We start from the raw sequence: 72089 nt of genomic DNA, 5'->3' as shown, positions 1-72089 counted from the left end.
GGTTTGCTCTTTTTAGTAGAACTGATAAACTTCCAGAGCTATGTATAATTTCAGACATTAGCTGCAAGCATCCCTGTGCCACCACTTATTGTAAACGTTTTAAACATTTCGGTGAGCGCTGACACAGCAATATTCTCTTGTCCTCAGAGACTGCTGGAGAGGGAGTGCTTCTTGTGGAGAAATAAGTCTATTGCAGGAGCCAGAATGCCACCCAGCTGCCTTCAGGCCAAACTCCCAGAAATATGCTTCTTATAAATTTAGGTAGTAAGGAAAAAAATTGAAAGTGAATCATGCAGAAGAAGAAAATCATGCTTTCTGACTTTAACCTACTTGGAGTTCAGAAAGTTAACTAACAATTTGCATGCAATGAATATAGTCCCCTAAATACAATAGCTGATGAATTATTTTATACACACATTTTAAATACAACATATTATTTAGTTATGATTGGGAAGCAGCCTTAAACCTTTTTTTTAAGCAGCTGAAATATACACAACAGTTACAAGTGGAAATACTATTGCAAAGGGCCCCGCACTTTTAGCCCAGAGCTGAACCACAGAAGTCTCAGGTTACTTAGAAAAATACAAAACAACAGTTTCCAAGTTAAGAATTATGTGTTTTCAGGAGGGAAGAAGGGAATAACAGCTTTGGCTTAAAATGCTCAACCGTTCAAAGTCATCACACTTACAATTAGAAGAGAGCAGCTCCTAAGGTGGTCTGTATCCGAAGAGGGAAATCCAGCCTGGAAGCAAATTATCGCTGCGGAAGACACTCCCATTAGAAGCTGTTGAGGCCGCTTCTACCGTTTCAGAAGGGCAAACATTTGGTAACACGAAAGATGTTTTCATCTTCTTCACTGGAATGAATAGTAACTAATGAAATGTTTTTCCCTTTTTATACGTAAGTGTCTCTGTATCCCAACCCAAAGCAGACATGTTTGTGTATCGTCTGCAACCCACCAGTCCAGAGCCGGGGAAGCAGGAAGGGTGGAGGGTGTAGAGTAACCTTTCCACCACGACTACAATCACCGACGTGCCCTTTTTCCTGGTATCGTAGTCTCACTCGAGGCTTTTCATTAACACATCATCCCTCTGAACACATGGGGCACAACATACTGGAAAACTGCAGTCAGGGGGCGAGAAGGAGGCGCTCACTCTCCCTGGTTTCTCAGGAACCCAGGCTTATCCAGCATGGAATTACAAGTGTACCCTGTCATCTGTGTCTGCAGGGAGACTTCTCTCATGGACCACACCCCACCGGACACCCTAAGGCTCTTGTGGCGATTCTGCTGCCTCCACCATCCTGGCCTTGGCTGCAGTTCTGGTCCAGGAGGCCAGCGTAGCCTTGGGGCTGAAGTTGTTACTACAACAGTATTAGCTCCCTCAAGTGAGAGCGGGAGATTCTTCTAGTGCAGGCTCCCCTCCTCAGGCCAGAGGATCAGTCCCCTCAGAGCACATCTTTTTCTTAGACCTTTCTAGATAGGTTTCCCCTTAGTCCACCTTTGATCTTCTTTATGAGTGTCTGGATCTTGGCCTCCTTTGCTGTGATAGGAATATTCTTTTGATTTGGGGAAGCGCATTCGGAGAGTTGCTTCTAATGCGTCCGACCTCTGCTCAGCTGTCACTGATGCCAGGCCCACACCAGGTGTCGGGGAAGCAGGCTGACTGGTGGCAGTTTAGAGGGTAATGGAGGACGAGGTATCTTCTTCGGAGGTTTTAGGCTCTCGTTGCATGTAGCATTCTATTGTGCACAGCGGCCTTGTCATCCTTCACAGATGCTTCTCATTTGGTCCCCTTCGAGGAGGGAGGAGGTGCTTGGTGAAGCTGAGGCACTGGCTTGCTTGAAGCTAGGTGTTTCTCTCCAGCTTTTGCTGACAACAGGTTTGAATTTGAGAGTCACGTATTCTTCCCCCAACTTCTCTGTGGAGTTTCACTCCTTGCCTTTTGCGTTCTCCATCGTCTGAAAAAGAGTTGAGGTTGATAAAAAGAAAATTCTTCTGACTTCTGGCTCAAGGTTGTTTTTCCAAAAGTCTCCTTCCACTCCCTGCCACCCAAAGGCATTCCCAAACCCACCATTCTTAAAAAAATTCTTATTTAACATGGACTTATTAGAAATGCAATAAATCAGACGTTTTACTCTAGGTAGATCCATTTTTAAATCCTTAGAGTGCTAAAGTGATGACGAAAAGAATAGTGGACGAGTGCAAGAACCCCAAAGGGAGTTGAATTTTTGGGGAAATCGGCTTAAATGGATGTTCCTCTTTCACCTGAAGTGCTTTACAAAGTGCTAAGAACAGCTGACTCACATTTTTACTGATTGAATCTTGCTGGGATAAGGGTATGAATTCAGGTTTAAATTTAGTACTTCTGCTGATTTTGAAAAACTGGACTTATGTCCCATTCTCTCTCCTGTTGTGTGGCTCAGACTCTACCAATGAGGATACATCTAGCAAAGAACATGGTTTATGAAGCCATCCAGACCTGGATTCAGATCCTGGCTTCACCATTTCCTAGCAGTGTGATCCTGGACAAGTCACTTAACATCTTTTAGATTTCCTTATTTATACATGGGGATTGTAGTAAGCATTAAAAGGAATAAAAACATAAGGCCTGTTAAAGTAAGCACTCAGTTTATTAGTTTTATTTTGTGCTAAAAATGCACACTGCATCTGTGAGTTCCTCTTTCCCAGGGATCTCCACCTGGGACATGTTTACAAGCCAGGGATGAATGGGTGGGCACGTGAGTTAGGTATGATGAGTTAAGTTCAGCTGTAAAAATTGGATAAACAATATTGTCTTAAACGTGGTAGAAGTTCATTTCTCTCTCACTTTAAAGTCAGAACATAGGCTCTGCTCTACGAAATCCCCAGGAAATGGGCTCCTAGACTATGGTGTAGCCTCCATTTCCAATGTCACCTCATGGTATGAGGTCGTGGCAGTAATTCCAGACATCTGGTTTTCATTCCAGCCACTAGGAAGAAGGAGGTTGAGATGGGAAAAGGGTGATGCCAGCTCTTTCTTCAGGAAGGTTTCTGGAAGGTGCTGCATGAATTTATGTTTACATTTCATTGACTAAAAAGTAGTTTCACGGCTTCACCTAGCTGCAAGGGAAAATGCAGTGTTTATTCTGGGTAGCCACATGTCCAGCTAAACTTGCCATCTCTATGGAAGTGTGGGGGAATTGACATGGTACCAGTTATTCTCTGGACAGAGAGCCACTCTCAGGGGCAGCCAGAGTGGGGAGAGTCTTGGGAGTCTGTTGGAGCTTGATAGCACAAGGGAAAATAATTATTAAAAGTAGTTGGTGCTACTAAGATCAAAGGCAAATCCAATTTATCAAGAAAATATCATCTGGAATTGCTCTGTCCAACGAGGTAGCCACTAGCCATATGTGACTATTGAGCATTTGAGATGCGGTTAATCCAAACTGAGATGTGCTATAATATACACCCTGGACTTCTAGAATAGTATAAGAAAAGAATGTAAAAATATCTCAGTTTTTTTTTTAACAGGTCCTACATGTTGAGGTGATATTTGTGTATTAGATTAAATATATTATTAAAATTACCTTCATCTGCTTAGTTTTACTTTTAAAATTTAAAGTTATATACGTGGCTTGCGTTATTTTTCGATTGGGAGCAAGGATCTGGAATGTCCCAAATCTTAGAGTCTGTCTCCTCAGAAAGGAGATTCTATATAGTACTGAGAGGGATTGTTTCCTGAATGATGAATTCTCTAACATGGGGTTGAGAGAGCAAGGTTTTGGTAACATACCAGGAAGTATCGTCCAAGCGAGGGGGTTCTGTGTTCCTTGCCCTTGACAGGCCTGTCCCCACAGGGGATAGATCTTAATGTCACCAGCCCCTAAGAGAGTGACCTCCACCTCATGCTGTGGTTCTAGTTCAGTGAACCACTATGATTCTATTTTCAGATGACCCTTAGAGTTTCTATGACTATTCCTACAAAGTGAGAAACTAACTAGTTAGCCAAGTGATGTGCTTGGGAGGGGTGGCATTTCTGAACTTCAACTTAAAGATTGGAAGGCAGATAATGATGAGGGAATGATTGGCCAATAGAGATGCTTTGTGTTTTTATTTCTCTCCCTGTCAAAGATCCCCAGTTAGCTGGGGCCATAGCTCTCAAAGTATGGTCTTTGGACCTGCAGCCTCGGCATCACATGTGAACTTGTTAGGGATGTAAATTCTCAGGCCTCACCCCAGACCTAATGAATCAGAAACTGGGGGTATGGCCTAGCACTCGGTGCTTTAACAAGCCCTCCAGATGATTCTGATGTTAGCTAAAGTTTGAGAACGATGAATTTAAAGCGATAGTTTTCTTGACAAACAGATCTTCATCCCCCTAAGATGCACCCAGTAGTTTTTGTTTTTTTTTTAAGGCTCATCCTGTTGAATGTAATATGTCATGAAAGGGAAAGTATGTAGGAATTGTTACCTTTAGGTTTGTAAATAAATGCGATACCACATTTCTTGCTGGTTTCTAAGTGAGTAAGATTTGGTAGGAAAAAGAGAGCTTTGAAAAAAATCTGAAAAATATAATCATCTGGAGGCTGCTCTCTGGGGCTGTGAGTCTCCATAACTTACCTCTTCCAAGCCTCACTGCTGAGCCCAGCTCCTTGGTTCTCTAGAATTCCTCTCCGGACGCGGTCACGGCTGGAACCAGCTGATCGGCCCACGCTCCACTTACTAGCGCTGGTGCTCGCCTGGTCTTCCTGTCTGCTCACCGTCTCTGCTCACCGTCTCTTGCCCCCTGCATCCCGACTTCCATCTCTGAGTGGCGTTCTTTATCTTCCCAGACAGCTGTCCTCACTTCCCCACTTTTAATCATTGTGAGCAGTTTTGCCTTGTCAGGCTTTTCCCCACTCCGAGTCACGTAATAAGTCTGTGCTGGACTCCACAGGTATCCGACCCCGTTCTTCCCAGGCACAGATTCTGTGGTTCCACTCTTGAAATCTGAGGCGTAATGACAGTTTCAGCCAGCGGCTCTGAGAACGTGTGGCCCCTTCTGTCACTGAACTCTTGGGAACCTGCAAAGAGGCCAGGCACGTGGGTCAACCTGTTCCTTTGCTGAGCAGAAGCCCCTCAAGTCCACCCCAGGGGACTGACCTCTGCCCCAGGAACCCTGAGTACTCTTGGTGTCCCTTGAACCGCTGATGGAAAATCGTGACTCAGATGCAGGCCTTCCCGTCAGCAGATCTTCTTGCCCCGCAGGACAGGGATTAGGTGGGGTAGGGCTGGGGTATTACTGGATCTGACAACGGATGCTTTGTCCTTTCCAGCTCCTGCACAGGCACGCATCAGACAATGTGTATGGAGTTTTAGAGTTTATAAGACACCTCCAGATGTCATCATTTACAAAGCATTCCACGTCTTTGAGAGGGGAGCAAAGAGTTAATCATCCTCACGTTTTACAGTTGAGATAACAGTACTGGAAGATTGCCATCTTTCCCTGAGTGGCTCAAACAAGGAAAGGCAAAGTTGGGTTTATAGCCAGGTTTTATTTCAGCTTGACATTTTGTTTACGGACTCCTCCTTGCTATGGGTATACAATCCCACACTAAAACCCTCAAGGAACAATTTTTTTTAAACATCTTTATTGGAGTATAATTGCTTTACAATGGTGTGTTAGTTTCTGCTTTACAACAAAGTGAATCAGCTATACATATACATATATCCCCATATCTCCTCCCCTCTTGCGTCTCCCTCCCACCTTCCCCATCCCACCCCTCTAGATGGTCACAAAGCACCGAGCTGATCTCCCTGTGCTATGCGGCTGCTTCCCACTAGCTATCTATTTTACATTTGGTAGTGTATATATGTCCATGCCACTCTCTCACTTTGTCCCAGCTTACCCTTCCCCCTCCCCGTGTCCTCAAGTCCATTCTCCATGTCTGCGTCTTTATTCCTGTCCTGCCCCTAGGTTCATCAGAACCAGTTTTTTTTTTTTTTTTTTTTTTAGATTTCAAGGAACAATCTTAATGGCTTGGTTCAGTGAAGATTTGACGCAATGCATGCATTTATGGAAATCACACTTGCGTTCAGTTTACAAGTGGCTGTCACATCCATTACTTTATCTGGTCTCTATAATGACTTATGTAGAGGATTTCATTATTTTTGTTTTACAGATGAGAAAAAACTCTGACTCAAGGAGGATGGGTAAATTGCTCAAGGTTACACAGTGACTGAGTGTCGTCCAGTTCTTTTCACAGCAGAACCTCTGTTCACTATGTTCAGTTAACTCCTCTTTGGTATAAATTCTAAACTGCAAAGAAAGGAGATGAATGCAGTAAGGCAGGGGTTCCCAAACCATTTCTGTCTAGAAATATAGATGCTTGGCGTTCTTCCTCCCCTTCCATGAACTCTCTGAGGTGCTAAGAGTGGGAGCAGATGCCCCAGGTGATGTTCCTGATTGGCTGAGGCTGGAAAACACTGCATCATGGAAAGATGCATGCAGAGTACTGCAGTTTATTTCCTCTAAAGGCCTCAATTTTTGTTGTTGTTATTTCCTTTTGATGGATGTTTTGGGTGGGCCTTTGAGAAGGAGGTCATTAAGAAAATTTGACCACTAGATCTTTTACTTTATTCTTTATGTACACTTTTCTATCCATCTGAGGTTTGGCTTCCCTGGACAGCAACAGGGACTGTAATTAAATTTCATCTGGTGAAACATTGACCTGGTTGGCATAAGTTTAGATTCCAGTTTCATCCTCTAAGGGATAGCTTTCTCTTCTATCTTACAAATTCTGTGTAATTCTGAGTCACAATTCTTTTGAAAATAGACGTCAGTTGTTAAATTGGTTCTTAAATATTCCCCATCAGGGATTCCCATTGTTGGAAGACTCTAGAACCTTCAACCAGCCTCAGCATCATCTGGGAGCTTGTTACAAATGCAGACCCTCACGCTCTGCCTCAGGTGTACTGAATCAGAATCTGCATTCAACAAGATGTCCTGTGATTCATAGGGACATTAACATTTGAGAAGCACCAGTTTGGGACACCTTCCCTTTTAGTAATAGTTACAACTTATTGGATACCCACTATCTCTCAAGGGAGGTGCTTTAAATTTTAAAAATCTAGTCCTCACAGCAACTTTGCCGGAAAAGGATTATTCTCCTCAATCTGCAAAAGAGGAAACTGGTTCTGAGAGATTTACACTTGTCCAGTTATACTGAGATGGAATTAAGACCAGGTCTGTCGACTCCTTCTTGAAACACTTGACTTAATACTTTTTTCCCTTCCCTTCCTCAGGCCTCTCCAGTCAACTTAGGGATTTTTTTTTTTTTTCCTCACAATCTCCCCAGGCCTTTTTTAAAGGGATCATGGTACAGAAACAAACAGTAGAAAAAAATGCAAAGAATTGTATATCAAACTTTTGTGGGTAAAAATTTTATTAACAAAATTAAAAATCTGGAGCAAATATATATTTTAGGAAATATATTTGTAACATATGACAAAAATGTTAATAACCCTAATATATAAAAAGCTTTTATAAATCAATGAAGTACTTTGGTAGAAAAGATAGAAGAAAAAATAATAGAAAAAGGATTAATTAACATGAAAAAGTTCAACTTCACTAGTAAAGTGTAAAAATGGAAATATCTTTTCATCCTCCAAATTAGCAAAGGTTAAACGAAAAGATAAAAGCCAATGTAGGTGAGAATGGGAGATAAAAATCCTCAAATATTTCTATTATTAAAAATGATGTTTTAGAAGAATATTTAATGAAAAGGAATCATGAGTACCATATATTAGTAAGTAAGAAAGACATGTGGAAAATGTATATGATAATCCTAATATTTTAAGTTAAAAAAAATTTCTACACTATGTACAGGAAAAAAAAAAACCCTCAGAATAATGAACACCAAAATGTTAACAAGGTTTAGCTTTGAATAGAAAATAGCCCCTACACTCTTTAAAATGAAAGTTTCTCATCTTCAAAGAGGGAAAAAGATCAGACTAGTGTAACTTAAGCCTTAATTTCTCTGTCAAAAACTTAGTAGAAGAGGGGAAAATTGCGTGGTGGCTGGCTGATTTTTCTCTTAGGGCCAATTTACTTCCAGTTAAAATTTTAATTACTGGCTCATTATTATCAGTAAACAATCATGCCTGAAAGGACAGGGCTCCTCTATTAATAAAATATGTCAATTTATTCTTAGTTCAAAATAAATAAATAAAATGAATCATCAGACAAATGTGTCTGAAAAGTATCAAACGATCTGCAGCTCAATCCTGAAAATTAACCGTATAATGATTTCTTTTACTGTCAGGCCAAGTTCTATGGAATTCTGCTATTCTCCCTAAGAGAATGCTCTGTCTATGGCACGCTCTTCCCCCTCCTCATTTTCATTCAGCTGTCTTCAACCATCACCTCCTCAGAGAGGCCTTCACTAACCACTTATAAAATGAACAAAGAGAAACTTTCTTCCAAATTCTTTAAATCTCCTTATTCTACTTCACTTTTCTTCATAGCACTCATCTTCAGCTTTGCCTAATTGTTATAACTGAAAACAAATTTTTTTTTGGCCCTCATGGTGCAGCTTGTGGGATTTTAGTTCCCTGACCGGGGATCGAACCTGGGCCCTTCACAGTGAGCGCACCAAGTCCTAACCACTGGACCACCAGGGAATTCCCTGAAAAATTATATTTAACTGCTTGTCCTTCCTCCTCCCCACTAGAATGCAAGCTCCTTGAGGACAGGGACATTGTACACTTTATTCTCCACTTTACCTCCAGAAGCTAGCATGGTGACCCGCACCATAGATACTCGTTAAATATGTGTTGAATGAATGAATATGAAAAGAGCTGAGCCAGATGTGAATGTCACTCAATCCAAGAAGAATTCCATAACTGTGGTTATGCTGGGGTGGCTTTGGAAACCCAGCACTGAAGACAATGAGGTGCTTTATTTATTTTATTTTATTATTCTTTTATTGTGATTATTGGGGTTTTTTTTTTACATCTTTATTGGAGTATAATTGCTTTACAATGGTGTGTTAGTTTCTGCTTTATAACAAAGTGAATCAGTTATACATATGTTCCCATATCTCTTCCCTCTTGCGTCTCCCTCCCTCCCTCCCTCCCTATCCCACCCCTCTGGGTGGTCACAAAGCTCCGAGCTGATCTCCCTGTGCTATGCGGCTGCTTCCCACTAGCTATCTATTTTACATTTGGTAGTGTATATATGTCCATGCCACTCTCTCACTTTGTCCCAGCTTACCCTTCCCCCTCCCCATATCCTCAAGTCCATTCTCTAGTAGGTCTGTGTCTTTATTCCTGTCTTACCCCTAGGTTCTTAATGACATTTTTTTTCCTTAAATTCCATATATATGTGTTAGCATACGGTATTTATCTTTCTCTTTCTGACTTACTTCACTCTGTATGACAGACTCTAGGTCCATCCACCTCATTACAAATAGCTCAATTTTGTTTCTTTTTATGGCTGAGTAATATTCCATTGTACATATGTGCCACATCTTCTTTATCCATTCATCCGATGATGGACACTTAGGTTGTTTCCATCTCTGGGCTATTGTAAATAGAGCTGCAATGAACATTTTGGTACATGACTCTTTTTGAATTATGGTTTTCTCAGGGTATTTGCCCAGTAGTGGGATTGCTGGGTCGTATGGTAGTTCTATTTGTAGTTTTTTAAGGAACCTCCATACTGTTCTCCATAGTGGCTGTACCAATTCATATTCCCAGCAGCAGTGCAAGAGTGTTCCCTTTTCTCCACACCCTCTCCAGCATTTATTGTTTCCTGATTTTTTGATGATGGCCATTCTGACTGGTGTGAGATGATATCTCATTGTAGTTTTGATTTGCATTTCTCTAATGATTAATGATGTTGAGCATTCTTTCATGTGTTTGTTGGCAGTCTGTATATCTTCTTTGGAGAAATGTAAGACAATGAGGTGCTTTATTTAGACAACTCACCTCTACCTGGAAGACAGCCCCAAACTTCATTGCCAAGCAACCACTAATTGCTTGTAATCAGCAAATATAAAAGCACATATAATAAAAAAAAATTGGTAACCCGGAGGTTTTTCTATATATGACCAGGCATTTTATTGTTATAGTTCAGTAGACTTGGGGCCAAAAGGGAGATGCAGCTGAAGATTTCTTGCCATAAAAGGATAAAAGGTCATTAGTTGCTTGCTGCCAGGAATAGTAATGCAATTGCAATTCAGTATTTGGAAAGTGTGCACTTAAGCAAACCAGAGCTTTCATTAGTTTTTCTTTTTCTTTTCTTCTCTTTTTTAGAGATTTTTTGTTTTTAACTAACAGACTTTATTTTTGGGGGCAGTTTTAGGTTTACAGAAAAATTGTGCAGAAAGTATGGTGTTCCGATATCCTCCCCTTCTCAGTTTCCTTTATTGTTAACATCTTGCATTGATGTTGTACATTTGTAAAAATTGATGAACCAATATTGAGTATTATTAGTAACTAAAATCTACAGTTTACATTACGGTTCACTCTTTGTGTGGTACATTCTATAGGTTTTGTCAAATGATAATATAATTCACTGCCCTAAAAACCCTCTGTGCTCCAGCAGTTCATGCCCCTCCTCCTTCCCCCATATCCCTGGCAACCATTATATTTTTACTGTCTTTATAGTTTGGTTTTTCTTCTGTAATTAAAAAGTGATTCTTGTACATGGGAGAGAAGATGGAAAGAAGTAAATCACAAAAAATTGAGGGCAGTATTTTGTTCATCTAATTCTTCATTGTCTCTCCAGTATCTAGAATAGTGACTGGGGGATAACTAGGGAAACCTCTTTACATTTTGATATATATCCATCCATATATGTAAATATATGGGTATAAATGATTACATATATACTTATATATACAGCCTCCTGTATATGAAAGGATAATCCATTTATGCTAAAATTTATTAAATGTTTAATATGCTTCAGACATCTTGCTAGGGACTTCATATCTACCCTCTCTTAATCTTCAACCCCCCCAAAACTGAGAAATTACAGATAAGCTCAAAGTGCTTCTTAGCTTAATGTTGGGATTTATAATCTAATAACAATAATACGTACTTAATAATGGACATTTGTAGTTTGCAAAAAAAATTTCATGTGAATGATCTTACCCTCAAAACAATCTTTTAGATTATTATTAGCTTTATTTTGCTGTGAGTTTGAGTGACTTACCCTACCTTAAGATCTAGTCTTAAGTTTTCTGATGCCAAGTCTGCACCATCACACTATTGATTTATACTGAACTCGTGACGAACCAAAATTTGTATTTTCCACTTGTCTCAATGTTTAACCATGTCATCTTCAGTCTAAACTTGTGCAGTTGTTGAAGATCAGTAATGTATATATTTTTCTTCCAATAAATGTTAAAAAATATTTACTAAGCAGCTACAATTCTGCTGGGAGCTCTGTTTACATGGATGAATAAAACACATTTGGCATTTGCTCTTGTGGGGCCTATAATCTGTTCAGCTGACACTTGTTTGATTGACTGGGTTGCACTGGGGGAGGTTTTCTGAGTTTTTTTTTAATATTAATTTAATTTATTTATTTTTATTTTTGGCTGTGTTTGGTCTTAGTTGCAGCATGTGGGATCTTTGTTGTGGCGCATGGGCTTCTCTCTAGTTGTGGCACGGGCTCAGAAGTTGCAGCGTGCTGGCTTAGTTGCCCTGCGGCATGTGGGATCTTAGTTCCCCGACCAGGGATTGAACCTGAGTCCCCTGCATTGGAAGGCAGGTCCTTAACCACTGGACCACCAGGAAAGTCCCTTGAGTTCTGTTTTTCCATTAAGTTATCAGATGTACTTTGCATCATTTGCAAGTTCAGGAATTACATTTTATGTTCTCATCCATGTCTTTGGATCTCTATGTTAAGCCCTTTATTATTTTCTTTCTTGATGGGTTTAAAGAAGAGAGCTAACGATGGACTCTCTTTGGGTAATGTTGGTCAGGTTTTGTAGCTCAGGTTTCTTTATCTTGTTCACAAGGATATCATGAAAGACTTTATCAAATTATTTCCTGAATTTAAAGGTCACTATGTATCAGTATTTCCTGATATCTAGTGGTTGATGCAGGGACTCTGGAGCCTGACATCTTAGGTTCAAATCCTGGCTCTGCTATAATTAGCTGTCTGATCTTGGACATGTAACAATATGAATAATTTTCTGGCAAAATATAAATGAGCAAAATTGGTGCAAGAAGAGATTGAAAACCAAAATTAATAGGAGGGGTGGAAAAGATTGTTAAACTTTCCCTTTAAGAAAAAAAAAACCTACTTAGGGCTTCCCTGGTGGCGCAGTGGTTGAGAGTCCGCCTGCCGATGCAGGGGACACGGGTTCGTGCCCCGGTCCGGGAAGATCCCACGTGCCGTGGAGTGGCTGGGCCCGTGAGCCATGGCCGCTGAGCCTGCGCGTCCGGAGCCTGTGCTCCGCAACGGGAGAGGCCACAACAGTGAGAGGCCTGCGTACCGCAAAAAAACCCCAACCAACCAACCAACCAAACAAACAAAAACCTACTTAATTGTTTTATAACTGAATTCCTCTGAGCTTCAAAGAAGAGTTAATTTGTATGTTAATCAAATTATTTCAGACCCTAGATAAGTATGGAAAGTTCCTCAATTAATATTATGAAACAAACATAACTTTAATACTAAAATCTGCAAAATGCAGCACAGAATGCTCTGTAGTTAAATTTATGAATATACATGGAAAAATTTAAATTATACTTTAGCACATACATTTGAAAGATAAGAACAAAGTTGATGACTCACACTACCTGATTTCAGACTTAACATAAAGTCATAATAATCAAGAAAGTGTGATAATGGCAGGAGAAGTCTTATTGAATAATGGAACAGAATAGAAACTCCAGAAATAGACCCTAATGATCAACTGAATTTTGACAAAGGTGCAAAGGAGATTCAATGGAGAAAGATTGCTTTTTAAATAAATGGGGCTGGAGCAATTGGAAGTCTGTACGTGAAAACAAAAACAAAAGAGTAACAAGAATAACGACAACAACTTGACTCTCACATCTACAAAGAAATCAAACCGAAATGGATTATAGACACAAAAATTTAAGAGCTAAAGCTATAAAACTTCTGGAAGAAAACATAGAAACATAGGAGGAAATCTTTATAATCTTGGGTTAAGTAAAGATTTCTTACATAGGACATAAAAAACATGAACCATGAAAGAAAAAAATTGATAAAATGGGTTTTATCAAAATAAAAAACTTCTGCCCTTTGAAAGACAACATTAAGAAAATGAAACGCAAGGCACACACTGGGAGGAAGAATATTTGCAAACTATATATCTAATAAAGTAGTTGTATCCAGAATATATAAATAACTCTTTCAGCTCAATAATAAGAAGTCAAAGAACACACTGACAATACAAATTCTGGCAAAGATGTGGAGCAGCCGGAGCTCTCAAATCTTCCTGGTGGGAATAAAAAGTAGTACAGCAACTTTGGAAAACAGTTTGGCAGTTCTGTAGACTTAAACATACATTTATCAGATGATTCAGCAATTTCACACTTAGAAATTTACTCAAGGGACTGAAAGCATTTGTCCACACAAAGGCCTGTACCTAAATTTTTTTTTTTTTTTGCAGTCCTCTCACTGCTGTGGCCTCTCCCGTTGCGGAGCACAGGCTCCGGACACGCAGGCTCAGCGGCCATGGCTCACGGACCCAGCCGCTCCGCGGCACGTGGGATCTTCCCAGACCGGGGCACGAACCCGTGTCCCCTGCATCGTCAGGCGGACTCTCAACCACTGCGCCACCAGGGAAGACCCTGTACCTAAATTTTTATAGCATATTTATTTGTAATAGCACAAAACTGGAAATAGAAAGTCTAAAAGTCCATCCACTGGTGAATGGATAAACAGATTGTGGTACACCCATACAGTGGAATACTATTCTGCAATAAGAAAAACCAAACTACTGATACACGCAACAATATGGATGAATTTCAAAAGCGCCATGTAGAGTGATAAGACAATTCACAAAAGCCTACAAACTGTATGACTTTAGAACATGATATTCTGCTTACCAGAACAAAGTCTGACCCTCTTTAAAAGACGGCAGTGAAATCTAGTCACTTGAAACTTAAAATTATAGCATTCAGCATCCAATAAAAAACCACTAGGCATGCCAGGAAGAAGGAAACTGTGACCTGTAACCAGGAAAAAAAAAAGGTCAATAGAAAGAGATCCAGAAATGATAGGGATGATAAAATTAGCGGACTAGGATGTTAAAACAGCTACTATAATTATGTTCAAGTATTTAAAGGAAAACATGAAGACAGTGAGGAGAGAAATTGAAGATACAAAGAGCAAAACCAAACAAAAAAAAACTCCAACAAATGGTACTTCTAGAGATGAAAAATATGACATCTGAAATGAAAAATTCACTACATGGATTAACAACAGGTTAAACATTGCAGAAGAAAAGATAATCACTTAAGTGATTAGGTGTTGGTGAGAATGTGGAGAAAAGAGAACACTTGTGCACTGTTGGTGGAATATAAATTAGTGCAGCCAGTATGGAAAACAGTATACAGGTTCCTTGAAAAATTAAAAATAGAACTATCATATCATACAATCCAGCAATTCCACTTCTGGGTGTTTTTCCAAAGAAAACAAAAACACGAATTCAAAAAGATATATACACCCCTATGGTCATTGCAACATTATTTATTTATTTATTTAAACATCTTTATTGGAGTATAATTGCTTTACAATGGTGTGTTAGTTTCTGCTTTATAACAAAGTGAATCAGTTATACATATGTTCCCATATCTCTTCCCTCTTGCGTCTCCCTCCCACCCTCTCTATCCCACCCCTCTAGGTGGTCACAAAGCACCGAGCTGATCTCCCTGTGCTATGTGGCTGCTTCCTAAGAGCTATCTGTTTTACATTTGGTAGTGGACATATGTCCATGCCACTCTCTCACTTTGTCCCAGCTTACCCTTCCCCCTCCCCATGTCCTCAAGACTCAGATAAGGTTAGATCTTGGCACTGAAGCCTGCCTCCATCACTTGACAGCTGCGAACCCTACTGTAGTCATTCAGTCTTCCTGAGTCTCAGTTTCCCCATCTGTTAGATGGAATAATATAAGATTGGCTTCACAGGGTTTTAATGAAGATTAAATGAAATAAAGGATGTGAAGGCATTTAAAAAGTTGAAAGGATTACTCACATGCAAAATGTTACTGCTCAAATGCTGCCCCTGTGATCTTTACCAATCAAATCTGGCATTTCTGTGTGTAGTTTGCAAAATAAGAACCTCTTCCAAAATCAACCATAGAGAAGACTAATTCCATAAATAGTGTCAAAACTTTGGATATAGGTGTGGGGCAGGAGGGAAGCAATCATCTTTTGTCCTCTTTTAAGCCATAGTCTTCTGTTTTTCTCTTTAATAACACTTAATTTAAAAGATGCATTATAGGGAATTCCCTGGAGGTCCAGTGGTTAGGACTCTGTGCAGGGGACACGGGTTTGATCCCTGGTCAGGGAACTAAGACCCTGCAAGCTGTGTGGCATGGCCAAATAAATAAATAAAGTGCTTATTCTTAAAAAAAAAAAAGCATTATATTGTATCAATACTGTAGCCAGTGATTATATCATAAAATATATGAAAGGACCTAAAAGAGTGTTGAATATGTAGTTTGTTCTTAATAATCTTAATTTTCTTTTTTTCTGTCACTTCTTCTGAAAGAAAAATCTTCCCTTTTAATCACTAATTGTCTGGGCTCCAAAAACTCTGTGACAACCAGAGCTCAATTCTGTATGCAGGAGAGCAAGACCTAATGTTTTTTTGCTCAACATTATTACTTTCAACTACAGGAGGTGGTTTTTTGACAGGAGAAATGAGGGAATTTTTAAGTGTTTTGTCCTCCTATTTGGTGATCTCAAATAATTGCCGATTTTACTGAGTGACTTAAAAGTTTCACTGTTGTTCAGTTAAAAAATATTAATACCTTACTAATAGAGAGTAAAACAAGGATTGGAGAAAGTTGGCTTTGAAATGAGTTTTTAAAGCTGTGGTTGGTATTCTAGAGGATTTATTATACTTCAGACAAATATTAAAGCCCTAGTGAAATGAGTTGTCTCAGTAGGATGTGGAAAATTATTCACCTTCCCCAACTTCCCCCAGTTGGAACTTTCCACCAAGTCAGAGAGGGCATGTAGCAAGTAAACAGAAAGAGTTCTCTGATAGACACAAAGCTGTCCGTGTCTTAGACTGAATTTGCTTTTTCTCTCCATGGTTCAGGGAGATACTATAGCATAGCTTAAAAGAAGGGTCTGAAGAGTTTTAAACATCTATTGGAACAAGTAGTCATGAATAGTTATGTCCAGAGCTGGGGGTGGTGGTGATGTGATGTGTTTGTGTGTGTGCGTGGGGAGTGGATGGGTAGAGAAGTTTAATTTTGTCACATAAGAAAGGAAGTGTGGTACCTTATAAATGAGGGATCTGTATTCAGTTTGGATTCCTTCTGCCAAAACTCCTCTAATAGCCATAGTTGGCAGCGGAGTCCAAAAGCCAGTTTACACAGCAGAAAAATACCTGTCTTCAGGCAAATTAGCCTGCTAAGTAGAGCGGTTAGAAAGTACCTGCGTCTTACAGGCTTTAAGTTTGTAACAAAGAATCAGAATGCAAATTCACAATGATTCAGAATGCTAAGATTTAGCAAAATATGGGACTGAAACTAAAGGAGGGTATCTTGGCCCAGACAGAGCCATGAGAACAAGCACAGAGCATCAGACCCACCCGGCATGACAAACGCAGTCAGCCATGCCCAGGAAGGGTCTTCTCCAGGGAGAAGGAACTGGAGTTGGAGAAGGACAGAATTTTAGAGTGTTCGTTGTGTCATTTCTCTCTTACTGACTGGATTCACTGATTGTCCCAATACTTTTTCTCTTTCCCATAGCCCCGAGTTAAAAAGAAAACTCTCCAAGTCACAAAAATTACAGTGCCCAGAGCATGTTGAACCAGCAGTACCCTTGCAGAATTCCCTATGGAGGTGCCTGTTGGTGTACGTTGCCATGTCATCAAAGCACCTTCATCCCTCTCCACAGAGGCATGAATTGAAAACAGTTTCCTGTACACATCTGTCCATTCCACCCCCCACCCAATGGACGGCCAGTTGCCCATTTATTGAATAAACCATTTTTTCCTCTTCCATTATTAGACATGCCCACCTGTATCATAAAATAAATTCTCTTACGTAAGAAGGTCTATGCATGGACTCTAATCTCACTGATCTGACTCTTTATTCATACACCAATACTAATTTTTTAAAACACTCTAAATTTATAATAAATTTTACGCTGATAGGGCTAGTACATCCTCATTATTCTTTTTCAAAATATTCCTTCTTCCCAATTTGATTTTTCCTATGCTGATGTTTCATATGAACTTTAGTACATTTTGGGTAGTTCCTGTTTATTCCCTCTCCCATCCTCCATAATATTCACATTAAAACCTTTTAAAAAAAAGCCCTTCTATAGTGGTTTAAAGTTTTCTTCATAGGTCCTTTCTAACTTCTACTTTTCTTCACCCTAATCCTTCAATGAATATGGAGAAACTGCAGAAACTTGAAGATGTAACTAGCAATGTTAGAGAATGGTTTCACCCCTCCAGTCAGATTATTATTTAATTGTTTGCTAATTTCCTTTTGTATCATTCAGATCTCTAATTTTGTTCAAGATAGTCTAGGGAATTTAAAAAATATATAAACTTAAAGGGTCTCTCTCCTTTGATCCTTCCCTGCTATTCCCCTAGCCTGAATCCTCACATCTAGCAAACCGCTCTCCTTGCTGTTACCCTGCATATCCTGGTCCTCGTTGGCCATCCTGGCCCCTGGAGGCTTCTCCTTTCTCTAACGTCCCGAAGCACATATAGCAAAGGTGCATTATGTTCACACGACCCATTTGCCACTCAGCCAACCTGGTATGGTTACTGGTCTTTTAACCTCTGTGTCCATCTTCCCAATAGATTATTAGAGGTTAAGTGTATCATCCTTTTTTTGTTCCCCCTCCCTTCTCCTTCCTCTTCACCTCACCTGAGATACTCTACATGCCTCAGGTAGTGTCTTGCACTTTCTTTAACCACTTACTCTTGGTAGCAACAACTGTGCATTCACAACTGCACCCAGATTGTTCTCTTACAGGGATGTTTTAAAAGTAGAGATTTGGGGCTTCCCTGGTGGCGCAGTGGTTGAGAGTCCACCTGCCGATGCAGGGGACACGGGTTCGTGCCCCGGTCCGGGAAGATCCCACATGCCGCGGAGCGGCTGGGCCCGTGAGCCATGGCCGCTGAGCCTGCGCGTGCAGAGCCTGTGCTCCGCAACGGGAGAGGCCACAACAGTGAGAGGCCCACGTACCGCAAAAAAAAAAAAAAAAAAAAAAAAAGTAGAGATTTTTTTTAAACTAAAAAAATCCAGGCAGTGAAAATGATACTGAAAATTCTTTCAGTGCAACCAGAATGGCCAATAGTATAGTCTGCTCAGCAACGCTTTTAATTCCTTCTCTTATCCTCTGGGAATATGTTCTTTGAATAGAATGGTGGGCTGCTGGTACCATTTCAATTGTGATCTCATTTTCTCTCTCGTTGGTTGAGCCATACAGCTGGATTCTTATCATCTAAATGCCCTAAAGATGATACTCCGCCATAGGTAAATTCTTGCCAATTCCCAAGTCTCACTTCCTCCTTAAAGCTTTCATATGTATTCTTCAGGGAGCCCTCCCCTTTCTGAAGCTCTTTTTGGTCTTGGTGGGTACCAGTGTGGTGCTTGTTCTTTTCAGAGCAACTCATACACTTGGAGCGTGGACTCTAGAGGGTTTTGAAACCTGATCTTGCCATCTACTAGCTACATGATCTTGGACAAGTTACTTAAACTCCCAGACCCCCTCAGTTTCCTCATCTTGAAATGTGGATAAACATCATGGTTTCGACCTACTTGGATTCTTATAAATATTACATGAGTTAATATTTATTTGTAAAATGCTTAAAACAGCGCCTGACCCAAAGTGAGCTTATGTAAATGTCTTTGTTTTTTTTAAAAGTTACTCTCCTTCACCTAATATTGGTGTTCCCATCCAATGTGGCTAAAGAAGGCAGAAGGAGTTAGTGTAAGAGAGAGCTTACTATTCGCGGAGACATGTGAACTGGCTCCTTTCTTTATTTCAGAAATAGAAATCTCAGTTCTTTTCATCAAAACGAGCAGTTCTCAACCTCACTATTTCTACAGGGCAGGGCTTAAAGATCAGTTATAAGGTTCATTCTGTTACTACTGAGTACTGACATTTTAATATTAATAACTGTAGAGTTGAATATTCAAGCCCTTTCTTGATTGGGCACTGAAAAAAAGGGCTAGGTTGGAGAAAATGAGTTGACAACCTGGGACTCCCTGCCCCCAGGGTGTTTTTCCCACAAGGGCATGTCTGGTAACGTGTTGGACAGATGCTGGAAGAGACCCATTTGTATAAGTCACATATCATCAGCTCCTTGCTTTGTAGCACCTTAAAATGTTCCCTGGGTATTTCATGAGTTTAAATTTGGTTTCCTATAATAAAGACTGTAGCATTCTCAAGGTCAAGGGGCTCTGGCTTACGAGTCCTTGCAACCCCTGGCATGGCTAGAAACACGGCACAGATCAAGAAGCTCTCATCAATAGATTTATTATTAAGATGGGTAGGACAAAGCAATGTTTGGATGCTGTTAAACAACAGTTGGAGAAAACCTACAAATAAGAAGAAAACTCCCCACAATTCCTAATCCACCATGTCTTCACTGGGGCAACTCATGACTAAGAACGCTGATTCCATTCCAGTCCCTCTCATCCCATGATGAAGGGCAGTAAAAGCCAGGAAGGACATAGAAATGAGGGGCCTGATTCTGCTAGGTGAAATAAGTCAGGCAGAGAAAAACAAATCCCATTTGATCTCACATATATATGGAATCTAAAAAAGCTGAACTCATAGGAACAGAGAGTAGAATGGTGGTTACCAGGGATTGGGGGTGTGGGGAAAATGGGGAGATGGTCAAAGAGTATAAACTTCTAGGCATCTAATGTACCACATGGTTAATAATACTGTATTATTATACACTTGAAAGTTGCTAAGAGAATATATCTTCAATGTTCTTACTATAAAAAGGAAACGGTAAGTATGTGACTTGATGGAGGCCTTAGCTAGTGTTATGGTGGTAACATAACATAACATCATTTTGCAATATATCAAATCAATACCTTGTACACTCCAAACCTACATAATGTCATATGTCAATTACATCTCAATAAATCTGGGGGGAGGAAAGAAGTGGGAGGCCTGGATCATGCAGTTTAGAAGTTTATTGAGTGTTGACTCTTCTTTGCAGAGGTCCCTGTATCCCTGATTTCTATTTTAAGGAGTTTGGAGAGGTGGCTTTTACGGCATCAGTCAGCACCAGGGGGCAGAAGAGAAAGTAGCTTGAATGGAAAGAAACCCAAACTCAAAAGGACGTGAGTAGATGGTGTAAGCATGTCAAAGCTTCCAACACAGTTCTTGGCACCTAGTAGGTAGGCTATCCATGTTAGTTGAATCTGAAAGTCTTAAGTCATTTAAAGATGATTTCTCAGTTACAGGAAAAGTCCATGTACTTTGCAGAAAAAGTAAAAAATACAGAGAAGCAATGACAAAGAAAATTTTAATTACTCATAATATCACTGTCCAAAATTAAGCACTGTTAACATTTTGGTTGAGCATATTCTGTTTTCTATGAGTGCACATCTTACCCCTAAAACGGGATCGCAATTTATTCTTCTTATTTTATGTTTCGCCATAACTTTAATTGGTAATATACACTCCTTAGCTCAACATAGGGTAGTTGAACACATACTGAGAAACTACACTGAGTTTTCTCATCTGCACAATATCATTTAATCCCAAGAACAACTTCACTATCTCCATTTTACAGGTGAGGGAGTTGAGGCTAGAACTTGCCTAGATTTGAAAGTGTCAACTCCAAAGACTATGTCCCTTCAGCTAGTTTTGGTTGGGCTGAGAGACTAGATCTGCTCTTAGTTGGATGTTTCCTTTAAAAAAATCAAGCCCAAGCATTAAGTACCTTCCCCAGTGATATTCAGCGTGAGTTTCTTTTTCTTTAATCACACCATTTTAACAAGTCCACTGTTTGACAGTGATTTAAAAGACACAGGGATTTTTGTACATTTTACGTTGTACATTTTGTACATTTTAATGGACTACTGGATAACTAAGTTGAGAGCAGAACGAGGACATGGGTTTTATAAAAATAATTTATACTAGACTTAGAAATTTAATTTTATGGTTTTAACTGATGGTCTAAAACCTCCCCAACCTGAACAAAATTCCAAAACCTCAGTGAGAGTAACTGGCCCGGGAGAATCATGAAACTTACAGTGTGATATTTTAACATTTTGGTTTTCACATCACTGCCAGAGGACGTCAGAACCGAGTCGAGGGATTTGGGTTGACCACTGGCTCTGTGGCTGACCTGCCACACAAGCAAAACAGGCCATTTCTGGCTTTAGTTTTCTCTTCCAGGGAGAAAAACTGAAGAATAGATCGAAATACAAAGTGCCTTTTAAGTGAATGCCTTCTCACTGTCTTATAACAGGGCTAACATGGTTTATTAACAACATTAGTTAGAGAAGCAGTCTACTGTGTGGTGCATTTGTGGGTTCACCCTAACCCCAAAATATAAAGCCAACTTCTGCTTGCTCAGGGCAAGGAAAGGGAGAACATGAGCCGATGCACCAAGCAGTGAACAAGATAAACATTTCAAATATATATGTTTGAAATATATTTGTGTGTATCTATATCATCTATATCTATATCTATCTATATCCACACACACACATTTGGAACAAGCCACAACGTTCTGCGCTCAGATTAACTGTATACAGAAGCCTGTAGAAGTGAAAGGCATCCCCTTCCCCGCAGCCCCGCTGTGCTGGCGCCCGGCCTGGGGCAGGTTTGCTGCATTCCCTCCTGGCCTGCACCCGCTACTTGCGCTACGGTGCTGCCTCCACGGCGCTTCGCCCGGGGCTCCTGTTAACGCGACTCAGACCAGCTGGCCAGGGTTCTCCGAGCGCCCCCAGAGGCCCGCGAGTCCTGCGTTACCGCCGTCACGTCCCGGGCGAGGGCTCGCGCCCCAGCTGAGAGCTGGTTGGTCGCGCCGTCGAGCTCGCGGCCCGGCGATTGGTCCCAGCCGTCGGCTCACGTGGTCCCGAGCAGATAAGCGGCCTCTCGAGCGCTGCACCCGCAATCCGCCAGAGCTGCAGCCAAGCCGGGGCTGCTGGGAGCCGGGTGCGAACTCGCGCAGGCAGCGGAGTCCCGCCGCCCCTCTGCCTAATGAGCTGCACCAGGTAGGTTCCCTGTAGATTCCCCGCCCCGGAGCACAGGGAGCGCGCAGCTGCAGGGAGGTTGGGCTGCGTTTTCCTTCTGTCAGCACCGCACATGAAGACCCTAGGGGAGGGCGGGTTGACTGGCTGCTGACTTGGAATCTGGCACCGGGGAGGCCTCGGAGGTGTGGAGATTTGCTCTGTGCTTCTTAGGCAGAGCTGATTTTGGTAAACGGCATCTTAAACCAGAAACTGTCTTAACGTGAGTCAGCTTGAGTTCTGATTCCCTCATGGATTCCGACCGTATCTCTTGGTCCTGCACAAATGTCTCAAGGACTCGGGCCGCTTAACTCGTGGGAATAGCACTCTGAGATTGCTGGTTGGGTAGTTTAGCTTTGGGAATAACTACAGGACGATGTTCGCATTCCTTGGTCCTCTTCCGTTCTTCTTATGACGGTTTGCCATAGAAAACTCAGTCTCAGAGTTTGAGTAAATGATTATTTTTAAACTCTGGGGCAGGACTTAAATTCCAGGGAAATCTCCGTATCCTTAAACTGTCTTTCTATAAGTGCAAAATATGAAAATACAAAACAAACCTCCCAAACACCCCCGCCCCCTGCAAAACTACTTAAATAGCTCCTCTAGACATAACTTAGCAGACCTTTCTAAAAATCCTGCCTGTTCACTATTATTAGAGCCACAAATATAACTTTCACTTTCATTTGTTTGTTCTAAGTTTGTAGGTCTCCCAGAAAAATCCCAAGTCTAATAAAGTAAATTCTCTGAATGTTCTTTTATTATCCATCTTATGATAATGACCATTTGCCTTTGTGCTTAGAGCTGCTGGGAAGAAAGTTACTAAAGCCAGACTGAGAAATGTCACATACAGTATACACACACCTCTTATCTGAAGGCTAGGATAGGGGAAAAATGTCCATAAGCTTGGCAATATACTCAGGGCTAAAGGCCAGAAAAAATATCCTTCTTGATGGATACTTCTTGATTTAGTATTGTGGAACATAGTTATGTTTAAATTTTAAATAGCTTTATTATCTTTCTGGTTATAAATATCCATTGCCAAAACATTAGAAAATACCAAAAAAGTACAAAGGCAAAAATAGATCACCCACCACCCAGAGATAATTGTTATCTTTTTGTTGTGCTTCCTATTACACTTTTCAACATTTGTAAGTTCATATATATAGCATATGTTGAAAACAGCCCCATTTTCAGGTCATCAACTTTTTCCACTTAAATGTGGACTTGACATGGATGTCTTTCTTTGTGAAATACAGATTAGGTAAAGTTTCTTTTTAAGTTCACTGATTGCTGACTTGCACTTCAGTGGGTTATTTGTGTAAAATGATGAAGAGCATGATAATGAAAGTGCAAAGATAATCCTCTGATTCACTCTTTCTAGCCCCTCACTCTCAAAACCATTCCATGAGAATTTTTATTGCTGTTTTTTTCTTTTTAAGTGGATTACTATTCCAGAGAAGTGTAATCAATTCAATAGCAAAATCATCAAAGCAGTTGAGGGAGCGCAGTTGAGGGAGAACTTTGGTTCTAGAGCCTATCTGGTCATCAGATCAGCTGGGAAGCTTTAAGAACATATTTACCCCCTTGTCCCCGTTCGCAGAGGTTCTGCATTAGTGGCTCTAAGTCCTAGGATTCGGCATTAAAGAAAAAGGAAGAAAACCAACTTCCTAGGCCATTGTGAACAGACAGGTTTGAGAACCACTGGTCCAGAGCAGACCAAATGGATTTAGAGCTGTATTAGAGATGATCGCATCCAAATCTTTTATGTCTCAGATGGAGAAACTGAGACCCCAAGTGTTTTAACCCATGGCCTATAGCCAGTCAAGGGTAGAGCCAAACATAAGATGCAGCTGTCATCACCTAATACTGTATTCCTTCACTACATATGAGAGCACCTCCTTGAAACTTACTGTGCTGGCTATAACTTAGCTAACAAAAATAGTACAGATATATTTGGGACCAGGCGAAGTGCATTCCAGGTGTAGATGATAACCTCTCTTCTTTTTGTATTCCAGAATGATCCAGGTTTTAGATCCACGGCCTTTGACAAGTTCGGTCATGCCTGTGGATGTGGCTATGAGGCTCTGCCTGGCTCATTCCCCACCTCTGAAGAGCTTCCTGGGCCCTTATGATGACTTCCAACGAAGAAATTTTGTGAACAAATTAAAGCCTCTGAAGCCGTGTCTCAACATAAAACAGGAAGCCAAAACACAGAACGACTGGAAGCCTTCACACAACCAAGCCAAGAAGCGGGTGGTGTTTGCGGACTCCAAGGGCCTCTCCCTCACTGCCATCCACGTCTTCTCGGACCTTCCGGAAGAGCCAGTGTGGGATCTCCAGTTTGACCTCTTGGACCTGAACGATATCTCCTCGGGCTTAAAACTCCATGAGGAGAAAAACTTGATTTTAGATTTCCCTCAACCTTCAGCTGATTACTTAAGTTTTCGGAACCACTTCCAGAAGAACTCTGTCTGCCTGGAGAGCTGCTCTTTGCAGGAGCGAACGGTGATGGGGACTGTGAAGGTGAAAAACATGAGCTTTGAGAAGAAGGTTCAGATCCGGATCACTTTTGATACCTGGCAGAGCTACACGGATGTGGACTGTGTCTACATGAAAAACGTGTATGGTGGCTCGGAGAGCGACACCTTCTCGTTTGCCATTGACCTACCCTCCGTCATCCCAACGAAGGAGAAAATTGAGTTCTGCATCTCATACCATGCTAACGGGCGGGTCTTCTGGGACAACAATGAGGGTCAGAATTATAGAATTGTCCACGCGCAGTGGAAACCTGATGGAGTGCAGACGCAGAGGGCAGCCCAGGACTGCACCTTCCACCAGGCGTCCCCCAAGGCCGAGCTGGAGTCGACAGTCTTCGGCAGCCCGAGGCTGGCCAGCGGGCTCTTCCCAGAATGGCAGAGCTGGGGGAGGATGGAGAACTTGTCCTCTTACCGATGAATGAAGCAACCTAGTGGCTGGTCTTGACCTTATTGCCCATGTAATTCTAGGTCTGTGTTGCTTAATATTAGGAAGGCATTGCTACTTTCCTTCAGTAGGTTTAGCTTGGAACTTTTGAGACCTGGCTACAAAAAAGATAGCCCCTTGAGAATTTAGTGTGGGGGTCTGTATGGATGATGCTGCCCCATTTTGCTGTGGAGGGTCAAGTAACAGCCTGGTAAGCCTATTTTTATAAAAGTAATACATTGTCAATGCCCATTTCTCCTTCCCTCTCAATTCACTGGCTTTCACGTTGGGCAAGAAAAGGTTGAGGAAGGACAGTGGATGGTGACAGAAAGCTGTGTTAATGGTATGAGGAATGTCTGAAAAGTATACCCAAAGGGCTCTGCAGCTCAGGTCAGAGTAGGAGCAAGAGGTCTGATACTTAACTGTCGGTGAGAAAATATAAGGTTATTTTGTGGTTTTAAGTTGGTTTTACAGTTCTCTCCCAGGGAAGTAATTTGTAGAGGGGAGAAAAACATCCATTCTATGTATTCTTGTAGAGAAAAACCCAAACAAACTTTAGGAGCGTTGGGTGGTACTGGGGAAAGTGAATTATAATTCTGGGGAATCAAGATTGATTCTGTTCAAACGTGACTTAACAAAAATCATGATTTGGGGAAAGCTTAAGCAAATCTGGCTTTGCAGTCCTAATGGGATAAGTGACCTTGCTTGTGATCAAGGTACCATGCTTGGGTTCTCAGTATAGATGCTGCCTGACCAAAATACCCATGCCATCATCATTGGCCAACAACTTGTAGGGACTCTGTGTCATGTCAAGGATCACTCTTTGCCAGTGCCTTGATTAAACCAGAATGTTGTAGTTGCTTAACCGGAGTGTGTGAAGGGTCATCGGATAACCTATGAGCGTTTGGCCTCATAAGAAGCCCCACTCTGTATGCTGGCATTCCTCCTGCAAAACTGTTGTATCAAGAGTGTTGTCAATGTACACAACTTGCGTCCTTCATATTGAAGGTGACTCATTTTTCTGCCGCACTTTTTCGATGTGATGTTGGAAGTGAGGATTGGCACTGATTCTCAATTTAAGAATCCAGTACCTTGCACATAAAAGTAGCCATTTCTGTTTCTTGCCTATATTCTTCTTGTTATTTTAAGTCTTCCTACCAATATCTTTAAAGTCAACATTTTTTTTTAATGGATGTGAATTGTTTGGGGTGTGTTGTAATATACTTGTTTTGGAGTGTGCCTAAATCCATTCTGTAAAATCTCCAGAACAGGAGCCTCTGAATGTTTGCTTCTATCATTGTGCACGTCCACTGAGGTGTTCCGAGAATGCAGTTAATTTTAACACGTGATCTGCCATGCTGGAAGCGTACTAGTGGAATAACTCTGCTGTGACAATATTTGAAGTTTGGCTAGCACCCACAATTTTTCTGCTCTAAATATTTCACTCTCCTATAGCTATCCTCTGTGAACTTCTCACTTTAAAAATAAAAATGTTTGATATAAGATCTGAGTATGTTTTCTTTCTCAAAGCCACAGTTAGTTAAATAAGAAACCATCAACTGATATTCTCCTGTTTTAAGAACAACTGAGCAAGGTTAGTTTGGACCAGGAATTGGATCCACCTGAAAGTATTCACGTGGTCCCAGTCTCATTAGTGAGAATTTCCACCTCCTGATCATTGGGGCTGGGGTCCAGGGGCAGTGACTTGAGCTGCTGGGACTGTCCCCCTGGCTGTCCCCATCTGTGCTGACTGCTCATAACGTGTACTCTCTGCTGGGTCAGGTTTATCTTGGGGACCACCTCTCGAGAGTCTTTGAAATGGGGGAAGGGATGGTGTGGGAAGTGGCTTCTACCTCCTGAGATCCGGCTCCCTCCTGCAGGGGCAAAGCTTGGAGCTGCATGGACGGTGTAGGGAGGGGCAGTGGGCATCAGTCCCAGACTGAGGGGGAGCTCAGCTCCTTGGGGTATGAGGCAGCAGGTCTAGGAACCAAAGTTGTAGTTTCAGTTCTTGCCTAAAATGCCAAAAATGTCTTCTGCACCGTGTAACTTAAGGGGGAATAAATGACCAACCTAGAAAGGCCCAATTATGAAAAACAAATTTAATCATATCGTAACAGCCTCTTGATCAGAAGTTGTAAACTATAGGCCTACAGGCTGTATCTGGCTGCAGATTTTTTTTTTTGATACTGTTTTTTGGTTTCTTTCTCTGTTTTATTTTTAAAGAGAATTTATTTCCAAGAGCAGACCATCAGCAGGCTACATTAAAAAAAAAAAATCTAGATTTCCTTTTTTCTGAAAAAGTTGCAAGGTCTTTCCTCATGGTGACAGTTACCTGGAGTTGAGTAGCAGCTGCCTCCTTTATAGATGGGCTATACTTGCTTTTTTTAAAAGTATAATTTAAAAAAAATTATAGCATTTTTTATAATAGTATACTTTATAAAAGTATAATTGTTTTACAATGTTGCTTTACAATGTTTACAGTGTTGTGTTAGTTTCCGCTGTATAGTGAAGTGAATCAGCTATATGTATACATATATCCCCTCCCTCTTGGACCTCCCTCCCACCACCGCCTCCCCCCATCCCACCTAGGTCTTCATAGAGCCCCGAGCTGAGCTTCCTGTGCATTATAGCATGTTCCTGCTAGTTATCTATTTTACACATGGTAGTGTATATATGTCAATTCTAATCTCCCAATTCGTCCCCCCCTCCCTTTCCCCCCTCCCCCAGTGTCCACATGTTCGTTCTCTATGTCTATGTCTCTATTCCTGCCCTGCAAATAGGTATATTAACGCATATACGTGGAATCTAGAAAAATGGTACAGAGGTACTTGCTTGTTTTGTCACCCCTGCTGCATTCTTCTGTGCTGTCTGCCTGACTTCTGTAGGCGCTGGAGTTCATGAAACTTACCCTGAAACTTACTCTGAAACTTACTCATGAAATTTTCTCTGGCTCTCTGTTCATGCTGACGGTTGGGTGAAGAGAGCCCTCGTCCCACAGGTTGGAGAAAAATTAAATATGGGTCTGACAGGGACCTTGAAGACCATGGGATGCAAATGTCTGCCTTTATTAAAGCCACTCAGATTCAGAGAGGGAAAGTGACTTGTTCAAGGTCCCGTGGCAGGTTGAGTTGGCCTGGAACAGTGACTTCCAGGCCGGACAGTGATTGTTTTTTCTTTTTAAAAATATTTTTTATTCTTTTGCTTTTTTTAAATAAAAGTTTTTGTTTTTGTAGACAGTGACTTTTTGCCTAGTGTTTTCCTTTCCACTTCTTCCTTGAAGTCTCCCCTGAAGACCTTCCCTTCCTAGCTGCCTCCTTCCTTTTTTTTAAATTAAAAATATTTTTTATTGGAGTATAGTTGATTTACAAAGTTGTGTTAGTTTCTGCAGTACAGCAAAGTGAAGCAGTTATACATATACATATATCCACTCTTTTTTAGATTCTTTTCCCATATAGGTCATTACAGAGTATTGAGTAGAGTTCCCTGTGCTATACAATAAGTCCTTATTGGTTATCTATTTTATATATGGTAGTGTGTATATGTCAATCCCAATCTCCCAATTTATCCCTCCCTACCCCTTTCCCCCCTGGTAACCTTAAGTTTGTTTTCTACATCCCTGACTCTACTTCTGTTTTGTAAATAAGTTCATTTGTACAATTATTTTAGATTCCACATATAAGTGATATCATATATTTGTCTTTCTTAAAGAGGGAGTGATTGCCAGGAAGGCATGACTCTGGTCAGCTCTTGCTGGTCACCTATGCCAGCTCCACCCACCACTGGCTTGTCCTGGGCTGCACGTGAACTGAAGGAGGAGAGCCTGGTCAAAGAGCAAGCTGTTCCTGAGTGTTTCCTATTGAACAGAATCAACCATATTTCACATCCTGATACCTCACCTCATAGCAGAAGCAACACTGCTTTTAAAGTTTAACATGGAGAATGGCTTGAATTTGGGGTGCATGATATTCTGTTCCAGAGAAATAAGGCTTAATTTAGTTATTTAAGGAAGGACTTTGCTCTCTTCTAGATTTATGGCTTTCCTTTTAGTTTATCCCCACACTGAAGGTCTGGAAATCCCTAGTGCAGTTAGCAGACTGTGCATCTTCATGGAGTCTGGGTGATCCTCCAGGCCCCAAAGAGAGAGCCTCCTTTTCAGCTTTCACCGCCAGGTTCCCCACAGAGTTTTTTTGTTTTTTGGTTTTGTTTTAGCAGCTTCTGGGAGTTGTGGCCTAAACAAACCCTCTAGATCGTGGGCAAGGATCCCAAAGTCAGAGCAGTACCTTATATGCAGTTTTGCTGATTTCCTGTCTCTGGACCCGTCCCTCTTTCTGCCCATGAGTGGGCACCCACTACTGGGTTTATAGGATCCCTCTAAGCCAGTGGTCCTCAACCTTGGCTACATATCAGAATAACCTAGAGAGCTTTACAAGGACTGATGCCTGCCTCCCTCCACCCCTCTCAGATTCTTTTGTAATCATTCTGGGCTGTGGCCTGGGTATTGGATAGTTTTGAGAGCTTCCCAGCTGTTTCCAATATGCATCAAGGTTGAGGACCCCTGCTTTTTGCTGCGGGAAGTGAAGTGTCTTCAACTTCTCCATTTCAGAGAAAGTCATACGTGGTTCAGAGGATTCGTCCACTCACTTCTTTTTACAGACAATGAAATGGAGGCCTAGAGTAGTTCAGACTTGCTGACAGTTACAGAGATAGTACGGCCTGGCCCCCTGACCCCTTCTCCCAACACCCTTGCCCCTGCGCATATCCCCTCCTGCTAAACAAGCTGAACACGGACTTCTTAGTTTTACCAATCTTTCCACTCACTTTTCTCTTCTTTGATCTTTTTATATGGTGGTATGTTAATGAGGAGGCCTTTAGTTGCAAGGGACATGATCCTCTGACTCAACGAGCTTAAACAATAAAGAAAATTTGTGATCTCGAGTCCCAAGGTAGGGTGTTTTCCAAGTTGGTTAATTTAGTAGCTTTAAACTCAGGTTATTTTCATTTTTTGTCCTCCCATCCTCATTACTTTTGATCGTGCCTGTGCTGACTTGCTTCCTAATTATAAGAAAGCTGCCACAACTTCCAGGCCTCATATGCAGACACAACGCCACTGAGTAGAAGCAGCAGCCCATCTTTCTTGTGTCATGTTTTATGAGTGAATAGACATTTCCCAGGAGTTCATCCCACCTTCCACCAAAGGCTCCCCTCCCCTCACTATGTTTCACTGACTGGAATTAAGGCACATGCCTGTGCATAAGCCGATCCCTGGACAGGTGAATGGGACTCTATGATTGGCTCAGAGAAGTAAGGAATCCTCCCTCCCCTTCACCACCACCCCCCCAACCCCGATTCCAACCAGAGGCTGGAGGACGTGCAACTTCTGAAACTCAAAGCTGTACGGAGGAAGGAAATATTGGAACTTCATCACATAGGTCCCCTTGGTACAGCCTTTCCTAAATGGTTGAGGCCCAGTGTTTCAGTGGCAACTTATCTCCAGGTGTCATTGTTCTTATCTTTAAAACGGGGATAACATTCAAACCTCATGAAGTGGTCGTGAGAATAAAATGAGGTCATATGGATGAAGTACTTAACAATGGTAGGTGGTAAATAAGTGTAAGTTGTTACTAAAATTAATACCCAGTGGTAAAAAGTTTCCTCACAAATATTCATTCTCACAGTGTGTTTCTTATTGAAGATGAATATCAATTTTTGAGATTCTTTTCTCAAATAAGGACTGCTAGTACTAATATTCTGTGTTCCTGGCTGAGAGTATCTGAAAGAGCTTGGTATAGTAAGTAGTAAGAGTCACTCCCCATCCAAAAAATACTTCTAGAACACTAGCTATGTGCTTGGCATTGAACATATAGTGATGAACAAAACGAACATGGTTGCTGCTTTCATGGAGCGTGACTACTGGAGACATTTACACATCTCTATAATTTTGTAGTAACACCCCTGCTGGGTAATTTTGGGCAAGTTGCACTACCATCCTAGCCTCAATTGAATTCTGTGTGAAATGAGTTAATTATTTACAGGGTTGCTGTGAGGCTTAAATAATAATAACAATGGCTAACGCTTATATAGCAGTTACTATATGCCAAACATTGTTCTGGGTACTTTACACATATATTAACTCATTTAATTTTCACAACTGCTCTATCAGGTGGTTTTCTCCTTAGTTTCATTTTACAGATGAGGAAACTGAGGCACAGGCAAGATTTGTGACTTGCCCAATGTCAAATATTTAGTCAGTAAGTATTGAAGCTAAGATTGGAGCCCAGACTTAAAGAGTCCATGGTCATCACTTCTATACTATACTGCTTCTCAAAACTCTTTATTCACAATATGCCTTTTAGTTATTTTGTCCATTTCTATTTAATACAATTTTGGATAAAGTTGAGTTTATGTCTACCATTTTATTATTTGTTTTCTATTAGACCCCCTTGTTTTATGTTCTTTTACATTTATTTCTTGGCTTCTTTTGGATTAATCTATTATTTATTTATAATGGTTATAATTTATTTTATTTATTTATTTTTTGGCTGCACCAAGTGGCTTGCAGGATCTTAGTTCCCTGACCAGGGATCAAACCCATGCCCCCTGCAGTGGAAGTGCAGAGTCCTAACCACTGGACCGCCAGGGAACTCCCTAATCTATTTTTTAATGATTCCATTTTTTTTCCAGTTTACTAACTTGTTTACTGTTCTTTTGTTGGTTACCCTAATAATTACAACACACATTATTATTTTTACCACTTTTTAAAAAAAATAAAGCTAGGACCTTAAAATACTTTGCCATCCGAACACCTTTTGCATTGCTATTTTGCATTTTAATTCTAAATATATTTTAAACCCCACGAGATGTTGTCATCATTGTTTTCTTCAGTTATTTTATATTTATCCATATCCATTTACTGCCTTTTCTGTTTTCCTTCTCTTCTTGTATTTCTGTGTTTCCATCTTGGATCACTTTTCCTTCAGCCTTAGGGAAAAGCCCTTTTAGTATTTCTTTTAGTATAGTTATTGGTGCAGAATTCCCTCTTTTTGTTTGTTGAAGACATCTTTAGCTTTCTTTTTTTTTTTGCGGTACGCGGGCCTCTCACTGTTGTGGCCTCTCCCATTGCAGAGCACAGGCTCCAGACCTGCAGGCTCAGCGGCCATGGCTCACGGGCTCAGCCGCTCCATGGCATGTGGGATCTTCCCAGACTGGGGCACGAACCCGCGTCCCCTGCATCGGCAGGCAGACTCCCAACCACTGCGCCACCAGGGAAGCCCCAGCTTTCATTTTTGAAAGATAGTTTCACTAGGTGTAAATATCTAGCCAGGAGTCTAGGTAGGGATTAGAAAATCATCTGCTAATTATTTCTTTAAATATTTCTTCTGTCTCGTTTGCTATCTCTTCTCTTTCTGGGACTCCAATTGCATTTATGTTATACCCTTTCACTCTGCCCCAGTGTTTCATCCTCTTTTCTCTATTTCCCATTATTTTTCTCTCTGGGCTTTACTCACATATTTTCTATTCACTAGTTCACTTAAGCCTCTCTTTTGCTGTGTTGAACCCTGCTTTTAAATCCATTCTTGTGCTTTTAATTTCAGTTATTATCTTTTTTAGTTCTAAAATTTCCATTTAATTATTTTTGATAGTTTCCAATTCCCTGTGAACTTCTCCATATTTTCATCTATTTTTCTACCCTTTCCTCTATTTTTTTGGAAAATATTGATAGTTACTTTAAAATAATTGTCTGCTAATTCTAATATCTAAGTCTCCTTTGGGTCTGATTATATTATCTATTTTCTTCTTGGTTTTTATTTATGTGGTCTTGTCTTTTGGCATCCTAGTAACTTTGGATTGAATGACAAGTATTGAGTGCAAAAAGAAAATAGATATTATTAGTAGTTTTTTAAAAATAGAGGAAAAGATGGAGAAAATAGATGAAAGAGAATTTCACCAGATGCACAATCTTTCTCCAGAGAGTATTCACCCTTTCCTCTGCTAGACATACAGGGTTAGGACCAATCATCCTAATCCATTCAGGAATTGAGCTGAATGAAGGCAGGATTGCAGTCATGTTAAAGATTTTTTATCTTTCGTTCACCACTACACTTAAGTTGTGGCCCTCTGAGGCTGAGAGTTTGGTGTATACAGCAGGATTCCTCCTCCTGACAGGTTTTAAACTCTAATCCTTGTCTTCTCAGCACCCCTAGACTGTCAACATCTCCACTCTGCTTTTGCGGTAAGCTGTTTAGCCTCCTGCCCTTTGTAGCTTTGAAATTTGCCAAATATCTTGAGTGGAAAATGAACTGAGTGTCAGGTTCAGTTTTATACACACCCTCTCACCAGAATATTGACGTCTGAACTCTTAAATTTTCTTTTTTTCCAGCTCCTTGAGGCCATCAATACCTCTGTCAATGCCACTGGTCTTCTTCCAAGGCAAAGTTCAGATTTTCAGCTTCTTGCCCTTGTCCAGAATCAGCAAACAAATCCTGGTACAAACAGCTGCAGTGTGTTAGCTCACTTTAGCCATAAAATCTAGTTGTTTTAGTAACTTTCCAATGCTTTTAAACAATTTGTTGGTATTTTCCCCTAGATTTTCTTGTTGATCTTCATGTTAGTAATGGTCTGCCTCAAGTTACTCTATCATATTCAGAAGTGGTGGTCTATCTGATCTTTAATTCTCTCTGTACAGGTTCTCCTTATTTCAAGTCCCTGGTTGTCTCAACAACAGCTCGATGCTTTCAGATTTTTTTGTTGTTGTTGTCATATTTTATATGGCTTTTCTAGTTGTTCTCATTAGGAATGTTGGTTTACTGCAAGCTCTTCTCTCATAACTTTATACAGTTTATTGCCTCACCCTATGTGAATTTCTTCTAGAAATCTAAGGAGAGGGCATAAGTGTACTTTGTCATTGTAAAAATTGAAGAGTATAACCAGGATCCTAACCTGGCTAGAAACCTATTTCACCTTTGTCCTCTAGAAGCATTTCAGGGATTGTTCTAATACCTAAAGAAGTGCTTCATAGCAACCCCAAAGTTATACCCTGTACAACATGACCAAGATGAGAATGGCCTTGAAAATGTAAAAAGTAAATAAAAAGTCTAGATTATTCCCCACCAAAACTCTCCCACTACGAAACACCTAAAAGTGATAGATAAAATATTTTCTACTTACATTTATAAAAGCATTGCTAAGCTGGGAAGAAAGTAAGGCTGGCCTTAAAGGCTTCCTCTGCCCCCTGAACAAAAAGCAAAAGCAGAACTCTAGAGAGGTAAATGGCTGGCACCTGTGCTGAAGTCACCTGTTAATCCCCAGGTGACCAACATAGTTTTTTAACATCTACAGCTGCTATGAGGAAAGAAGCTGCATTAAGGTGGGGGTGGGGTCACAGCGAATATCTAGTATAGCCAGAATCAAGAAAAGATACACCCTTGGTACGAAGGGGATAAAACCCTCTTACAAAGAAACACAACTAAGAAAGATGCCTCTACCTCTGGGTAGAGGGAAAAAATACCTCCTCCTAAAATTCATAACCGCATTCTGGCCCTCATCGGGATTTGCAATCTGAATTCACATTCCTGTGTTCTGAAAAACCTGAAGCAGAAAATTTATTTAAAAATGGCTCCTGGTTGGGCTTCCCTGGTGGCGCAGTGCTTGAGAGTCCACCTGCCGATGCAGGGGACACTGGTTCGTGCCCCGGTCCGGGAGGATCCCACATGCTGCGGAGCAGCTAGGCCCGTGAGCCATGGCTGCTGAGCCTGTGCGTCCGGAGCCTGTGCTCCGCAATGGGAGAGGCCACAACAGTGAGAGGCCCGCGTACCGCAAAAAAAAAAAAAAAAAAAAAAAAGGCTCCTAGTTGTAGTACCCACAGGTTTTTGGTAGAAGCAAATATAAGTGCTCTGTGTAAGAGTGTACTTTCAATATAAAGGCTCAAAGAATTTTCATCAAACATGAATTCACACCCAGTGCAATAAAAAGACAAATCTTCGACAAGAGGCATGAAGATGAAAGTGAGAAAACTAAAAAAAATTGGGACTTAAATAAAATGTCATAAGTGTAGGTAATGCATAATTTAAAAGTTAATATAAGGGCATTGTGAATAACTTTATACTAATAAATCTTAAAGCAGATAAAATAGATGCATTTCTAGAAAAATGTATTGTTTCAAAATGATCTCAAGAAGAAATAGAAAACTTGGGTAGTCTATAAACATTTAAGATTAGTAGTTTAAAATCCATTCATAAGGAAAATACCTGGCCCAGATATTTTTTACAGATAAGTAGTATCAAACATTCAAGGACCAAATATTTCTAATCTTATATAAAATATTCTGCAGTATATATAAAAAAGAAGGAACATTCCCTGACTCATATATAAGTTAGCATAACCTTGACACTGAAACCTTACAAAGACAGTATGGGAAAGGATACCAATTTCACTTATAAATATTGAATAGATGCAAACATTTATAAACAATAACTTATTAAAATGAATCCAAAATATATAAAAAGGTAATGTATTATAATCAAGTTGGGGATATTTTAAGAATGCAAGATTGGTTCAACAGTAGACCAAAAATTACTATAATTTGCCACATAAACAAATTAAAGGAATAAAAACATGATCAGCTCAATAGATACCAAAAAGTGTTTATAAAATTTTATACCATTAATGATAAAAAAAACACTACTCAAACTAGGAATAAAGGGAAATTTCCTTAATTTGAAAAAAAGGATGTTGACTAAAAATAAAAACAATTAAAACCTACCACAAACATCATACTATGGTAAATGTTGACACTACTTTTAAGATAAGATCCTCTGTCACCACCTCTTTCAAACATTGTGCCAGAAATCTGAGCCTGTGAAGTAAAGCAAGAAAGAAATAAACATGGGATTGGAAGGAAAGAAAGAAAATTGTCCTTATTTGCCTGTACAGAAAATCCAAAAGAATCTACTAGTAAATTATTAGAATAAGTGTGAGAATTTAGCAGTTGTTGGATATAAGATTGTGGTAGTTAGCCTACAAGACAGCCCCAATGATCCCCACCTTCTGAGATTCACTCTCTGGTAGTCTCCTCCCATATTGTACCAGAGTTGCTCTGTATAACCAATAGAACATAGCAGAAATTTATGGTATGTCACTTCCAAGATTAGGTTATAAAAGACACTGTGGCTTTCATCTTAGTTGCCCTTTCTCTCTCTCTCTCCCCTCTTCTCCTTCTCCCCTCTCTCTTCCCCTCTATCTCCCCTATCTCTCCTTCCCTCTCCCTCTCCCCTTTCTTTCCCTCCCTCTTCTCCTCCCTCTCCCCCTCCCTCTTCCCCACTTCTCTCTCTCTCTCTCTCTGAGAAGAAGCCAGTGCTGGAAGAAGCCAGTTGCCTTGGTATGAACATCCTTCCTGGGTAGGCCCACATGATGAGGAACAGAGGCCTCTGAACAACAGCCCTGTGAGTGACCTTGGAAATGGATCCTCCACTCCCAGTCAAGTTTTCAGAAGACTGCACTCCTGGATGACATCTTGATTATGACCTCAGAGACCCTGAGCCAAAACTGCCCAACTAAGTTCCTCCTAAATTATTGACTTTAAGAAACTATGAGATAATAAATGTTTGTGGTTTTAAGCCACATTTAAGGGTAATTTGTTACTCAGCAATGATCAACATCCAAAAGTGAACTGAATATCTACAGATAAAGCAATAAAAATATTCCTTTTTTAAAAAAGGAATATTTTACAATAGCAGCAATAATATAAAAAATTCCTTGGAATTCCTTGGAGTAAACATAACAAAAGTTTCTACATGTTTATGGTGAAAATTAGAAATATACTTTGAAAGGCAATAAAGAGATGTACAAATGAATAACTCTTCCATATTCATTGTTAGGAATGTTTAATATCAAGAAGGTACTTGTCAACTATTTTAAGCAATGCCAATCAAAACCAAGATACCAATAGTTTTTTGTTTTTAAGGAACTACACAAATTGCTTTTAAAATTTGGGTGGAAGTAAAAGAGCCCCAGTGAGAGTCAAGAATGTCCTAAAGAAAAAGAACATGATGGGGGAGCAAGAGGGGGGCTTGCTGTAGCAAATACCAAGATTTCTTATAAAATTATAGTAACTAACAGTGTGGGGTGTAAGCTCAGGGGTGGACAGATTTCCAGTGGAACAAAATAGAGCACCTAGAAACCAGCCCACACATATATGAAGACTTAGGACAGAGCTGGGAATGATGCTAAGTGGGAAGAGATGGACTTCACAATAACTGATGCTGGAACAAATGGTTAATCACATGGAAAAACATGAAACTAGGATGCTTCCTCATGCCTTGCACCAAAAGCAGTTCCAGGGGGTTAAATAATTAAAGGGGAAAGGAAAAGCTTTTAAAATTTTTTGAAGAAAATATAGAAGGCTTTTAGGACCTTGGAGCCGGAAAAGATTTCTAAGATAAAGAAGAAACACAAATCCAAAGGAAACAACTGATAAATTTAACCACATTAAAATTTAGAATTTTTTAAAATCAGAAGACAATATAATGAAAATGAAAAGATGGGCTACCAAGTGGGAGAAGCTATAACTGACAACGGATTAGTATCTAGAATATGTACAGAACTCCGATACCTAATAAGGAAAAAAACCCATAGAAAAACAGGCAAAAAGACCTGAGTAGGCATTTCCCAGAAGAGAAAGCATGAATGGCCAATAAACATATGAAAAGATGATCAACTTCATTAATGATCAGGAAAATGCAAATTAAAACTGAGATATTATTTCATATGCACCTGAATGGCAAAAGTGAAAACATTGTAAACAGCAAATATTGGTGAGCTTGTGGACGGTGGGCCTCATACCCTGCTGGTGAGATTATAAACTGGTGTGACCACTTTGGAAACAAGTTAGCATTGTAAAGTCAGCGATGCACAGCAATTCCACTTCTATATGTATATATCCTACAGAGAAACTCTTGAGTGTGTGTATCAGGAGATAGTTAAGTATGTTTATAACAGTATTATTTGTAAAAGCAAAAATTGAAACCAACACAAATATCCACTGAGGGTACATTGGATAAATAAATTCTATTTAAGTGAAAATGTATGGCAGCTACTCCTACCAATACAAATGAATCCCACAAACATGAAGTTGAGCAAAAAAGCAGATTACAGAAAATACCTACAGTATGATTCATTTACATAAGGTTTAAGACCACACACAGCTGAATATATGGATTTTTTACAAATCCATAGCAAATTGATATGTATATCTAATAAGGGAAACATAGGAATAATAAGTAGAATTTGGCATAGTGGTTACTTCTTGGGGAGGACGTAAATGGGAATGGGGTGGTGTATAAAAAAGGATTCAAAAAGGTTATTAAGGGGACTTACTGGTAGCGCAGTGGTTAGGAATCCGCCTGCCAATACAGGGGACACGGGTTCGAGCCCTGGTCTGGGAAGATCCCACATGCTGCAGAGCAACTAACCCCGTGCGCCACAACTACTGAAGCCCGTGTGCCTAGAGGCCATGCTCCGTAACAAGAGAAGCCACCACAATGAGCAGCCTGCGCACCACAGCGAAGAGTAGCCCCCAGCTCACCGCAACTAGAGAAAGCCTGTGCGCAGCAACGAAGATCCAACGTCGCCCAAAAAAACAAAGTTAACATTTTATTTCTTAAGCAAAAATTTCTTGTATACACATTATATATTTCATATGTAAATAATACTTTACAATAAACACTGTAAACAAGTTTTGTTAGTACATATATAAGCACACTAGGAACTTTCCCATTTGCATGCTAAATAGAACTTTTATTTTCTTTTCAATTTTTGGGGGGGCGGTTAGTGATGATCTCTTCCCTATGTAACCCTTGAGAATAATAAATTGTTTGGGAACGTCTGGGTTTTTAAAGCATTGTTCTGCCAGCCTTTAAGATGTGGTTTGAATTCATGACAAAGGACCTTTTTTTTTTTTTTAATTTAGTTTTGGCTGTGTTGGGTCTTCGTTGCTGTACGTGGGCTTTCTTTTTAGTTGCGGTGAGCAGGGGCTACTCTTCATTGCCATGCGCGGGCCTCTCATTGTGGTGGCCTCTCTCGTCTTGGAGCACCGGCTCTATGCGCGGGCTCTAGAGCACAGGCTCAGTAGTTGTGGCGCACGGGCCTAGTTGCTCTGCAGCAGGTAGGATCTTCCTGAACCAGGGCCATTTTCATATGTTTTTTTTCTAAAGTTTTGAGATGTCAGATTGTGTCAAGTTGAGTAGAAGTTTTCTTTGCGTTCTCATTGCTACTGCAGAAATGAAAATAAAAGCTAAATCCTTAGGTGTTTCTGTTAAGGACCAGCTATTCTCTAGGTTATTGGTGCTTACACCAGGGGTTCTAGGTGGCAGAAAGACCAATCCTATGTAACATGGTAACCACCCTCCCTTAACATTCTAAATGGTCCCACCACCTGCAACTATAGGCACCCATATCACTCTGCCTTTCTGATTTCTAGCAGAGTCTCCCAGCCTTCATCTACATTAAGAGTGTGTCAAACCCTGGTAGAGAGAGGCACCTCCCATCTTGGGATCAGTTCCGACTGTACTATATCATCATCTAGTTTCAGTGTGCTTGGAAACAATGATCAGGCCACGCCTATACCCCAAATTTGCCATTATAGCAACGAAAGATATAGGTGCTACATACCACCGAAGGATACAGTCGTAAAGACAGCCACAGGGGCTCCTAGCCATTTGCTGTTAAAACTTCTTATAGCCCCTTAGCCCCGCTCAGGCTTTGTTACTGGGTCTAGGTATTAACAGCTCCTGACTGGTACGGGTCCACTGAGTCAGATTAGCTGGTGAGTCACAGGTTTATACCTGCTCCTCCAGTAGATATTTTATCCTGGCCATTTACAATGCTGGCCAGATTCACAGTAACTAAAAATGGTTATAACCAGAGACATACAAAGACTTAAATGTTCAGTGTGTACACTGTTGGCTGCTGTAACTTTGAAAATTAATCTTTGGATATACCCTAGTTAATAGTCTATAAACTACTTGTTTACACGTCTGCTTTGGGATTTATGATACACTCCCTTCCCTGTGGAGGCTGATACTCTGGGCTCTGACCATTTCGGTCACGGGGAATCAACCCTAGCATATAGCTGGAGTTGTCATTTTGTTGCTACCAGTGTCTTGGCTGGCAACTGAAAAAACTGGACACAAATCCCCAAAGCAACCATGTTGGTAGCAGACAACAAATATTCTACATGCACATTTAAACTCTTTTCATGACAACTGTCATTATCATAAAATTGCTTTCTTTTAGAGCTTTATATTGAAAGTACGTTATTTAAATGCCACTTGAGCGGTCATCATGTTTAAGAGGCTACTGCAGGTGAATGCCGCCACTAGACGCCTGTGATTTAAGATATGATAGGAAGGTAGAGTCTCTTATTTCTCAAATGCGCTTTTTGTTTTTCCAATTTCCAAAGTCTGACCTCTCATCACAAACAGGTTTCATTTTTACATGTATATTATTATTATTATTAAATTTTAGCTGAAGGGCCCCAGACAGAGATGAACCAGGTGCTGAGGAAGGCAGGGCAGAGGAGATGATTCCGTATTTTAACTTACTAGGACATGAGAAAATGATGGTACCACCGGCTCAGTGGGGAATTTCGTGAAGTATGAGAGGAAGATTGTACTTTTGCATAGACTGAGTTGGAGGTGACGGTGAATCCACAGACATTTTATGTATAATTGGTAACACAGATGAGTTTAGAGCTGGGCATACTAATTTGTGGAGAAGGGAAGCAAGCTCCCTAGGGAAGATTTTTCCTTCTAACTCCTATCCACTTGTCCCAGTTTTGCCTTTTGGTGCTCCACTAACAAGTGCATGATACCACCTTCGGCCCCTCTGCCCTCAGTCCCTGCACCTTAGAAGGTCCTTCTCTGACCCTCTTCTAGCTATACCTCTTCCCATAGGGTGAGCAATCCGTGAGGCCAAGGGGATGTGCCCACCTGAGCCTCTGCACATCCCCCATCTAGACTATGCTCATGGCACCCCTGGACCCTGGAATGGTTTCGCCAATTGAGCCCACCTCCAGGGCCCGTGCTGGCCTCTGCTCCGAGTGTGTCTTCCTGAGGATGGTCTGTACCGCCAGTGGCTGCACCCTGGGTTCTGGGAGGTGGCTGTTTGGAAGATGGGGTGGGGGAGTTCACGTGGACAAGGCTTGTGGGTTGGAGTGTCCACTGCATAAGGATGAGGTCCCCAGTGCTGCAGGCCAAAGTCAGGGTGGGAAGAGAAGGGGCCTCCAATTGCATCCTTGCCCCGGGGCCCTGGGAATCTTTAAGGCCTTTAAGCCCACTTACTCTTTCACATCTCAGCCCTTTAATTCCTCGAGGATTGTCAGCATCCTCCTTTCATGTTTACTCACTGCTCTTTTATTGCATGCCTGGTGTGGAGAGAGCTCTCAGCTGTGTGCTCTGTGACAGGGCAAACCCAGCCATAGCTCTTCCACCTGTCTTTGCTCCCATGCCCTTCCTCACCCTGGTTCTTTGTTCCAGCTGCCCTCCAACTCCTCTCTTAGGAAGGGGGGTGGGGCAGGGTGTTGTCAGTTATGGGGGGCACAGAGAGGAGGTCATGGGGCAGTGGATCAAGGCCAACCTCCAGAGAGTTTTACAGGTTTGTCTTGGGTGCCAAAGGATTCTTAGTAAGAGAACCTCAGGGCAGGAACTGAGAACATAGGTGTTATAGTCATAGAGATCTGGGTTCAGAACTCAGCACCCACACTCTCCAGTTAGGATCTCAGTCAAGTAACATAACATCAGAGCTCCCCTTCCCTCATCGACAAAATGCCCCTGTCATATTGACAACTCAGGATCGTTACAGAATTTAAATGAGATCATGCGTGTCAACCACTTAGTGCAGTGCCTGCAACAGAGCAAATGTTTAATAGATCGTGGCTCTGATTATTAGGGGTGTGCAAATAATGGTTTAAGAAATACATGGCCTGAACCATAGGGGCTTCTTCTGAGTAGCACAACCTGAAGCTTGTATTAAGGCTCAGAACTTGGAGAGTGCAGGTGTGGGGTGCCCATGATTCTGTGCACGGGACTCATAGGACCCTTTAAGGTGTGTGATGCAGGAATCAGGTGAAGATTACATGTGGGAAAGGGCTTTACAAACCCTGAAGTGGGGGACAGTGTGAGGATTTATACACTTACAGTCTGAACACTGCAAGAGTTAACAATGGGCGGCAGGCAGGCACGGTGGCTTATTGTTTATTTATAGAAATGCCTTGGGGAGGTAGAGGAGGGGAGGGAAAGCAAAGAATGTGTTTCTGTGCGGGAGTGTGTGTGTGTGTGTGTGTGTGTGTGTGTGTGTGTGTGTGTGTGTGTGTGTGAGACAGAGAGAGAGAGAGAGAGAGAGAGAGAAGGGAAACTTTGGGGCTTTCGTTTAACACATGCACTCTGCCTTCTCCCTCGTCCCCTCTGCAATCCCTTTTGTCCCAGCTGTCTCAGTGCCACCTCCTCCAGCCAGTCCTGTCTGGACACCCTGTCTGACCTTGCACTTGAGTCACTGACCTTGACCTTGAGCTATCGCTCAGTCCTTCTGGGTATTGCCTCAGCCAGCCAGGGAGAGCCCGGTCCTGGCAGAGGCTGCGCTGAAAATAATTCGCTCTGAGAGCTAGGCTTGTTCTCTTCAAAGGGTGAAGCAGGCTAAAGAGAAGGGCTGAGGGAGTTCCCCCACCACACTCCTCCACAAGCCCTCTCTTGGAAACTGCCCTTCCCCTCCCTGGGATGACCTCTGTCCTTAATGAAATGGGAGACACAGAATGTCAAGACTTGTTTCCTTTCCAAATGAAAAGATGGACACCCTGAAGTGCATTTTAAATGCTGTCTGGCAAGTGTGGGGTGGTTGGCAGAGGGGAGGAGGTTGATTTGCCCTTCCTTTGCCAGCTGTCGGGAAACCTAGCCCGTCGGTACTTTCTCCATGAAACTTGAAGGGCAGTGCATCGTTGTGAGAGGGAGACTGCAGTTTCTCCAAAGAGAAACTTACCCCTTCTTAGGGTCTTCATTTACAAGGTCAGCTGTATTCATTAAACATGTTAGTATATAGAGAGATGGAAGTTGATCAGGACCCACCAAAGAAGTTTCATGTTAGGACCTCTGTTCTATGCCAGGGCTTATGCCCAGGACAGTGGGAAAAAAAAGAGGAGGGCTTAAATTGTTGGGAGTTGTATGGAGTTGAATGAAAGTTGAATGATACCCTGAAGGAGTGGAGTGGTTGGGAATGGCTTCTTGAATAGAGATATGAAGTCTGGCTGGAATTTGGACAGACAGAGGGGAATAGAGATGGTGTTCCAGAAGGGCACCAAGAGCAAAGGCAGGAAGTGGCAATAACCATGGAGTGGTGGGAAAGCTAAGAGGTAAACATGCTTGCTTGGGCTGGGGCCTGCAGAAAGGTAAGGTGCAGTGAATGATGGAGATTGAGGAAAGTCATCTTTTTTTCTCCAGGTAAGAGGGAGATAGACTGAACTTCGTCTTTACCTGGAAGCAATGCAATGAGAGCAGAGGGTTAAAAAGTCTGACAAGGATGGCTCAGGCAGAGAGAGATGGGAAGCAGAAGTTCAGCTGGGGGAGTCATTGTAATAGCCCAGGCGAGGAGGGACAAAAACGTAGGCTGGGGTGGGCAGTGGGCCTGACTGGATGTGAGGGGAGCAAGGCAGCCCCGGCCCCTCTGAGGGAGCTGCTTCTGTGGGCTCTGAGTACAGAATGAGTAGAGGCTCTGGGCTGGGCTGGCTTGGCCATCGTTGTCTAGTTAACGATGAGTGGCTTTCTGCTTACACAAGTGGCTCATGCTACAGTGCTGGGTGCACAAATGCCTTGGTGCCACTAATCAACCCAAGGAAGGGCATAACATCTGTGGCTGTTTGTTTCTAGTTGTTTATTTTATGGTTGGCAGTGAAGGTCAAGGATTGAAGGTCAGTGGGCATGCTTTCTATTTGGCTTAGTGAGTGAGTTTTTGATTCTTCATGGGAAATTCAATGCTCAGAATTTCCATTGCAAACTCTTTTATTAGACAGGAGACATACTTATCAGCCTTCTTTAAAGAGCCTATAACTGAATGGTGATGATTTCTGAACAGTCAAAACAAAGAACTTGCACTGAAGTTTATCTATTATAAAGAGGCACCTTCCTTAAAGACTTCCTGATTCAAGCCTATTTATTATTACTTTACACACAATTTCAATTAAATTATCTTCCTGCTTCTTAGCCCACAGAAGAGTAGAGGGTTAGAAAGGGTTTGTGTATGTCAAAAGACTCTTGTGTGTTTGTGTGTGTGTGTGTGTGGGTGGTGGAAGTGATAGTAGTCACACACAAAAAGAATTTGTGAGTGGGTGTGGTGATGGATGTCGACTAAACAGTGTTCTGATCATTTCTCAATATATTCATGTATCAAATCACTATGTTGTACACCTAAAACTAATACAACGTTGTACGTCAATTACATGTCAATAAAAAAATGTTTTCAGTGCAAATTAAAACACATATGCAAACTGAATTAGTCCACAATCTACCACTGCGAGATTCCTGATCTAAATGGCTAAATTTCAGTTTTAGTGTTGGAAGTTTTTGGAAAGTCCTGAAGGAGGAAGAGTTCGCTTCCTAGGCGCAGGTAAATGAGTCGTTAGTCTACAAACATGTAAAATGCTTTTGCACTTCCCTTAAGTTCAGGTGGCATGTCTAGTGATGGTGACAAAACTAAGTCTGTTTATTGATTTAGGCTGGCAGATTGTATCAGCTTGTGACCGCCTTCAAGAATTTTTCCTTTACATAATTGACGAGAAAGTTGATAAGTTTTAGGAAATATAAAAATGGCTGAACTGTGTATAAGAACTCTAGAAGAAATGTAGGAGAACTTTCAGAAACAAGGAGATCAAAGACACTAAGACCAATGGGAAACTCGATGATGATGAAGGTAGAGACCATTGAAGAAAAAGAAAATGATTGAAAACAAGATTCATATGTTGTCAGGTGATTCAATTAGAAGTACAGGCCATGACAGAAATAAACAAATGGACTTAATCAAATGTATAAGCTTTTGCACAACAAAGGAAACCATAAACAAAATGAAAAGACAACCTACAGACTGGAAGAAAATATTTGCAAATGATGCAACCAACAGGGCTTAATTTCCAAAATATACAAACAGCTCATACAACTCAATAAGAAAACACAAATAATCCAATCAAAAAATGGGCAGAAGACCTAAACAGACATTTCTCCCAAGAAGACATACAGATGACCAATTGGCACATCTCAATATAAAAATGTTGTCAGTGAGATTTAAAACACATTACTAATTATTAGCGAAATGCAAATCAAAACTACAATGCGGTATCACCTCACACCAGTCAGACTGGCCACCATTAAAAAGTCTACAAATAATAAATGCTGGAGAGGGTGTGGAGAAAAGGGAATCCTCCTACATTATTGGTGGGAATGGTACAGCCACTATGGAGAACAATACAGAGGTTCCTTAAAAAAACGAAAAATAGAGCTACAACATGATCCAGCAATCCCACTCCTGGGCATATATCCGGAGAAAACTCTAATTCAAAAAGGTACATGCGCCCCAATGTTCATTGCAGCACTATTTACGATAGCCGAGGCATGGATGCAACCTAAATGTCCATGGACAGATGAATGGATAAAGAAGATGCAGTATACATACATACAATGGACTATTACTCAGCCATAAAAAAGAATGAAATAATGCCAGTTGCAGCAACATGGATGGACCTAGAGTTTATCATACTAAGTGAAGTAAGTCTGAAAGAAAAAGACAAATATCATATGATATCAGTTATATGTGGAACCTAAAATCTGATACAAATGAACTTATTAACAAAACAGAAACAGACTCACAGACATAGAAAACAAACTTACGGTTACCAAAGGGGAAGAGGGGGGAGGGATAAATTAGGCGTTGGGAATTAGCAGATACAAACTGCTATATACAAAAGAGATAAACAAGGTCCTACTGTATAGCACAGGGAACTATACTCAGTATCTCGTAATAACCTATAATGGAAAATAATATGAAAAAAGAATCTATATATGTGTAACTGAATCACTTTGCTGTACATCAGAAATGAACACAACATTGTAAATCAACTATACTTCAATCTAAAGAAAGAAGTACAGCCTATGAATAATCAACCTGTGGGACTTGAGGTGGAAGGGCATGATATAGGGGTTCAAGTTAAGCCCCACACACCAGGCCTGGAGCAGCGCCTCACACCAGGTAGGAATTCAACATACTTTTGTTGAAGAAATGCCCGTCATCGCATCTGTGCAAAGATGCCTTTCAGTTTCAAAAGAAGAGAGATCCCTGCACCTTTTGCCTTTTTAATGACCTTTAGGGCGTCCCAGGGGTGGACTTTTGATACAATTTGTTTAGATTTTCCCATACTATTTTGTCACTAATTACATGTGAGAATCAAGAATTTGCTCAATTAGACTTATTGTATTGTATCTGAAAATAAAAATGAGTTATTTTTATAATGCAATATATGAATAAATAAAATGTACCAGTATTTTCTTAATAACTACTAAAGGCTGCTCGAAAAAAAGTGTTATGCCACATGTAATTATTTTGTTTCCCTTAAAAGAAAATTATTTCCTATCGCTGTTTTTTTAAAAAAATTACCTTTGGGTAACAGTAGTGCATTGTCCTTGCTTTCCCCATGCCCCTTTCCCTCATCTCCAAGGAATATTCAGTTGTAATATATTAGGAACCTGGAAATACCAGCAGACAATGTAAGGCTGGAGGTCCAAAGGTGAAAATCTACGGAAGTGGGTTTCAACCCTGCTTATGTGTTAGAATCACCCCGGAAGCTTTACAAATACAGATGGCCAGGCCTTTCCAACAGGGCTTCTACATCAATAGGGTGGAGGCCTAAACACTAGCATTTTTTAAGCTCCCCAAATGATTCTTATGGGCAGCCAGGCTTGGGAACCACTGGTCTATAGGAACGAGGGGAGGGCTGCAAAAGTTGTTAAGGTGCCCTACAGGTGGGTGACCAAAGCACAAGAGAGAAAGACCTAGAGCATCAAGAGAATCATTGTTTGCTCTCCCAGGAAGGCAGGGCCCAGGAGAGAAGCAACTTCTGATTGTCCCAGTCTATGCTTTTCCTGGAGAGAGAGACAAAGCCCAGGCATGCTGGATACACTATTAGAAGTAGCTGGAAAGTGCAAAAGTGGAGAATAGAGACAGCATGGGGCAGAACTGATTTATAACCTGCAGTCGGCCAGGAGGACAGAGAGACCCCGAAACCCTGAGCTGAGCCTTTGAAATGCTTCACTGGGCCTAGTAAGAGCTCACTTAGTGACATTAGCTGTTTCTAATCTGGTGTCATAATGATAACTGTGTACTATTAATTTTATAGCTTTTATTCTAAGTCACCTCAACCTTTTTTGTAATGAGTAAGATTGGAGTGAGCTTAATTTTAAAAACCTGCATATGGTTTGTATTTGAGGATTTCTTCATGTTGGAGTAGATAGGGCATCCAAATCGGGGACTAGGCTGGAAAGATGCTTAGTCTTGGGGGCCAAGCCAAGAGAGATGCTGGAGGGAGTGAGAGGAGAAGACTGAGGATGTGGGAAGAGAAAACTTGGATCTCTTAGGTCCATGTGGTGGCATTTATGGACCCCAGTAAATGCTGGAGCCCCACTGACTGATAAGGCTGAATAGGAGTCTGCCATCCAGCTGACTCAACCATCTCAGTTCACAGGGGAGGGAAGTAAAGAGAAGGAGGTGCAAGGCAAGCACAGCTGGGTTTGTTACCCCGAGTCTACCTATGGCAAAGTGGCAAGCTACCCAGGCGCTTTACCTGTGGCTGTTCATGCTTACTGAGAATTAGTTTCTACCAAAGACTCAGTTGCTTGTCCCTCAGCTATGTTTAGTTAAATGAGAGAATGGAATCTTATGTGGGGTAGGGGCAGTGGGTAGACCAACAGGAAGAAGTAGTAGGTGTCCTACGTATAGGCAAATTGTAATGAATTGCCCAGAGGAACTTTGGATATTCAGAAAGCTACTGGAGGGCAGTGGTCACCTCCAGTGTATGTGTAAGGGGCCATTAGGATTGGAATTTGACTAATATTTACTGAGGACCTTTTGTGACCTAATAATTTATGTAATCCTCACAACAACCCTGTAAAGTAAAACTCAAATGATTCCCATCTTATAGTTAAGGAAACTGAAGTTCAGAGAGGGTAAGTTATTTCCCCAAAGTCACACAGCTTGTCAGTGAGCAGGGTTGGGAGAGCCCATCAAGTCCACTACTCTTTTCAATGAGCCATAGTGTCTCTGGACAGTATCATTCCAAAGGGGTTTCCAGGCTGGGAAGTTGTGTTTGTCATGTAGGTAACTGCTCATTTGGGTTTTTAGTACTTTAATCTAGAGCTCTTTGTTCACCTATTTCTTTAGTAGAGAGTGGGCCTTGTTAATACATAAAAGTCACAGGTCAGACTTTCTTTGGCCTCTCAGACAGAGCTCAGCTGGCTGATTTGGTTTTACTGTGTCCTGTCCTTAAGGATAAAGAGAAACAAAATGCAATGAAAATAAATGAGTAAGAAGTTGTTAATAACTGTAGTTTTGATAGATTCCTCATGGTTTTTCTTTTTCCAATTCAGATTCTTTACTTTTTCTGGGCCTTTATACAACATGGCAATAGTGGGAAAGGGGTTCACTGCTGGAGGGGTGCAGAACTACCCCCCCACCCCCGTCTCTCTCCTCCCTTTTCCCTCCTCCCTTGGGCTGCCTTCTTGCACAGGTGGAACTGGTCTCTTTCGGTGGGTGACGCAAAGAGACTATGGGTTTGGCTGAATATTTTTATCTGTGACCTGGATGATGGAATAAAAGGAGGCTTGAGTTGAGGGTATTTCCTCGATGAGATGAAAGACACTGTAGAAGAGGGGGTCTGAACCCCAATAATCATCAGTCAGGCACCAACAGTTTTCAGAGCCTTGATGAACAGCTTGCTGTTCAGGCCCTGGAGGTAAATGGGAACCAAGGGGCACAGGGCTTGTAATCTGCTCAGGGAGTCATCATGGGCAGCCCTGAGAAAATGGGGACTGGAGGACAAGCCTGGAGCAGGCTCCCCCCGCCTGCACGGAGGAGGAGAAAGAAGGCTGTGGGGAAGGAAGAATTCCATGGGGACAGGCCCAAGGCACTGGCCTGAGGCCAGGGCTAAACAGCCCAGAGCTGGGGAGGCAAACCAGCTGAGGGTCAGAAGTCAGACCGGCTAGTATTTAAATCCAGGCCTGTCTTTACAAGCTGGGTAACCTATTTACCTTTTTGAGCCTCATCTCCCTCATCTATAAAATGAAGCTGATACCTGTACTTGCCTTACTAGCCTGTTGTGAAAATTAATGGTGTATTGCTGATCTCAGGACTTGGCCTTCAATAGTAAATATTTGGCCAGACCTTGTCTAGCAGAGGAAACTCAACTTCTCTGTTTTCCTTAATGCATGAGGCTAGAAAGCAGAAGATTGAGCTGAGGGATAAATGAATCATTTCTCTTTAGAGGTCTCAGTGGGGACATTGACAATCAGCATTGAAGAAATTCTTCCTTTAAGTTCCTAAAATTTCTGTCTTCTTATGAACAAACTAACAAGCAAAACTCAAACGACTCAAAGGGCGACTGTAAACATGATCATTCCTTGGTCCAGAGAACTCTTTCCTTTTGAAATTGAACCCACAGTCAACCCACATGACTGTGCTGGGCTACTGGATATGTCTGCTTCCAATTATATTTGCTTTGGGCAATCCGGAATTACAGGAGAATTGAATGTTTCTTAGCAGATTCTTTGCTCTGTTTGAAGAGTGAGAGAAACCTCTGCCAGTAGACCTCACAGCTACATGAGTGATTTGTTTTCACTGTCACTGGTCCCAAAAGCCGGGCTTCTTATTGGTTTTCAAGTGAGTTTATTTTCACAAAATCAGTTTGTGTGATGGGATCTGATAAGGCCTCCCTACAAGAAAGAATAACATTCTGAAGTCTTACTTGCTTTTAGAAATCCTTGGCCGGAAATCAAAGTTGGAGGCATATTTATATTTGGGGTTTAAAAGGACCAACTGAGACTTGGTAAACAAGCAAATGAACATGGAACTGGACCCTAAGAAGAATTGCAGCTTTGATAAATGGCAACCTGATTTGGAAAAGAGATCCCTTTATTTCAACACCATTGAAGCCAAGTAGCCTGGGATGGAGGTTTTGCAATAGGTTCCCAAGCTGACCACACGAAGCAGAGCTCTGAATGGCAAAGGATCCTTTCATTTACCACTAAATTAATCGCTTATCAAAATGGGGCCAGCTTCTGAAAGGAGGTTTTCATATTGGAAAGAGAATTTACTTGTAAGAACTTGTCAAATCTATTATATAATTCTGAAGAACTTGCCCCTTTAAGTCAGTGCTTCTGGTGTTTAAGCTAACCTCACAGTGCTTAAAAGAAGAATTCGACTTTGTTTTATTCCTTTTTGATCTGGAATTTTGGAGAAGCCACAGTGTTGCTGGAACATGTTTCACATTTTCAGTTTAAATACATGATTTGTCTTCTATGCTTTGGAGGTAACAGTACAACCTTGTGCAAGTAACAGCCATTCAAATTATGAACAACTATTTATCTGTGCTCATTGTGGCTCCAAAGAAGGAATGAGCTGAAATGGATAAACCCAAGGTATGCAGGCTTGGCAGACTTGTTGTTTGTCATTTATTAATCAAGGGGAGGGTGGTCTCCTGCTTCGGGTTGCAGCCCGTTCTCTGACTTCTGTGGGGGGGAGGGGCGGGGCGGTGGTGTTTGAGAGCCGCCGATGATCGTCTCCCGTGCATCTAACAGTTACTGAGTGCTGAGTGCTGACTGTGCGTCAGGCACTGGGCTAAACCCTAGAGATTCACAAGAAAGTAGAAACAGGTACAGTCCAATAGAGAGCCCAGAAATAAATCCACATCTATATAGTCAACCAATCTTTTCTATTAACTGAGGTAAAATTGACATATGGCATTAGATTAGTCTCCAGTGTGTAGCGTAATAATTCAATATTTGTGTATGCTGTGAAGTTTAGTTTCCACCTGTATGGTCAACTAATCTTTGACAAGGGTGCCAAGAATACACAATAGGGAAAGCATAGTCTCTTCAATAAATGGTGTTGGGAAAACTGGATATCCACATGCAAAAGAATGAAATTGGACCCTTGTCTTACACCATACACAAAAATTAACTCGAAATGGATTAAAGACTTAAATTTAAGACCTGAAACCATAAAACTCCTAGAAGAAAACATAGGGGAAAAGCTCCTTGACATTGGTCTTGGAAATGATTTTTTTTAGATATGACACCCAAAACACAGGCAACAAAAGCAAAAATAAGCAACTGGGACTACATCAAACTAAAAATCTTCTGAATAGCAAAGGAAACAACAAAGTGAAAAGACAACCTATGGAATGGGAGAAAATATTTGCAAAGCATATCTGATAAGGGTTTAATATCCAGAATATATAAGGAATTCATACAACTCAAAAGCAGAAGACCCAAATAACCGAATTAAAAAATGATCAAAGGACCCGAGTAGACAATTTTCCAAAGAAGACATTCAAATGGCCAATAGGCACGTGAAAAGGTCTTCAACATCACTAATCGTCAGGGAAATGCAAATCAAAATCACAACGGGATATCACTTCATACCCATCAGGATGGCTGTTATCATGAAGACAAGAGACAACAAACGTTGGAGAGGGTGTGGAGAAAAGGGAAGCTTTGTACACTATTAGTGAGAATGTAAAGTGGTGCAGCCACTATGGAAAACAATATGGAGACTCCTCAACAAATTAAAAATGGAACTACTCTACAATCCAGTAATCCCACTTCTGGGCAGATATCCAAAGGAAATGAGATCACCATCTTGAAGAAATACCTGCATTCCCTCTTCCTTGCAACATTATTCACAATAGCCTAGATATGGAAGCAATCTAAGTGTCAATGGATAAATGGATAAAGAAAATGTGGCATGTATATCCAATGAAAATTACTCAGACATAAAGAAGAAAATCCTCTCTTTGCAACAACATGAATGAACCTTGAGGGCATTATGCTACACGAAATATGTCAGACAAAGACAAATACTGTATGATCTCACTTATATGTGGAATCTAAAAAAGTGGAACTCAGAACCAGAGAGTGGAGCAGTGGCTGCCAGAGGCTAGGGGTGGGGGAAATGGGGAGATGTTGGTCAAAGGATACAAACTTTCAATTATGAGGTGAATAAGTTCTGGGGATCTGTGTACAGTGTGGTGGTTACAGTTAATAATACTGTTTGTACTGTATACTTGAAATTTGCTAAGAGAGTAGGTCATAATCTCATCACACACAAAAATATGGTAACTACGTGAGGTGATTGTTGTGTTGATTAACTTGGTTGTGGTAATCATTTCACAATGTATACATATGTCAGATCATTATGTTGTTATACACTAAAAAAAGAGGACTAGGTATAGTCCTTGCCCTCAAAAAGCTCACAGACTGGTTGGAGAATCCCACGTTCATTAGGCACACTCTCACAATAACTCTTTATTTATAAGCTGGTCTAAGTGATATGAAGGAAAAGCAATTGATGTGACGAGAGTTTTAATGAGAAGCCTGACCTTGCCTGAGCGTCTTGGGAGCTTGAGATCTGAAGGATGACACTCAACAAGTGAAACCAGATTATCAGGTGAAAGGGGGTGAGGTGATGCTGAGATGTTCCAGGCAGAGGAAACAGCACGGATACAGGAGTACTCGGCTGCATGGAAACCCCATCCGGGTTATGGGAATAGCCTTCTTACCCATGGAAGGCACTCAACTTAAAACTCCTACCAAACTCCTACCTCTTATTCAAAGACCATCTCAAAAGTTGCCTCTTTTATGAAGCTTTCTTCAAACCCTACAGTCAAGAGAGAATTAGTTCCATGCTAGAGCTTCTCTTATACACCTGATAGAACACCACGAAGACTCTGTGCTTGGAATCTGAGAGGCAGTATATAGCTCTGGAGCCAGACTTTCTGAGTTCAAACCTGACTCAACTATTTATTTTCCGTGTGACCTTGGACGAGCTGCCTAACGTCTCTGTATTTCATTTTTGCCATTTGTAAAATGGAGACAGTGGGAGTACCTTTCTCAGAGGTTCAATGGGAGGGTTGGAAGAGTTAATACACGCAAGATGCCTAGTTCAGTGCCTGGTACATAGTGAAACCCCAATAACGTAAGCTCTTGTTAGTTAGTTCTGAGCATGCCTGTTTCCTTCCGAGGTTTGCCCACATACTCAGAGCTGGCTAGAGTCCAATCAGGAACTCTACCCATATCTCTTTAACACCTGGTCCAGTGTTTGTCCTGAAATTTCAGGCTGCCTTCAATCACAGTGCCTCTCAAACTTTACGTGTATTTGAATAACCGAGGAATCTTGTTAAAATGCAGATTCTGATTCAGTTGGACTGAGATGGGACCTGAGCTTCTGTATCTCTAATAAGCTCCCAACTTCCCTGGTGGCGTAGTGGTCGAGAATCTGCCTGCAGATGCAGGGGACACGGGTTCGAGCCCTGGTCTGGGGAGATCCCACATGCCGTGGAGCAACTGTGCCTGTGAGCCACAACTACTGAGCCTGCGTGTCTGGAGACTATGCTCCGCACCAAGAGAGGCCGCGACAGTGAGAGGCCTGCGCGCTGCGATGAAGAGCGGCCCCCGCTTGCCGCAACTAGAGAAAGCCCTCGCACAGAAACGAAGACCCAACACAGCCAAAAATAAGTAAATAAATAATAAGCTCCTGAGTGATGCTCATACAGCTGGTCTGTGGGCCATGTTTTGAGTAGTGAGGGTCTATATCAACCTCAGTGAGCTCTCTGAAGCTACCTGAGTCTCTGGCAGAGAGACAGGAATCTGTGGAAGAAGGAGGGGCTCACTCTAAGACACCTGCACCTGGGCACTGCAGAGCATGGTCTGCTTCCCTTTCCTTACCTGGCCTAGGGCTCCAGCTGCAGGAGTTACTCTGTCAGTGTGAGGGAAGTGTCATCAGGTCACCATCAGCAGTCCAGTGGGTAAGGACTGTTATCAGTCAGGGAGGGAGAGAAAATTTCAGGCTCGCAAGCTGGAAATTCAGATAAGAGTTGATACTGAACTGAATTATTGAGTCTGAAATCTGTAGAGCAGGCCAACAGGCTGGAAACCCAGTCTGGATTTCTTGAGGCAGAATTCCTCCTTCCCCGGGAAATTTTAGTTTTTGTTTTTAAGGCCTTCAATTGATTGGATGAAACTCCTAAAATATTTACAAAGACCCTCGTCTAAGTCCTTCCATTTTGTGTATTATTCCACCCTATCAGTCATATTAATTTCCAGAAAACCCTACATTAATTATCAATTTCCTTGTCTTTTAGTGGGACCTCATTATACATGTAATTGAGTCCAAATTCTGGTTCTAACTGCCTCTTCTACCATCTTTAAGAATCCTCCCCTCTGGCCAGTTTTGTTTATTTAATATCCTTCAACTCTGCTATGTGCAGAGTTCCATGCCCCTAATAAAATTTTGTCAAGTGACAAAAAAAAAATTGATTGGATGAATCTCACCTACATTATTGAGGATATTCTGCTTAAAGTCCACTGATTGTAAATGTTTGTCACATCTGCAAAATACCATCACAGCAAAATCTAGACTAGTGATTGACCAGACAGCTGGGTACCATAACCCAACCAAATTGACACAAAGAAAGAACCATTGTAAGTGCCGATGAGAGTGGCCTGTTCCACATCATAGTGTGAAACCCACCTCCTTTCTGGGGCAAAACCTCGGTGGGCCTGACTCCTTTCTTGTGGTTTGGGGGGTGGCATTACAGTTGAGAGTTGCCTATGACTATGGTTCGTGCTCTGTTACACCAAACTTGAACACAACTGACCAACATTTTGGCATTGGACACTAAGTTTCTTAGTGAAAAAACAAGAAGGTTACTGCAATTCAAATAGCACTCACCTTGGATTGCCAAGCTCTGGGCTGAGAATTCAGATTCTGTTTATGTGGCCATACCACCAGACTGTAAGCAGTGGGCAGTTGTTTGCAGGGGGTCTTGGACAGCTGCTAAGACCCCTGCTGTGGCCATGACCAATTCTAGCCACAGGGCAGAGGTGAACAGAACCCACGACGGGGTCTGGTGGTAGCAGGCATGTTCAAAGGCTCACATTTATCTTTGTAGAGGTTTCCCGATGCACTTTCCAGCCAGATAGACAGGGTAGAGATTGTTGACCCATTTCTTTCCCCCTGGTGTGATGAAATGGTTCCATCTCTTGGTCCGGTTGCCTTAGGCTGGAAGGCAAAAAGAAAAGTACACCGCTGTGAAATCTGGTGGACTTGAGTTGGAATTCCTACTCCACCCCTGACTAGCTGAGTGACCCTTGATAAATTACCTCAGTTCTGTAAGCCTCAGTTTCCATATCTGTAATAATTACCTTGAATGTTTAAAGTGAGAATTACATGTAGGTCAGTGTCTGTCATCTATTAGGGGCTTAGAAAATGGCACTCACTTTTTTGTATTACTGTAGAAGACATGCCTTGGGTGCTGCCCATCCATAGAACCCTTGCTTTCACCTACAGCCCTTGATGAGATGCCTGGCTGAGGTGCTGGGTTGGTACTGCGTGACCTACTACTCAGTCACAGTTAACTGGGTGAAGTAAGATTACCTAACCCAGGATGGACTTGGATTCTTTTGGAAATTTGGAATTGGAACCTTGAGAAACTGAGCCATTGAGCTGTGGGGAACTGAGTTGAAGAGCCGTGTAGTCTTGGGGATGAAAGCAACCAGGATGACTACTGTACAGGCTGAGGTACTGGCAGAGGAAGCCCTTTGATGGAGAGAAAGGGGCAAGCGAGCAGAGGCACTTGAAGAGGAGAAGTTATTGGGTTAGTGAAGATGGATCCCAGGGGACCTGGTTCAACTTGGCTTCCACTCAGTGAAATCATCTAGCTTAGAATTCAGTTTCTCTGAACTTTTGGTGCCGACTGTGGACCAAAGTAGGTAATCTGGGACCTGAGTGTAAAGAAAACTCTGGAGTAGTCCTCAGAGCAAGTGTTCCTGAGGTGACTGATCTGAACTTAGAACTTACCACGGGCATCTTGGTGGCTGGAGAGTTGAGGGAGTCTGGATACCACTTCAGAGGCACTTGGCTGTCACAAGGGCCAGAATGTTGAACATCCATGTGGGTTGGCTAGAACTGTGCTTCCCAAATTTGAGGGCATCAAAGGGCTGGTTACATCAGAATCACAGAGGTGCTTGTTAACACACAACTTTCTGAATCTCTTTCTGATTCAGGATGTCTGGGAGGCAGCTTGGGAATTTCTGGTTTTAACAAGTACCAGATGGTCCTGATCATCAGCCATGATGGAAACTACCCTCAGGTAGATGTCCTTGTTAATGTCAGTCTACGAGTCCCTGAAATGGTCCTGCCGCAAACGCTACGCATGAAAACTTCTGTAGTCTAATCCCCTACCCTCATAAACAGATACTGTTATGGGTGAATTTTGTACCCCCAACATTCATGTGTTGAAGTCTTAACCCCCAGAACTTCACAATGTGAACTTATTCGGAAATAGGGTCGTTGCAGGTGTAATTAGTTAAGATGAAATCATACTGGAGTAGGGTGGGCCCTTCAATAAAGCTAATATTCTTATTAAAAGGGGGAAGTTTGGACACAGAAACATACAGGGGGAATATGATGTGAAGACACACAGGAAGAACGCCAAGTGAATTATGCTGCCACAAATCAAGGAACATAGGGGCCACAAGAGGCTGGAAGAGGCAGGGAAAGATCCTTCTCCTACAGGTTTCACAGGGAGCAGGGCCTTGTCAGCACCTTGATTTCAGACTTCCAGCCTCCAGAACTGTGAAACAGTGCGTTTCCACTGTTCTAAGCCCCCTAGTCTGTGGCACTTTATTATGGTAGCCCTAGGAAATTAATACAGATGCTTTTAATTTTTTTCATGTTTAATATCAGCTACTCCCCACTTCGTTCCTCTGCGTTGCTCTGTCTGCTCTCTGGGTGTGAAATGAAGATTCCATAAGGCCGGGGTGTAGCCTCTGGGAGTGCCCTTGTGACTAGGGCGGGGTGTTGAGGGTGCAAGAAATCCTCGCTCCTGTGAGGAATGTGACAGAGCCCTATTAAATCAGAGAGAAGTGAAAACCTTAAAGTAGAAAAGGCAGGTTGCTTCTCCCTTTTCTCCCCCTTATGAATCTGACCATTTTCAGTGGCCAAGCATCTATTAACAGATGCTGATTCTCTACATCTGGAGTTTGTGATTGTAGGTAGGAGGGGGACCCCTTAGGTCTGTGTCCAGATAAATTCATAGCACAGAGGTTAGCAGCAGGGCTCTGGAGCCAAACTGCTGGAATTTGGATCCCGCTGACTGTGTGGTTTTGGGTAGGTCACCCGGTCCAGGGGTCCTCAACGTTTTCGCATGCATGGGAATCACCTGCCAGGCTTGTTGAAATTCATTGCTGGCCCCGCCCCCAGAGTTTCTGATTCAGTAGGCCTGGGATGGGGCATGAGAATGTTCATTTCTAACAAATTCCCAGGTGATGTTAATGCTTCTGGTCCAGAGACCAAGCTCTGAGAACTGCTAACCTAGTTTCTCTAAGCCTCTGTTTTCTCATCAGTAAAATGGGGTCCCTGATATTCCTAAATTAGAGAGCTCTTGTGAGGATTGAGGTGATGGATGTAAAGCACTTAGTGCATTGCTATGCATAGAGCTCAGTAAATTTCAGTGATCATTTGCTGTTATTAACACAACTTGAAGCCCTCTTCTATGCTTGGCTTTCTAAGTTGCCCCAAGATTAAGGAAAAAAACATATATTAGAAGGAAAAATATGAGGATGTTTCAGAGTCAGGAAACAACCAAAGGTAATTCCGGGTGGGGTGCAGAGAAATGTCACCTCTTCTCGGGGTTTTCAGAGAGGTGCCTTATCCTCCTGAAACCGAGGGACCCCTATTGCTATGCTGAGGTTGCCTCTTCTAGCTGTGCCGGCAGTTGGGCCCTAGACGAAGCCTTTTGTAGAGGTGGGATTAGAAGGAGAAAAGAGGGGTTGGGTCTCACCCTTAGGCTCATCAAGCAAGAGCCCTGACTGCCATACTCAGGAGTTTGGGAGCATCGCGCTGCCGAGGCCTGCAGCTGGTAGCTTCTGCTACTCCATGAAGGGCCCTGCCCATCCGTTCAGAAAACATTCCATGTTCTGTGCCCTTTCCCACGCTCCCAGCTGAAGACAGCGATTGTCTTGGTGTTCGAGCATCAAGTGTTGGGGCCTTTCAGAAGCTGCTGTATATGTTTGCCCTGTGTTTCCTCTGGTCTGGGCTGAGCGCAGAGAAATGGACTGTGACTGGGTTGGCCTTCTTAACTCAATATGACACCCTGGCACGGAGTCTTCTCATTAGCTTGGTTCTTGGGATTCCAGCTTCAGAAGCAAGACAGTTTATGTCGATAAATAATGCTTTGTCTCTGGGATTCTGGCCCCATCAGAAGGCTGAGGGCTCTGGTTGGGAGCTGTTGGCTTGTTGCTAAGATGCTTGGAGCTCATCCAAGTTCACATTTTCTGGGATGGTGGAGAATAGTTAATGATTATGAAGCTCTGAAAATGTATATGCTGGTTTCTTTCCAACACCTCTTAAAAACACTTGATTACCGAGAGGAGGTTATTTCTGGTTTTGTGTTGGGCTTTTGTGGTAGTTGAACTTTGAGGGTAAAACTGGAGTTCCTTTTTTCATATTGGTGAAAGCTCCCCCTTTTGATGTAGTGAGCTCTTAACTACCTGCAAAGTAAAAATGAGGGGCAGTAAAAAAAAAAGTAAGACCCTTCCAGTTTCCTTGGAAAGGGATGTACCCAGCTGAAGGGCTGTGATGTAGAGGTTCAGAGAAAGGCAGCTGACATCGGAGGAAGAAGACATAAAGACTTCTTGCTTTCTGTTTTCATGTTTTAAAGTTTTTCTTTGCCCCAAACATGAATCTTCTCCCTTAACTACTACCTGCCTTCCCCTGCTATAAGGCCACTTGAACATCTTGGAAAATATTTCAAAAAAGCTTCTAGTAGTATCTCCTTGAAGCAAATTATCTCTGCATTACCCACCCTGGCCCGACCCCTACTCCACTCCCCCAAATCCTAGTTTGGCTGCCCCAGCAGATTCACCATGTAAGCTGATAGAAAAATTCATTTGTTTTCTTGCCTGATCATTTGTGGTCTTTTCCTCTCCAGTACTTCCACCTGAATGGGTTTTGGCTGTATATTTACTGTTTCTCCCACTACCATGTATAATTCAGGTGGATAGGGACTTTCTCAGACTAGTATATCTTGGCAGCCAAACTGAAAAGGCCAAAACGAAATCATGGGGGCAATGATATATTCACTAATTCATAATTCGTATTATTCACTAAATCCAAATTTACTAGAACTTGGGTATATGCTCTGAAGCTAAACATTTTTTTTAGTACAAATAAAAGCAGACCTGTTTTATAGTTCTACACTGGGGGAAGTCAACTCATAGCTTACTACCCTCTCCCTCCTCTGTTTTATGAGATAACGCTGGCTAGAAATAGCTTTTTTTTTTTTTTTTTTTTTTTTTTGCGGTACGCGGGCCTCTCACTTTTGTGGCCTCTCCCGTTGCGGAGCACAGGCTCCAGACGCGCAGGCTCAGCGGCCATGGCTCACGGGCCTAGCCGCTCCATGGCATGTGGGATCCTCCCGGACCGGGGCACGAACCCGTGTCCCCTGCATCGGCCTGCAGACTCTCAACCACTGCGCCACCAGGGAAGCCCTAGAAATAGCTTTTTGAAAAACAGGCTTAACACAGCTAAACATAGTCTTTATCATAAAATTCAGCAGTCATGCTCCTAGGTATTTACCCAAATGAATTGAAAACTTATGTCCACAAAAAAACCTGCAAACAAATGTTTATAGCAGCTCAATTCATTATTGCTAAAAATTGGAAGCAACCCAGATATCCTTCAACAGGTGAATAGATAAACTTTGATACAACCATACAATGGAATATTATTCAGGGTTAAAAAGAAATGCACTATCAAGCCACAAAAGACATGGAGGAATCTTAAATGCATAATGCTAAGTGAAAGAAGCCAGTCTGAAAAGGCTCCATACTGTATGATTTCAGCCATATGACATTCTGGAAAAGGCAAAACTGTAGAGACAGTAAAAAGATCAGTGACCTCCTGGAGCTAGGGAAAAGGGAGGAGGGGTTTTAAGGTGAAGCACAGGGGATTTTTAGGGCAGTGAGACTATTCTGTATGACACTGTAATAGTAAATACATGATATTATGCATTTGTCAAAACCCATGGAACCATGCAACACAGGGACTGAACGAACCCAATTGTAAACTGTGGACTTAAATTAATAATCATGCATCAATACTGCATAATGAATTATAACAAATGTACTGCACCAACACAAGATGTTAATGACAGGGAAAACTCTGTTTGTGGTGGAGAAGGGGGAGGGAGTATATGAGAACTCCGTGCTTTCTGTAAACTAAAACTGCTCTAAGATATAAAGTCTATTAATTTAAAAAAACCTAGCTTAATCAAATAATTTATTCAGTTACTCATTTTTTATTTTCAACAAATATTTATTAAGCACCTAGTCTGTGTCAGTCATGTTGGTCATCACACTGTGACACATGTGAGGCCATCTAGTGGCTCTTGTTCACAGAGAGAGTTCCAGTGATGCTATTAAAAGAAACTCAGTTCTCTAAAAGGTTGAAATGCATAATGGCAAGCATCAGTGAAGCACTCAAAAGTGTTCTGAAAGAGGCCCTTTGGGCTTCCCTGGTGGCGCAGTGGTTGAGAGTCCGCCTGCTGATGCAGGGGACACGGGTTCGTGCCCCGGTCTGGGAAGATCCCACATGCCGCGGAGAGGCTAAGCCTGTGAGCCATGACCGCTGAGCCTGCGCGCCCGGAGCCTGTGCTCCGCAACGGGAGAGGCCACAACAGTGAGAGGCCCACGTACTGCAAAAAAAAAAAAAAAAAAAAAAAAGAGGCCCCAACTTTGGAGGATGAAATCGAAGGCTACAAATCCTTTCTAGAATCCACACCCCAAAGGATAATAATATCCAGAACTCAGGGAAGTGTACACTGTGAAAGTGCAACTGGAGAAGCCCTCTGCTGATGTTAGGTATTGTTATTATTACAGTAATAATGATATTTGGGAAGAAATTATGGAGAACTCAGGCCTAAGCAACGACAGATTCATTCACTTTTTGAAATAAAAGTCAAACAGCTTGAGCACCCTCTTTCCACTCCTCAGGCGGAGGGGAACCCAATGTCAGTCGCTAGTGGGGCTCCCCCATTCCTCCCATTGGATGGTACAAGATTCCTGGTTCTGGGAAAATGCAGGAGGCACTGGGCTGTAACTCATGGTGGTTCCACTGTTGCATCGCTTCTTTGCTTCCCAGTGCTGATGTCTGGTGCTGTGGTCTTCTGCCATTTGCCCAAGACTTCTTCTTTGAAGGGACTTCCAGCTGTTCTGGTCTTATTTCACCTTGCAAATCTTTAGCCCTTTACTGACCACAGGAACCCTCTTCAAAGGTTAAGGTCACTGTGCTGAGTGTCAGCCTCCAGAGGCATCTGGCAGTCACCTCCCCCCCAAGGGCAGTCCTCTTTGGGACACCACATGGCAGCAGGGTATATACCCCTGTCTCTCAGATACTCCTCACTCCTCTGTCCACCATGGTCTCCCTCCAGGAACTTTACTTGCCTTTTCTTCAAGACTCTGCCACCATCTTTTTTCAGCTTGTCTATAGCTCAACATAGCTTTGCTTTAGAAAATAAAGATCCCTAAACTTTCCCTCAGGGGACCTTAGGTCTCCTGGAGTAAAGAGAGATAGGAGAGAGCAATAGGGGAAAAAAATGCTTTTCTTTCTTTCCTGGAGAGCCTCCATGATACATTCCCAGTGGGGCTAACCTGCCACACTACAATTGCTACTGGTAAGGAATTTAGCTATCTTTATTTTAAAAACAAAACCACTTTTCATGAACTAGATATCAGTTCCTGTCAGACCTCAGGCTCTGGGCCCTGGGCCTTCAGAAGATGCCTCATCGTACTACACATCCATTGACAGAAGAGTCTCATCCACCTGGAGATAATCCAAAGTCAGCACAAAAGATTAAAAGCTGACATGGTCAAAATTCCCTAGGGCTCCACATTAGGAAAGTAACCCTTTGCAGAATTTCACTTAATCCATCACAGAGATCTTATTTTCTAGTATTTGGACATATCCCTCTTTCTTTGGAAGAGCACCAGATGAATTGGTTGGTTTGTATTTATTTATTAACATCTTTATTGGAGTATAATTGCTTTACAATGTTGTGTTGGTTTGCATTTAGAGGTCACAGTGCATGAAAATACCTACCTTTAAATACAACAATCACACTTAATGTCATTTGATGCCTATCTAAGAGAGGTCTGAGGGGACCTAGTCTCCTGAGGGACAGCTGACCTCCCACCTCTATTCACTCAGGGGCACGTGCTCAAGGGGTACAGTGACTGGTGGGGTCAAAGGCACCATTTTAATCGCTCTCTCTCTTCTTTCTCCTTTTCTCTCTGTCTCCATCTCCACTCTCCCAAGTGGTTTAGATGGCTTGGGATATGAAGACCCTCCACTATGCTATAAACTCCTGCTTGCTCTGTGCCAGGCCCTGGGCAGGTCAGACAAGGCTTGCTGTGTTAGTCTGCTTCCTGGTCTCTCTGACTGTCCTGTTGGCAGTTCTGTAGGCTGCCATCTTGGATTGTCCTTTGGTGGCTCTTGCTGGTTTTTTCCCAGGTATAAACTCGACTATATACCTTTCCCTGAATCCAGAATGGGTTTGGTGATCAGTTGTGCCTTTGGGTAACCTGACTTTGGCCCAGCCCCTATTTGGGGGCCATGCCATTTCAGGGCTGGTGATGGTAGCTGGAAGGGCCTTGCTCTGCAGTGAGGTAACAGGAGATCTGTCTGTCCCAGTCTCCTGGGCCCATTCTCACCAGCTGTTTTAGAGATGGAAACTCTTCCATATATTTCCCATGAGTTCCTTCCTCAGCCTGAGCCCTTCTCTGCTGAGCACAATTTCTGAGGTCCTTTCTCAGTGATCTTCCTGGAGTCATAACTAGTAAACCGAATGGTTAGATGCTCATTGCTTCTTCTAAGCTGGGAACAGTGAGAAAAAAGGACTTTGCATTGAGACAGAGTTAGAATATTGACTCTGTCTCTACGTGACCCAGAACTAATTCTTTAGCCTCTCTGAACATCTCTTAAGACCCCACTGTAAAACGGAATTGCAGCACACCTACTTTGCATTACCTTCCTTGGGGGTTACTGTGAGGAACAGAGTTATACAAAAGCATGTGGTACACATAGATGATTAACAGCTGTTAGCTCTGACTAACACTTATGATCACTTCCTTCAGATGGGCTAAGTGCATTGTGGGACAGCATCTCCTACCTGGAACCGTTGAAGCAATTTCTTCTCTTCCTTTGTACAGCTAAACCTGTTTTGCTTTACACTGAGGTAAAGCACACACCTGGGCTCAGGTCCCCACTCTCCCACTCACTTGATGTGAGGCTTGGGTGAGCCTTTGTTCTCTCTCAGCTGCAGTTTTCTCATTTATAAAGTGAGGGTAACACTGTCTACCCCGTATGATTATTGGGGAAGTAAGAAGTGAAGTGTGTAAAGTGGCGAGCGCAGTGCTTGGGTCAAATCGTATGACCTGATTTTGAGTACACACCTCTCTCCTCTCAGATCGTAAGTTCTTTGTGGGCAGGGACACGTCCAAGTGACTCCTGGCCCAGTGTCGGCACAAAGAGGGGCCTCAGCACCTAGTGATGGAAAAAGCAAACCAGTTGTCTTTCCCTGGTTCTCAGGAGACTTGGTTTGAAGTAACATTAAGATCCCATAGCAATTGAAAAGATAAACAACCCCAGAACAGGTTCTTACCCATTAAATAGGGCAACTTTCAAATGAGCTATGATGGAAGAAACAAACATCTCCACTATGTTCTATAAGGGAAGGTTCACAGGACGTGGTTCACATACGGAAGATACTCTGGAAAATTGTACCAAGGATTTCAAACTGAAGACAAATACATTCATAATAAAAATATTACATATGATTTGCTAAAAATATTTTTTTAGACAAAAAGCTGTGTCTTAAATAAAAACACTGTGATCATAGCATCCCTGTAAATGTCATTCTGGGACTCAGTTTCCCTTTTTCCGAAGTTTGAGGACTGGATTCATCCATGGGGCCTCATGCGCTTTGATGTCTGGATTTTCCCCTAAATATAGGGAAAAGCCACTAGTATTTTAAGAGGGCGCAGGCCACGATCTGATTTATGTTTTTTACAGCCCAGACTTCTTCTCACTTTTCCCCTGCTACCCTCTGGCTGTTCTCCATCCTGCCTTTGGTGATTTATCTTCCATCGGTTGTTCTTTCTACAGGGTGTTCTCCTGCTCCAGCCCGCGGCAATTGCTCCCTTCTCTGAGCTCACAGGGTTGGCCGGGATCTAAATCACACTTTGCCCCGTGACACACATGCTATTATTACCTTCCGCATGTGTTAGTTAATTAATTAATTCAGCAAGCATGTATGGAACAGCTGCTGCGTGTTTAGTGCTAGGGACAGGGAGAGGATTAGGACAGGCCTCTGCTCCCCAGCAGCCTGGAGTCTGGGGGTGCTGGGACAGCTATATAAACAAATCACTGGAGGCCTTGCGGTCAGCCCAGTGATAAGCATGGTAGGGTTGTAGGGACCCAAGATAAGGGGTTTCTAACAATGGGGGAGGCGGCACTGGGCGGGGTGGAGCAGGCCTTCCTCCATGAGAGCAGGTTGGACTGGGATTGAGGGTGAAAGGATGGGGTGCAGAGGGGCCGGGGTCAGCAAAGGATGGGGGCAGAATTAGAATGGTGGGAAATTGCAAGCAGCATGCGGTGGAAGCCTGAGAAGAGTAGGAGATGAGGCCAGGAAAACAGATGGAGGAAAACATGGCACAGAAAACACAACACAACACCCAGGATGCCTGTCTTCTGCTGGGGGAACTCTTGTTGCTGAGCTGGGTGACCCTTCCTATGCGGGCTTCGTTGATTTCTTCACTGAAATGCCACACTGGGGATACCGCAGGGAGCAAAAGTGACCAGGTCTCTGCCCTCAGAGCCTGCAGAAGACTAGCTGGTGGCCAGGTTGATAATACAGTGTGGTGAGGACTGGGTGCTGTGGGAGCCCCTAAGAAAGAGCCTGACCCAGCTTCAGGGCCCTGGGAAGGCTTCCCGGAGGCGGTGTCCGCTCCCCTGGGGGTTGAGCTTCACAGGGTTGAAGGGGTAGGGCGTGAGAAAGGTGTGTGCAGAGAGAGGTCATGATTGCCCACCTTTCCTCTGAGCCCCCCAGCCTTCCAGGCCCAAGAAACCAAGCCCCAGGTCCAGGCTGGAGCAAGCTGGAAAGCAGGCTGGAAAAGGCCTGCAGAGCACTGCTGGCTGTTCTGTGGTCGTCCCGGCCGTCCCCTGGAACACGGGCCGCTCTGCAAACACAGCAAGTTAGGTCAACTATGTGTGGTTTGGCCCTGGCTCAGCCAACCCAGCTCACTAAGCAAATAACAAAATATATTTTTTCTCTTTTCTTCCTAAATGAAATCTTCTTTGGGTGCATAATTTATAGAATTCCAGCAAACTGCAGTCTGGCTTTCTTCCCAAGAAAGGAAAACATCTCCTCAGATTTTCCACACACCCGCCCCCATCCTGCTGGCTGCACGCCAAGACTTCCCAGCAGGGCGGGGGCAGGGCTGCTGCTGCTCTGGAGAAAGGCAGGGATGTACCACTGCCCAGGGGCAGCGTGGGCAGCAGTTTCAGGGGTGGATGCAGCACTGATGCAGGGGGGCGTCCATCCAGGCGTGGGAGGGTGGAAATCGGTGAGCGGAGGTGGGGTGGGCAGGAACTGTGCAGACAGCGGGGCTGCTGGGAGCTGCCCTGGGACCAGCAGACACAGGAACAGGGCATCCGTGTTTACAAGACACCCTCTCATCTTGTCTGAGTCTCCCAACAACTACACGAGGTGGGTAGGACACATATCATTACTCTTCCCCTGTAACTGATGAATTGCTAAGAGAGTGAACAGGTAACTTGAAATTAGCTTGACCCAAGTTAGAATCCCACCTCTGCCGCTGAAAGCGACCTTGGGCAAGTTGCAAAACCTCCTGCAGCCTCATCTGTCTGGTAGGGACGACGGTAGTACTTACCCTAAAGAGTTGTGCCGAGGGGTAAATGAGATACCCCGTGTGCGGAGCCCACCCCACGCCTGGCGCCCAGCGGATGCTCTCTTGTTTCGATTATAATGGCTGGAGATGTTTCCTGACTCCTGTGGACTCTGCTGCGACTGTGACCCAGGTGTTCTGATCCCCAGCACGGCCCTTTACGTCGCCTGTCACCCGTGTGCCCACCCGGGCAGCCCATCCCAGAGCCGCGGCTGCAAGCTTTCCCAGCTCAGAGATCTTGGCTAAGAGCTGAGTAGTCCTTAAGTCCAGGAGGTCAGTCCTTAAGTCCAAATTCCTGCCGTGCTCTGTGGGAGCAAACAGCTCTGGAAACTGTAGAGCTGGTGAAACTTAAGCTTTGGAACATGAGCCCCAGTTCACAATCGGCCTGTTTCCTCTTATAGTCAAGGGCGAGCATCCAAATCTCCCTTCATTTATCATTGTCATTGCTGCTCAGAAAGGTCAGCGTGCATTTCTCTTGCTTCCAGCCAGTTGGCTCTGAGCAGTGATTCTGACTTAGACGCGCTGAGCCTTGCACGTAGTAGGCATTCTCAGACCTTTGCAGGGAAGTGGTCAGGTCATGCCCCCTCCTAGGGGCTGGAGGTCTGTGTCATCACAGCGTGTGTGAAAAAACAGCATTTCCTCATCTGGGCCAGCTCAGTGGCACCTGTGTTGTAGACCCAGATTGATTCCCCATGGAGAATTCTGTAACTTTTATAACGGTTCTCTCTGCGTGGCACCTCTTCCCCGACGGCTGGCTCCTTCCTGTTCAATTCTCAGCCTAAATGTGGCTTCCATAGGAGCCTTGTCTGACCACCCCATCGAAGGTGAGTCTCCCTGATGCACACAGAGCACTGTCTATCTCATCGTCCTTCTTAATTTTTTTCGTGGTCCTCACTGCCTGAAGTGATTTGTTTATCATCTTTGTGACTAGAACATAAGCTAGTTCTAGTGAGAGCAGGACTGAGTCTGTCTTGGTCATCGTGGTGTCTCCAGTGCCTGGCATACAGCAGGAGCTCAATAGTTACTTGTTTAATGGGTAAATGAAACAAGCTTAAGATCATGGGGGTCCAAAGCCTTCATTTTGCAGAAGAGAAAAGCGTGAGGTTCAGGTTAAGATGCCCGATGTCAGTTCACTTGTGCCAGACACCACTGCCGTGAGCTTTCCCACCCTGGTAGCTTCTTCCTTAATTCTCAACGGTCTCTGAAACCAACATATGGTAATGGTCTGCCTTTCTATCTAGAAAGAAGGACTATTTCCTGTTTCTGAAGCGATACAGCACCAAAAATATCTGATGTGCACTCCAATAAGCCAGAGGACAGTTTGCTCACTTGGGCTGAAAATGGAAAACACACAGATGCACATGCAAACACCCTGAAAAGAAATTCAAATAGGCTAACATGGGGGTAAGGAATGATTATATAATATGATGTCATCCTGTTGGGTGTCAGCTAGCCAGGGAAACACCATAACTGCATCATATCTCGTGATGTCGGAGGAGAATTTCCCCTCTAGATTCTGGATGAAGAATAGGGGGCTCATGAAGAGTCATTGTGGATGTGTGGGTTGGTGGCTTTCTCAGAGAGTGACCTGAGGATGGGCTCTGAAGGGGCAAGTGAATGGTGCAGCACACCTGCTCGGTCAGGGCTTGTTCTTTTATCATCCCCAAAGATGGATTATTCTAGCTGAGGACTCACTTGCTTCCGTGTTTCACTGACTCCCACTGGTTTTCTCATACTTATCCCAGGGGAGATGACAGGAGATGACTCATACCAAGTAGAAGAATGAGCCAGTGTGCTATAGCTCTGGTAAAAGGTTATGCAGAGCGGTAAGGAGCAATAATAATGATTATTATAACAGCCGCTACTTTATTTATTTTTAAAATTTATTTATTTAAATTTATTTTTGGCTGCGTTGGGTCTTCGTTGCTGCGCGCGGGATTTTCTCTAGTTGCGGCGAGCGGGGGCTACTCTTCGTTGTGGTGCGCGGGCTTCTCACTGCGGTGGCTTCTCTTGTTGCGGAGTACGGGCTCTAGGCCCATGGGCTTCAGTAGTTGTGGCACACGGGCTCTAGAGCGCAGGCTCAGTAGTTGTGGCGCACGGGCTTAGTTGCATGTGGGATCTTCCCGGACCGGGGCTCGAACCCACGTCCCCTGCATTGGCAGGCGGATTCTTAACCACTGCACCACCAGGGAAGCCCCGGTGCTTCATTTATGTGACACTTTCTGTGTCCCAGGCAATGTGCTAAGGGCTTAGGTATATGATCTCCTTCAATTGTATAAGGTTGGTACTATTTTTGTCCTGCTTAACACACAGGAAAGAGCCACTCAGTCCTTTGAGGAAGGAGCTATTTTTATTCCTATTTTACAAATGAGAAGAAACAAATCTGAGGAGGTCAAGGGACTTGCCCAAGGTTACTCAGCTGGTAAGGGACACAGCCAGAATTCCAACTGTGGCACATGGTCTGAGTGATATAGCGGGGGAGGGGCCCCATGGGGTTTGGGGATTAAGAGGAACAAACTACTATGTATAAAATAAATAAGCTACAAGGATATATTGTACAACACAAGGAATATAGTCCACATTTTGTAACTATAAATGGAATATAACCTTCACAAATTGTGAATCACTGTGTTGTACACCCGAAACTTGTATATTGTACATCCACTATACCTCAATTTAAAAAACAGTGATATAATGATCTAGGAGGCTGGAGGTGATAGCTAAGGTAAATTAGAGGTGGTAGGGTTTTGGTAACTGGCAGTTGTCCACGTTGTCTCTAGCCTTTTGCTTTTGATATTTGATTGTAACATATATCTACCAAGAATTCACAGGGTGCATTGTTATAAATTAAAGGAAGTAGGTTTAAGACACTATCATGGTTATGTCATTACTGTCATAGTCATGAGGATCCAATGAAGTGAAGTTCCAAGCACTGAGCATTCTGTACTCTCAGCGTACCTGCCTTGCCCCTAAAATACAGGGATTGCATTTTATTTGTCTTTGTAGTGTACGTGAAAGCACCTGGCTCAGACCTTGCTCAGTACAGAATAGGCACTTGATTGACGGATACTGCCTTCTTAACTTTATTTCCCTAATGCCTATCACAGTGATTAGCACATAGAAGGTGCTTAACACATACTGGTTGTTTGTTGTTTTTTATGACTAGGAAGCACTTATTGCTCAATAAAAATGAGTATGCTAAGCATTTCCAGGCACTATCACTTCTGGCCCTTAAACTCATTTAGTGAGGTCAGTGTGGTTAACCCCTCCATTTAACAATGGAGTTCCTTTAAAAGAAGAGAAAACAGGCTCCCAGAGGTTAAATACTTTGCCCCCAAATGTTGAGCTATCAAGCTGCTAAGTGGCAAAGTCAGGGATTTGAATGAATGGGGTATCAGACTCTCCTCTCCTGGTTCCCATAGTGACCAAGGAGGATGAACGTCTGCCACTCTCTAAGTGATCTGTGGGCCAAGGCTCAAGAAGGCTGACATTCTTAGAAATCTTATTTCTTTCAAAAAATTCATACCATCTTTTCTTTCTAATACGCCCATGGTTAATTCAACCTAAATTAATGTTTTAAACCATTAAAGAGTTTCATGTATTAACCTACCCTCTTTCCCAAACTTCATATGATCTGATGCTTCAGAAAGATGCATCATATTTATTTTGTGACTTCTCATTCTCCTGGCAGACCAGAGGGTGTCTCCAGGGGTATACACGCTCCATGTTGAACGGAAAGCTGGAGGAACCTGGTAAACTTCCTGGGAGAAGTGAGTTGGAAAGTAGAATTTGACCGGCAGAGGAAAATCTTGTACCTGGATTTTACAGCTCTTCTTCCATTTGACCCCGACTCCCTACCCCTAAATCCTTCTTCACTTTGTCCCCTGATAGAGCAGAGTGGAGGCCCAATGCAGAGCTCAGAATATACAGTAGGTCCAAAGTGGCAAATGAATGAATGAATGACTGGGCCGATGGGTGAGGTCTGGTCAGTGATGAACAACGTCATTCCCTTGGAAAGGCCAGTGGCCTGAGAGAGTTTAAGGGGGGTTTTCGTACTATAAAGGGGCTCCCCGGAGAAGGAGGCTACAGTCACAAAAGACACGACAGCCTTATCACCTTCATGAGCCCTTCCTAGCCGTTCATAGGCTACTTCGATGCTGCAGTGATCTCTGAATGTCAGTCAGTTTGGGAGCATCTTCTGCCACTAGCACTAGACACTCATCATCAATTGGGAACATAACTTGGAGGGCTCTAGAACTCTAGTGCATTCTTCCCATTTTACAGATAAGGGAATTGAGGCACAGAGAGGGAAAATGAGTGACCCAAGTTTACATGGTTTGGTAGAACTGTTCATTGCCTATCTAACGGCTATTTCCTGCTTCCTTCCTAGCAGAACCCCAATTTTGTTTGCTATCGGACAGCCATGGTGTCAGGGAAGATCTTACCTACCCCTCCCTGTCCCCAGAGAATAAATCTTGATTGGTTTGACCCAATCATAATAATTCTACCCTCTTTGCCAGTGAGTGGTTTGGGGCTGAGTGTATAATACAGCTCTAATCAATAAGGCATGAGGGAAGCCTGTTGATGGGGCTTCTGGGAAAGTTTTCCACAATCTTCAAGAACAATGACAGTAAAAGCTACTTAGTCTCCATGGCTTTGAAGTTTGTTGGATGAGGACAGGATGCTTGGAGTAATTGCAACCAAGAAGCGTCACAGTGAGGACAAATGCCAATACACTGTGGATGGATGGCAAGGTGGAATGATGTAAAGTGCCTGAGCGCATGATGGCGTTGCTGAGCCACTGGATTAACAAGCCCTGAAACAGTTCTACTTCTGAACCTCTTGTCAAGGGAGACAACAAAATGTCCTTATTGTTTAAAATAGTTGACTTGGATTTTCTGTTATCTGTTGCCCAAACCATCCTTATTGATACACATGGCCAGGTAGGATCTGATTCCCAATCCTGTGTTTATGTGGCCCCTTGGAGTGGCTGGAGTGATCCTGTGACTCCCAGGAGGCTGAAGGGGGAGTAACGTATTTGGGATTGTCAACTGGGTAGCAGCTGGATTTTGCTCCTGTAGAAAACTGGGGGCTCCCAGGAAGACTGCACAGGCAGATCTGGGATTTGGACTTGAGCCTGTAATCAGTATGATTAGGGTTGGCTTCATGAGACAGGAAACAGAAAAAAATGTTTCCCACCCCCAAGGTTTTATTCTCTCACATAATACTGGTTGTGGTAGTTCCATAAAGTCTTCGGGCACTCAAACTCCTTCCACATCTCCGATCTATCATTCCTAGCTTGTAGCCTTCACCCTGAAGTCCAAGATGGGTGCTAGAGATCCATGATCACATCTGTGTCCCAGACAGCCAAATAGAAACAGCAGGAAGTAGTGTTCCCTCCCC

The 72089-nt window shown here is 42.5% G+C and overlaps 1 protein-coding gene and 1 pseudogene across 1 annotated transcript; one reads left to right on the top strand and one right to left on the bottom strand.

Annotated features, from left to right (window-relative positions):
• Nucleotides 1–1058: 1058 nt before the first annotated feature.
• LOC115801491 (developmental pluripotency-associated protein 4-like) lies at nucleotides 1059–8774 on the bottom strand (annotated as a pseudogene).
• Nucleotides 8775–22304: 13530 nt separating this feature from the next.
• PPP1R3C (protein phosphatase 1 regulatory subunit 3C) lies at nucleotides 22305–27153 on the top strand. Its single transcript, XM_022569358.3, has 2 exons — nucleotides 22305–22392; nucleotides 24423–27153. The coding sequence occupies exons 1-2, from the start codon at nucleotides 22379–22381 to the stop codon at nucleotides 25360–25362; spliced, it is 954 nt and encodes a 317-aa protein (XP_022425066.1). The 5' UTR covers nucleotides 22305–22378; the 3' UTR covers nucleotides 25363–27153.
• Nucleotides 27154–72089: the final 44936 nt, after the last annotated feature.

Source organism: Delphinapterus leucas, chromosome 16 (assembly GCF_059928025.1).
Source record: "Delphinapterus leucas isolate spDelLeu-1000000601 "Yukka" chromosome 16, BTC_Dleu_Yukka2, whole genome shotgun sequence".
Taxonomy (NCBI): domain Eukaryota; kingdom Metazoa; phylum Chordata; class Mammalia; order Artiodactyla; family Monodontidae; genus Delphinapterus; species Delphinapterus leucas.
This window is presented reverse-complemented; position numbering and strand designations above follow the sequence as displayed.